The following is a 64,864-nucleotide window of genomic DNA, read 5'->3' on the forward strand; positions in this document are numbered from 1 at the left end:
TTGTGATAGTTTCACTCGTGCGCTTCACATGACCGAATCATTTTATCCATATCTTCCAATAATGATAAAACTCTATTAATACCTCATATTCGTCATGAAAACATTCCTATTGTTATTTATGACAACCTCTACCAAATTTCGGGACGAAATTTCTTTAACGGGTGGGTACTGTAACGACCCGGATTTTTCCGATCGTTTTACACTTATAAGATTAATATTTACATAAATTAAAACTTACCAACATGATAAGCAATCTAAATTGTTGAGATTTATGATTTTGAAAAGAGTTTTACATAACGTTTAACCGTCTAGTTTGACCGATGATATCACGAACTATACAATATATGTTAATTATACGTTTGTGTATATATATGTATATATACATATTTAACATGATTTAAGGATGTTTAAATATCTCATTTTGTATTAATAACAATAAGTTATAAGTATATTTTGAAACTACTAACTTAAGCTTTCAAAACGATAACTATACGTAACGTTATTTGACATAAATACTTACGACCTATAATGTTTATACATATATCGTATATATAATGTATTTAATCACTTTTAAAGACTTAAATACATAAAACAATATAAGTATATTCACAAAATATAGCTATATTTGAATCCTCATTCCATTTTTCACAAGATTTCTATACGTATATCTAGAGTATATGTACTCGTATCATACCTAGCTTCTATACGTATTTACTATTGGTATATACACATCAAATCACCACCAACCAGCCCTTGTTCATGCCTTATGTATAAGGTAACTACTTTTGTTATTTAGTATGACAATTTCACATGATTAAAAGATCTTTTCACAAAATTACAAATTTATACACCTTTTACACCACCATAAATACATGCATCCATTTTCAATTTTTGGAACATCATTTCTCTAGCTAAACACACACACTTACTAGCCTCATGTCTCTCTAAGAACTCCAGCAAATATCCTCTCAAGAATCACCTTAAACACCACCATAAAAAGATCAACAAAAACACTACAAAAATACAACTTTCAATTTAAGTTTATGTCTTAAGTTGCTTCCAATCTTTCATCCAATTTCATCACTCTTTTGGTTCTAGGTTTTTACTCCTCTTTTACAGCAATCTTGTCCAAGTAACTTGAGGTAGTAACTTTGTTCATAACCTTATTCGATTCATATATATATAGCTATCTTATTGTATGGTATACAATTTTAACAACAGAAACATAGTTTGAATGATTTCAAACTTGTTTGCAAACTAAATAGATCCTTCTAACTTAACTTTTAAAATACTTCAAGACCTGTAATATAACTTAAATATATGCTAATTTAACAAGGTATAACTTGGTTTTTCAAAGAATACCTTAAAAAACTGTTTTTATGACGTCGGAGTGCAACCGGGGGCTGTTTTGGGTTGGATAATTAAAAACCATCTTGAACTTTGAATTGGAGGTTTATATTCTGGAAAAATGATATTTCTTATGAATATGTTAACACATAAAAATTTCATGATTTAATTCATAGTATAAGTATTTTTAGAAAAATGGTCATTAAATGATGTTTTTGTAACAAAAATGATTAACTTCATAAGTTTCACCAAAATTTGACCTATGACCTATGATTTCGAATACAAACTAAGGTATTTACAGTTCATATTCTTAAAGAGGGACTCGATCCAAGGAAGTGGAAAGTTGAATCAACGAAAACGGAGTTGTAACGAAGAAATTATGACCAAAACAAAATCGGATATCCAAGACTAGTTTAGCCACGAAAATAATTGGAGAAAATTAAATAAATCACATCTTCCTAAAGTAACATGATATTTTATACATATGTACTCATAATTTAATTTTATATGGTTCAGGATCACCCGTAAACAATACGAGAAGATTAATCATAAGATCCCATGATTGTACGCAACACGTCATTTGACAACACCGGTACTTTATGTACGCAACACGTCATTTGACAACACCGGTACCATGGGTCAAGATTAATCTCGACCAATACATATACGATGGGGGTTTTATTTATTTCATTGGGGGTTTATTAAACAACTAAATATGAACCATTAAAATTGAATTACTAACATCGGACTGCTAACTACGGACTAAGGAATTATTAAAAGTATTAAAAGTATTATAAGTATATATATGTGACGATTGTTTAAAAAGAAAAGGTATTGATATATTATATATGGATAGGTTCGTGATATCAATCGGAGACCAAGTCGAAATTACATATCTTCAAGACAAAAGTGAGTATATAGTCCCACTTTTAAACTCTAAATATTTCGGGATGAGAATACATGTATTTTATGTTTTACGCTATGGACACAAGTAACTGAAAAATATATTCTACGTTGAGTTGTACCACTGGCATACTTCCCTGTAGCTTGGTAACTAATATTTACAGCGGTATTGTAAACGCGAATCCTGTTGATAGATCTATCGGGCCTGACAACCCCAACCGGACTGGACGACCAGTATTCAACGGTTGCACAGTACTTCGTTTCGTGACTACACCTTGGTACGGTGTAGTAAGATTTCATAATAAAGGGAATATGCGACGTGATTAAATATTAAGTATGGTTACCAAGTGCTCAACCACTTAGAATATTTTTATTAAAATGTTTATATATGAAATCTTGTGTTCCATTGTTATAACGCTGCTAGCATCAAACCTATATATCTCACCAACTTTATGTTGACGTTTTAAAGCATGTTATTCTCAGGTATGAATTAAGTCTTCCGCTGTGCATTAGCTCATGTTAAGGATACTACTTGGGACCTTTTAAGCCATGATACAAAGACGTTGCATTCGAGTCATTGGAGTTCAATAGAGAATATAAATAAGTAAATGACAGATTAGGTCATTTGGATATTATGAAATGTTAGACGAAAATGTCAAATATTGATGTAATGATAGTTTGCCTTTTAAGAATAAATGCAACGTTTGTAAAATGTATCATATAGAGGTCAAGTACCTCGCAATGTTATCATATGTTATTGTATTCGTCCCTATGGATTGGGTCGGGTCGTCTCATTCTTAGTTATGAGAGAGACACAGTTTTACCATGCCATATCTCATAAGGTGTTTTAGAAACTTTCTTGGTTGGGATGAGGTTAAGGATCCTTGCGGCAGTTTGTAGGGCATAGCCCCAAAAACTGATTGGAAGCTTTGTGCGGCTCATCATGGATCGAACCATATCAAGTAATGTTCGATTCCTCCTTTCAGCCACACCATTATGTTGTGGTGTTCTAGGAGGAGCTAATTGTGAGATTATCCCACAACCCCGTAGATGATCACGAAATTCATCATTAAGATATTCACCACCTCTATCAGATCGGAGAATCTTAATTCTTTTGTTCATTTGATTTTCTACTTCATTTTGGTATGCCTTGAACACTCCCAAAGTTTCAGACTTTTGTTTAATTAAATAAACGTAACCATATCTACTGAAGTCATCAGTAAATGTAACGAAGTATCGTTCATTGTGTCTAGTAGGCGATCTGAACGGACCGCACACATCAGTGTGTACCAACCCCAACAAATCCTTAGCCCGTTCACAGTTTCCTGTGAAAGGTGCCTTTGTCATTTTTCCTGATAAGCAAGATTCGCATTCATCATACGATATTATATCAAATGATTCTAGAGTTCCATCTGACTAGAGTTTTGCTATGCGTTTCTTGTTTATATGGCCTAAACGACAATGCCATAGATACGTTTTATCCAAAAAGTCTTTGGATGAATCAACATTGTAGATTGAACTATCATTTAGCTTTGCTGTGGTTTCTAAGATGCCTTTACAAGGACTAGCCTTGAAATAAAACATCCCATTTTTGTGAACAAGTATTGATCTATTATCAAAACTAAAATCAAACCCATCATTAAATAAAGCATTAAAAGATATAATGTTTCTTGCCATTTTGGCACTGTAGCAAACATTAGATAAAACAGTACATAGACCAGAATCAAAAGAAAGCTTGTATTCTCCAATCATGTTAACAGAGGCAACGTTCTTATTTCCCATGATTAGATTGAGCTCTCCGGTCTTCAGCTTCCTACTTCTTGTGAGTCCCTGCACATTTGTATAAATGTGAGTACCACATCCTGTGTCCAATACCCAGGAATTAGAAATAGTAGTATTGTTTAGTTCAATCATGAACAAACCTGAAGTTATGACGACTCCCTTAGCCCATAGTTCATTAAGTTCCTTCAAGTACTTGGTACAATTGTGCCTCCAATGTCCTTTATCCCCACAATGAAAGCATATTGCTTCTTCAGTAGACTTGGTTTGCGGGATCTTTGAAGTAGAAGAGTTAGCAATGCCCTTAGGTTTAGGTTTGAAGTTGGACGTGCCAACCTTACCCTTTGTGATGACCCGAAAATTTCTGACCAAATTTAAACTTAATCTTTGTATGATTAACATTTCCGACATGATAAGCAAAGTCTGTAAAATTGAATCTCAAAATTTTTGAACTATTCAAATACCTTTCGGTTGTTCTCGACGATTCGCGAACAATTATATGTATATAGATACATATATATATACTATAAATTGAAAACATAACAATGTATTAATTGTTTAATACCGTACATTAAACTTATTGGTTTAAATAATAATTTGAATATATATGATAAGTTGGAATATTAATTGTATGAATAACTTGCGACGTATATTTAAAACGTGTTTATGAATGTTGAAAATATATATTAACTTGGTCATAAAACGATTTGTTATTATATATATATCAACAAATAGCGACACAATGATTTATAGAAGTAAATGACCAAAACACTCGAAAGTTTAAGATACACTTTGAATGATATAGTTTATTGATAATTTAAGACTATATTTTGACAAAGGTACGAGTCACAAAATGTAAATTGCGAGTTTTCTAAGCTTACAAAAATGCGTTCGAGAAACCGGAACCGGGACATAAGTCGAGTGACAACGTACGAGTCATCGGAACGAAAATTACAAGTCAACTATGCACAAGAATTTAATATAATATATAATTAATTGTTTAAATTATATATATTATTTATATTATATTTAATTATGTCGACAAACAAGAAAACAAAAAATATGTGAGCTGGATCTGACGGCCATGCGATCGCATGGGAAATAGGCATAAAACCCATGCGAGTGCATGAGCTCATGCAAGTGCATGAGATTTGCACTAAAATCCTATGCACTCGCATGGGCATCAGAATCAGGAATTATGGCTATAAATACCAGGTTTCTTCCGCATGTTTTTTTTACACATATTACTCCGTAAGTATTTATTTATTATAATTATTATTATTATTATTATTATTATTATTATTATTATTATTATTATTATTATTATATTAAGATTATTATTATTATTAATCTTAATATTTTTAGTAATATTATACATAATATATTACGACGAGGTCATGAGCGTGTCACTTTCAAAACAAGCATCAAACGGGATAGAACTAAGGAAATTATGGGTTATAGCTATGGAGGTTATGGGTAATGTTCATGGGTATTATTCGCAAGTCAAATCTAGTATTTATCATCTCTGTTGCATCTACATACATTCCTGCAATATTGAATCTCAATATTGATACGTGAGCATTCATATCTTATCTTTTATATATTAATAGTGTATACATGTCTAGTGCTCGAGTATATATTTATACATGCTTGTATGCTAAATTTCGTCGTTAAACAGTTTATAATGAATCACGAATTAAATACATATATTACTGGTAAAAGGTATATGATATACATATTTTCGGAAAGCTGGCGAAAAATCAATAACTTTTCATTTAGAAATCGCGTAATTTTGATGAACGAATCAAAAGATATGATCAACTGAATTATAATTGATGTTAATTGGAATTGCTTTTGAATCTGCAATTAATATTTAAACAACCTGTTTATGAGATTGATAAAATACTACTAGCCAAGTAAATGAATCCTTATATAAGGCACGTCTCGTTTTGTTGAACAATTGTCAAAATTGACTTTTTGAAATGACTTTTGATAACTTTTGTATGTCGATCTCGAGCATTAGGATTGTGATACACTATAACCCAACCTAGTTTATTAGACATGTATTGACCAACATATGTTCCCTAGGTTGAGATCTACGGTTAATCTTGCATTCCGAGTTACGATCACTTTTTGATGAATGACCTTATGTGCTACTAAGGTGAGTTTCATTTGCTCCCTTTTTAATTGCTTTTGCAATATATATTTTTGGGATGAGAATACATGCACTTTATTTTAAACGCAATGGATACAAGTACATACTAAATTCTACACTGAGTTTGAACCAAAAATCCCTTAGCTTTGGTAACTAGTAACTGCCAGTTATAAGAACTGGTGGGCACGAGTAGTAGTATATGGATCCATAGGGCTTGATATCCCCGTCCGAGCTAGAGCGCTAGCCTTTTAACGGACGTATGCTATTTGAGAAGCGTACACGTTGGTTTGCGTGTATTATTAAGATGATTATACAAAGGGTATAAAATATATATACGTTAAGTTTAGTTACCAGGGTGCTCAATTTCGTAGAATATTTTGATAAACGTTTCTGGATGAAACAACTGAAAACTTGTGATTCACCTTTATATAAAGATTATGCACAACATTAAAACTATGAACTCACCAACCTTTGTGTTGACACTTTTAAGCATGTTTATTCTCGGGTTTCTAGAAGTCTTTCACTGTTTGCTTATATGTGATACAAGCTATGTGCATGGAGTCATACATGCTTTATTCAAGAAAACTTTGCATTCACAAAATCATCATCGTGTATCTTATTTTGACTTCATTGTCAACGGATGAATTATGGTAAACTATTATTTATGGTGATTGTCTATATGTAGAAATCATCAAACGTTGAAAACCTTAGAAATTGATATTCATTTATTGTGTACCTTTTGAAAAGAATGCAATGTTTACAAAACGTATCATATAGAGGTCAAATACCTCGCAATGAAATCAATGAATGACGTGTTCATCCATATGGATTTGGAGCGATCGTCACAGTTGGTATCAGAGCATTGGTCCTAGTGAACCAGGTCTTGCATAAGTGTGTCTAACTGATAGTTGTTAGGATGCATTAGTAAGTCTGGACTTCGACTGTGTCTGCATGTCAAAAGTTTTGCTTATCATTTCTTGTCAGAAATTACATGTCTATCATCTTAAGTCTAAACACGTCTTATTGCATTGATTGCATAGATAGTGTATAGACAAAATTCATATCTAGGCATATCTATTATAGTAAACTTTGACTGCCATCTTTCGAAAATTTCTCCGTAATTTACGGGATTTTGGTATTATATATACATATGTAAATTATGTATTGAAGAGTACCAATCAAATTCTATAATCTATTTCATATCAAAAATCATCTCTCTAATTATACAAGATGGATCCCGTATCTAGTTCAAATTCTTTAAATTCCTACAGCTATTCTGATATGGATATTCACCTGAACTCTGAAGAAAGTGTAACCGGAATGGATCAACCAATCCACCATCACCTATTCTGGATGAATTGGGGATGGTTTCGTAGCCTACTTAATCATTGAAGACAAGAAGAAGGTGATCCCTTCCATCCACCACGTTCACTTCTTGGCGAAGAACCTGAAGCACTTACCGGTGAACCTATTCGTAATACTATTTTCTCTCTCATTTCCAGAGTATCTCATCATGATTATATACTATCCCATATTATAAATCTTATTTATCCGATCGTCCGAACCACCGATCATCCCGGTATAATAGAAGAAGTCAACGAGCTTCGTGCTCGGGTAGTGGCTTTGGAGAATATGGTGCAAGAGTTACGAACACCAGCAGCAGCACCCGCAGCATAACCGGTACCACCATCATCCACACCAACAGGATCATTACCACCACCAACAACCACATTCGCGTCACACGCCTCAACATCACAATTTGTACCTCGGATATCAACATCATACGCACCATAGGTACCAAGAAGTACCAGCAACGACAAACGATGAAGTATGGATTCATAACTTCATCAGAGAAACATTCTACAGCGATTATGTAATTTCTAAAGTTTAGATATTATCTATTCTAGCCTTAACCTTAAATCAGATAGAGTAGAAACCCTTATCCGAATGGTGTAAGATACAAGCTAGACTTGTTTTACCAACAGCATCAACAGTACCCTTAGCCTCACCAGCACAGTCAGTGCTGTCAACATCATCAGAATCAGCAGCACCTCTAACATCACAAGCTCCGTCAGTTTAAGAAAACACCGTGGACATCATTACGAGTCAACAACGAGTATATTGTATCAATGAGTTATGAAGTAATAACTCAATTCATCTAAAGAATTTATATGTATATCTTATATATATAAATTTTAAAACCATCATGAATCTTTTCGTACTAAGCTATTACGTGTGAATTTTAAGGGGTAGATACTACTCGGTTAATTCATATTACTAATATGCTATGATGTACATCCTTCGTTAACAACTTAACCATCGTTAACTACAAATATATGTTTCAACTCAATGAATTCCATTTCATAATGAACTTAGTGTATTAATCAATTACATGTTTGATTTTACACTTTTATCTTCGATGTACTCGAAACTTTCTAGAAAACATCATTTATATCTTATGAAGTTCATAAGAATTCCACGAGCATCAACATCCTTCACCGAGGAATAATAATAAATAATGAAGTATTGATTTCATTAGTGAAATACTCCGCGAAGATTATGTAATCCTTAATGTTTTAGAGATTATTCATTCAATTCAAAAATCAAATGAGCTTAATATGATATTAACTCATCAAATCTGTATTACATCTGAAGAAAATATACATACATATATTTTCATAAAGACGGTAATAAAAAAAATTCTTTTGTACAAAGTATTAATTGTGAAATCTTTAACGGGTAGGTAATACTCGGGAAATATATAAGTTCACAATTAATATATTATACTGTACATTCTTCAACTTTGATTCAAAAATTATTAACTATGCTCACAGAGATATACAATCGTTTCCATACAAATTCAATAACATATTCTGATTTTGAAAAATCAGAATCCAAGCCAAGATTTAACAGAAAACATCACTCTTAGATTCTTACATCTTTCAAATGCTATACTTTGACTTCAAAACTGTGCTAGAACATCACTTCTATTCATAAACCCAGAAAAAAAAAAGAAAAAAAAATTGTATCGTTCAAAATTCTAGAACATCATATGTATCTTGACAATTACAATCTTCATGCAAACCCTTCAAACTTTTGAAAACACCTCGGATTGATAACCAACGATTCAGTTATGATAACTTTGAATGCTGATGAAGCAGCAAAAACTGTAAACGACCTTAACAGCAAAAAGTTTGATGATAAAGAATAGTGTGTTGGCAAAGCTCAGAAAAAGAGAAGGTTTGGAACTGGAAAATGGATTGAGCAAAGTATGAAGGAGGCTGTGGATAAATCACAAAGACTAAACCTGCCTTCAAAGAATCCAAATTATTCAGTATCTGCTGAAGCCATTAACGAATACCTTGCTTCCGAATCTAAACCCTTGCGGACAGTATTCTTCATCATCCTCTGATATTAGAAATTCTATGATATCATCGTATCTTTCATTATAAATATCCTCCATATTTCTGGAGATAATTCCATAATCATTCTTATCGGAAATCAATTTTCTCCTTGCGATATCTGTGTAACATCATAAAAGAAACTATTTTAGTTTCTAAATTCTGAAACCTTCGAGTTTAAAATATGAATATTTTTGAAGTGGTGTTGGGAACTGAAGCATGAGTTAGTATAATATAATGACACATGATCAACATGATTATATTACAGTAAGTCATGCTGAGTTTCTAATGGAACGTGATAAAGGTTCACAGATCATACCCTCATTATAAAACATGTTACATAACTCTTTCATTCTATTTAACCTCTAAACTATCAAGAAAATATTTTCTTAATGATTCGGTCTTTTTCGAGGTATTCTGGTAATTTGACAAGTCAGATTGTGCTATTACCGTTTCTTTTTTAGAACATTAATTATGTTCATTCCGAAATTCATACCTACAAATTCTGGACCATTATTCGCTTGATTTAAAGTCGGGAAGATAAAACAAAAGCATGAAGCTTCAAAATATCAATGGGAGTATATATAAATCACAGTAAATTGGAGAGAGTATTAACTATGGATGTCAATGATTATGGAAAGACAGAAGCAGAGATATCGAAATATAAGGGAAGATATAAAACCCAACAACCACCCAAAAATTACAAACCGTGTATATCAATGCGTATTGCTATATAAAGACACGGGAGAATGAAAAACACTATAACCCCAAGGTAATGGTAGAAGAAAATAACTTCCTCCGGTGGTAGATGAAAAAGAAGAATGACAGATATGAAAGTTAGGAGTATATCAAGAATCAGAACTGGATGAAGCATTTTTACAATCTTTTGAAAATAGGAAATGAGGAAGAAGATGTAAGAGTGATGAAAATAATGAAACAGAAGAGGTCAATTTATAGCGAAATATCAAACATAGCAATCGAGGCAAATTACGCATTTAATCAAAAGAAATCTTAATTTCCTTAAATTTCGAAGAATCAAATCTTATTTAGATTATGAAGATTTTCTATTCCTTAAATTACGGAAATCAATCGTTAATACGTCAAGAGTTAAGACGAATCTCTATTCTTCATTTCACTCTTTTACGATAACTTCTCTCATACACTTCGAATAATCGGATTGTTTTATCCATATTATTTAACGGTGATAAAACTCTATTTAACAACACATATACGGCATGAAAACATTTTTATTGTTAGTCATGACGACCTCACTCAAATTTCGGGACGAAATTTCTTTAACGATTAGGTACTGTGATGACCCGGAAATTTCTGACCAAATTTAAACTTAATCTTTGTATGATTAACATTTCCGACACGATAAGCAAAGTCTGTAAAACTGAATCTCAAAATTTTTGAACTATTCAAATACCTTTCGGTTGTTCTCGACGATTCGCGAACAATTATATGTATATAGATACATATATATATATACTATAACTTGAAAACATAACAATGTATTAATTGTTTAATACCGTACATTAAACTTATTGGTTTAAATATTTATTTGAATATATATGATAAGTTGGAATATTAATTGTATGAATAACTTGCGACGTATATTTAAAACGTGTTTATGAATGTTGAAAATATATATTAACTTGGTCATAAAACGATTTGTTATTATATATATATATATATATATATATATATATATATATATATATATATATATATATATATATATATATATATATATCAACAAATAGCGAGACAATGATTTATAGAAGTAAATCACCAAAACACTCGAAAGTTTAAGATACACTTTGAATGATATAGTTTATTGATAATTTAAGACTATATTTTGACAAAGGTACGAGTCACAAAACTAAATTGTGAGTTTTCTAAGCTTACGAAAATGCGTTCGAGAAACCGGAACCGGGACATAAGTCGAGTGACAACGTACAACGAAAATTACAAGTCAACTATGCACATGAATTTAATTTAATATAATATATAATTAATTGTTTAAATTATATATATTATTTATATTATATTTAATTATGTCGACAAACAAGAAAACAAAAAATATGTGAGCTGGATCTGACGGCCATGCGATCGCATGGGAAATAGGCATAAAACCCATGCGAGTGCATAAGATTTGCACTAAAATCCCATGCATTCGCATGGGCATCAGAATCAGGAATTATGGCTATAAATACCAGGTTTCTTGCGCATGTTTTTTTTACACATATTACTTCGTAAGTATTTATTTATTATAATTATTATTATTATTATTATTATATTATTAAGATTATTATTATTATTAATCTTAATATTTTTAGTAATATTATACATAAAATATTACGACGAGGTCATGAGCGTGTCACTTTCAAAACAAGCTTCGAACGGGATAGAACTAAGGAAATTATGGGTTATAGCTATGGAGGTTATGGGTAATGTTCATGGGTATTGTTCGCAAGTCAAATCTAGTATTTATCATCTCTATTGCGTCTACGTACTTTCCTGCAATATTGAATCTCAATATTGATGCGTGAGCATTCATATCTTATCTTTTATATATTAATAGTGTATACATGTCTAGTGCTCGATTATATATTTATACATGCTTGTATGCTAAATTTCGCCGTTAAACAGTTTATAATGAATCACGAATTAAATACATATATTACCGGTAAAAGGTATATGATATACATATTTTTGGAAAGCTGGCAAAAAATCAATAACTTTTCATTTAGAAATCGCGTAATTTCGATGAACGAATCAAAAGATATGATCAACTGAATTAAAATTGACGTTAATTGGAATTGCTTTTGAATCTGCAATTAATATTTAAACAACCTGTTTATGATATTGATAAAATACTACTAGCCAAGTAAATGAATCCTTATATAAGGCACGTCTCGTTTTGTTGAACAATTGTCAAAATTGACTTTTTGAAATGACTTTTGATAACTTTTGTATGTCGATCTCGAGCATTAGGATTGTGATACACTATAACCCAACCTAGTTTATTAGACATGTATTGACCAACATATGTTCCCTATGTTGAGATCTACGGTTAATCTTGCATTCCGAGTTACGGTCACTTTTTGATGAATGACCTTATGTGCTGCTAAGGTGAGTTTCATTTGCTCCCTTTTTAATTGCTTTTGCAATATATATTTTTGGGCTGAGAATACATGCACTTTATTTTAAACGCAATGGATACAAGTACATACTAAATTCTACACTGAGTTTGAACCGAAAATCCCTTAGCTTTCGTAACTAGTAACTGCCAGTTATAAGAACTGGTGGGCGCGAGTAGTAGTATATGGATCCATATGGCTTGATATCCCCGTCCGAGCTAGAGCGCTAGCCTTTTAATGGACGTATGCTATTTGAGAAGCGTATACGTTGGTTTGCGTGTATTATTAAGATGATTATACAAAGGGTATAAAATATATATACGTTAAGTTTAGTTACCAGGGTGCTTAATTTCGTAGAATATTTTGATAAACGTTTCTGGATGAAACAACTGAAAACTTGTGATTCACCTTTATATACAGATTATGCGCAACATTAAAACTATGAACTCACCAACCTTTGTGTTGACACTTTTAAGCATGTTTATTCTCAGGTTTCTAGAAGTCTTCCGCTGTTTGCTTATATGTGATACAAGCTATGTGCATGGAGTCATACATGCTTTATTCAAGAAAACTTTGCATTCACAAAATCATCATCGTGTATCTTATTTTGACTTCATTGTCAACAGATGTATTATGGTAAACTATTATTTATGGTGATTGTCTATATGTAGAAATCATCAAACGTTGAAAACCTTAGAAATTGATATTCATTTATTGTGTACCTTTTGAAAAGAATGCAATGTTTACAAAACGTATCATATAGAGGTCAAATACCTCGCAATGAAATCAACGAATGACGTGTTCATCCATATGGATTTGGAGCGATCGTCACACCCTTGTTCTTGCCTTTTGTTTTGTTATTCTTCTTCTTGATCCCACCTTCATGAATGGCTAGGACGGTAGTTGCGGGTTTAGCTTTGGCCATGTTAGCCTCAGCGGTTTTCAACATGCCATGGAGCTCCATGATTGTTTTCTCCATATTGTTCATATTATAGTTCATAATGAATCCTTCATATGCACTAGACAGCGAGTTCAGGATAAAATCCGTTGCAAGCTCCTGACTTATGGAAAAACCAAGGCGCTCCAGTCGGTCTATGTACCCTTTCATTTGTAGTACATGGACATTAATGCTACTTTCCGTTGCCATTTTACAAGATACGAGAGCTTTCACGGTGTCAAACCTTTCTTGCTTTGCTTTTTGTTGGAACATGTCTTTGAGTTGGTTAAGCATGTCATACGACCCTAAGCTCTCCATGCCCTTTTAGAGCTCTGGAGACATGGTCGCCAACATCAAGCATGCTACCTCATTAGACTCGAAACGCCGTTTTTCAAACTCGTCCCTAGCCGCTTGAGTAGCTCTCGATCCGGGTTCTGCCGGTAAGGGTTCCTCAATTGCCCTGATCTTTCCTTCCATCCTAAGAGCAATTCTTAGGTTGCGAAGCCAGTCCATGTAGTTCAAGCCGGTAAGCTTGTCCTTTTTGAGGAGCCCTTTAAGGCAGAAATTAGTGATTGATGACGGAGTAGGATTTGTGTTTGTTGCAGACATCTATCATATTTTTAAAGTAAGTTGTATTAGTTAGTTTGATATGTTTAATCCTTGTTAAGATAATTACCCAAGTGTGTTCAATATTCAAACAATTATAATTAACAAGGCTAAGATCCATATTTCACTTATGGTAACGACGGGTTTACCGCGGATCGCCAATCATAAGCTATTTAGGTAGGTAACTATATTACCAATTTCATCCATTATGAAATTCTTAGGTTCTGCGGGATTTAGTGATAATCAATTATTTCACTTGGCATGTTTAATCCCTTCTACGCTAATCCTTCCTCGTGGCGGGTTTGCCGCGAACCACGATTTCAGATTATAAACCGTCCGTGATACATACACGTGAAATCCAGCTCAAGACTCTCGGGTATCGCAAAATTCACCTCACCCTTCCCAACACCCAATTAAAGTCCGGCCCAAGACTCTCGGATCTCGCGAACTCTAACAGGTAGAAGGTTCGGATGTGTGTACAACTCATGGGTAGCGTAAAGTTTACATTTAAAATGGGGTTTTGTTTTCTTTTAGCAAAAGTAGTTTATTACATTTCAAAACATTTGCTAATTATGTATTGCGTGTTGCGTTTGTTAAACTAATTTTAACCAAACCATTTTAAGTGATTATTGTCTTTTGTTTCTATACTAATTTTCTAGCTAGCATGGCATAGACAAATAAGAACACAATAATAATCATGACACGCAATTATCGGTAGTATGCCTCGAGTCCTATGCGTTTTTCCGGTGAGCCAACACACGGAAAAACATGGTCAACTAGGGACATAACCTTGTGTGAGAATTGGCTCCCACTAAAACCGACATCTCCATTATATGCTCGGATGGGCCGCCTTGTGAACATCGTCTTCTTGATTCCAATCATGGTTGCATTATCTTACAAAATAACTATTCTATTTTCTATACTATTACAAATACAATATAAATAGAAAGACGACATGCAAGTCGTTTAATAAATTATTACATTCATCCCGAATAAATAATAAACACGACATGAAAGCCGTTTAATAAATTATTACATTCATCCCGAATAAATAATAAATTAAATCATACAACCAAACATCCACACAAGGGTCTTATTGAGGTAAATACTACCGATTTCATACAACAATCACATACATAACAAATGGAGTGCCAAATATCTATTTCATGAAACATGTTTCGATAAAGATTGATTTAAACACTTAATGGCACACAAAATAATCAATCCCTGTTTACATAACTTATGTATGTATGTAAACCCACTTCATATTTCAAAGTATGATTTTCATGCCAAAACCATCCAAACAAACATATTAAGTGAATCAAAATATGTTGGAGATTTATTCACTTTTTAACAAGGCATAAAGTCTAAAATTAACAATTTTAATTTTCTCATTTCAAGTAAAACATGAATATAATTTATGTACTTTATTTTCCTAAACATTGAATCTTTAATAGTCAACAACAAAGCTACTATTAAAATTTTCGGATTTTGGATAGATTCATACATCAACTTTAAATGGTCATATCTTACTCATTTCTAATCCGTTTTCGATGAATTTGTTTTTTCAAATTTAAGTTCTTTCAGTTAGCTTTCAAATGCAATTGGTCTCATACAATAATATTGAGTTTAAAGCCCCGAAACAGTCTATCAAAGATAGACTGTTCAAGCTGAAAAATAAACTTTAAAAAATGAGATTAACCATTTAACATTTTGCCAAAACCCAAGATTCAAATGTTATTTAGGAAACATAAATACACAAATCATGATAATAGTTTTGCATGTTTGTTATGCATAATCATCTCCAAGAATCATGCACAACACACTCATCAAAACCGATTATCATAGAGTACATTAGTTTGCTAAAACTTGTACAAGATGGCTCGGATACCACGTTGGAGTATGATACAAATTCAAAGCGAGCGGAAGAATTTTTAAAATATTTACAAAATCATACTCTTCCACGGATCATTGTACAAAATTTTTAGCAAACAAAATAAATTAACGAAACCGAACAAGAGAAGAATTAGAATACAACATTTGTAGCCTTTTGAAGATCGAATTTGAAAACTCAAAGAAGAGTTCCTCTAAACGGTAGACACCCAAAGTTCCAACCTTGCTTCGATCTATACCTTCTACTTAACGGATATTTTCTTCTTTGTTATTTTCACCAAAAATCGAACCCAATTATAGATTTCAAGTATTTTTGGTTACTTGAAAATAAGAAAGAAAAATAGCATTTTTGTATGTGTGTTTTTGTATATTTTTCATCACTTTTCCAATACCAAGACTTGGTATTATATATTACATAATTGATACAATTAATACATCTAGTACAAATGTAATAAATAAAGATTTGGAAAGATTTGCTGTGACGATCGCTCCAAATTCATATGGACAAACACGTCATTCATCGATTTCATTGCGAGGTATTTGACCTCTATATGATACGTTTTGTAAACATTGCATTCTTTTGAAAAGGCACACCATAAATGAATATTTAAATCAAAGGTTTTCGACATCTGATGATTTCTACATATAGACAATCACCGTAAATAATAGTTTATAATAGTACTTCCGTTGACAATGCAGTCAAAATAAGATACATGGTGATGATTTGGTGAATGCAACGTTTCCTTGAAAAATATTGCCATGTACGACTCCATGCACATAGCTTGTCGAACATATAAGCAAACAGCGGAAGGCTTCTAGGAACCTGAGAATAAACATGCTAACAAGTGTCAACACAAAGGTTGGTGAGTTCATAGTTTTAGTGTTTCGTATAATCTGTATATAAAAGTGGATCACAAGATTTCAGTTGTTTCATCCAGAAACGTTTATCAAAATATTCTACAAAATTGAGCACCCTGGTAACTAAACTTAACGTATATATAATTTATACCCTTTGTATAATCATCTTAATAATACACGCAAACCAACGTGTATGCTTCTCAAATAGCATACGTCCGTTAAAAGGCTAGTGGATATCAAGGCCTATGGATCCATATACTACTACTCGCGCCCACCAGTTCTTATAACTGGCAGTTACTAGTTACCAAAGCTAAGGGATTTTCGGTTCAAACTCAGTGTAGAATTTAGTATGTACTTGTATCCATTGCATTTAAAATAAAGTGCATGTATTCTCAGCCCAAAAATATAGATTGCAAAAGCAATTAAAAAGGGAGCAAATGAAACTCACCTTAGCAGTACATAAAGTTGTTCACCAAAACGTGACCGAAACTTGGAATATCAAATAACCATAGATCTCAACCTAGAGAACATATGTTGGTCAATAAATGTCTATCAAGGTAGGTCAGGTCATTGTGTATCACAATCCTAATGCTCAAGATCGACATACAATAGTTATCAAAAGTTATTTCAAAAAGTCAATTTTGACAATTGTTTAAGAAAACGAGACGTGCCTTATATTAGGATTCATTTACTCGGTTGGTAATATTCAAAAATCCATTTTATCAATCTTGTAAACAAATTGTTTAAATCTTAATTGCAGATTCAAAAGCAATTTCAATTAACGTCAATCATAATTCAGTTGACCATATCTTTTAATCCGTTCATCGAAACTATTCAGTGTCTAAATGAAAAGTTATTGATTTTTCGTCGGCTTTCCAAAAACATGTATATCATATACCTTTTATCAGTAATATATGGATTTAATTTGTGATTCATTATAAACTGTTTAACGACGAAATTTAACATACAAACATGTATAAATATATATACTCGAGCACTAGACATGTATACACTATTAATTTATAAAAGATAAAATATGAGTGCTTACATATCAATATTGAGATTCAATATTGTAGAAAAATACGTAGACGCAACAGAGATGATAAACACTAGATTTGACTTAGAAGCAAAACCCTCGAACAATACCCGTAACCTCATTAGTAATAACCCAAAGTTTCCTTAGCTCTATCTCGCTCGAAAACCATTTTTGAAATCTTTTGGACATAACCTCGTCATAGTATTTTATGTGTAATACTAATAATAATACAAATACTACTAATAATAATAAGATTAATAATAATATTAATCTTAATAATAATAATTAATAATAATAATAATAATAATATAATTAATAAATATAATACGGAGTAGGAATGAAGAATGAGAACCAGAATGCAGAAATGGCTCGATTTATAGATGTGGCCAGATTTCAGACTCCATGCGATCGCATGAGTTTTCAGTGTTTTTGCCATGCGATCGCATGGTCGCCTTTTCCGTTTTTGTTTGCTAGTTCGCCGACATCAAATAGTATTTACTGTAGCAAATCACTGTAGCAAAGTCGTTTTCACTGTAGCACTGTAGCAAAGTACGGTTTCACTGTAACAAATAGTGTTTTACTGTAGCAAATAGTATTTTACGAATCGTCGAGAGTAGTCAAAGGTAATTGTATATATGAAACAGTTCTAAAATTTTGAGACTCAATCTAACAGACTTTGTTTATCGTGTCGAAAACATTAAATCATTTAAAGATAAAGTTTAAATTTGGTCAGAAATTTTCGGGTCATCACAGTACCTACCCGTTAAAGAATTTCGTCCCGAAATTTAAGTGAGGTCGTCATGGCTAACAATAAAAATGTTTTCATGATGGATATGAGTTGATAAATAGAATTTTATCACCGTTAAATTATATGGATAAAACAATCCGATTTCTCGAAGCGTATGAGAGAAGTTATCGTAAAAGAGTGAAATAAAAGAATAGAGATTCGTCTTAACTTTTGACGTAGTTACGATTGATTTCCGGAATTTAAGGAATAGAAAATCTTCATAATCTAAATAAGATTTGATTCTTCGGAATTTGCGGAAATTAGGATTTTCTTTGATTAAATGCGTAATCTGCCTCGATTGCTATGTCTGATATTTTGCTATAAATTGACCTCTTCCGTTTCATTTATTTTCACCAATCCTATAATCTTCTTTCTTATTTCATACATCCCAATAGATTGTGAAAATGCTTAATCCAGTTCTGATTCTTGATATTTTCCTGGCTATCGTATCCTTCATTCTTCTTTTTCATCTGCCACCAGAGGAAGTTATTTTCTTCTACTATTACCTTGGAGTTATAGTGTTTTTCATTCTCCCGTGTCTTTATATTGCTATACGCATTGATATACATGGTTTGTAATTTCGGGGTTGTTATCGGGCTTTATATTCTCCATTATATTTCGGAGCTTCATGCTTTCGTTTTCTCTTCCCGACCTTAAGTCAAGCGGATAATGGTCCAGAATTCGTAGGTATGAAGTTTCAGATGAACATAACTAATGTTCTAAGAAATAAATGGTAATAGTACAATCTGTCTTGTCAAATTACCAGAATACCTCGAAAAAGACCGAATCATTAAGAAAATATTTTCTTGATATTTTTAGAGATTATATAGAATGAAAGAGTTATGTAACATGGTTCATGATGAGGGTATGATCTGTGAACCTTTATCACGTTCCATTTAAAACTCAGCATGACTTACTGTAATATAATCACGTTGATCAAGTGTCATTATATTATACTAACTCATGCTTCAATTCCCAACATTACTTCAAAACATCTATTTTTCGAATTTTTTTAGATTTTAGAAACTAAAATAGTTTCTTTTATGATGTAACACAGATAGCGCGAAGAGATGAATGGTTTCAGATAAGAATAATTACGAAAATATCTTCAGAAATATTGAGGATATTTATAACGAAAGATACGATGATATCTTAGAATACTTCAGAAATATGTAGCAAATCACTGTAGCAAAGTCGTTTTCACTGCAGCACTGTAGCAAAGTACGGTTTCACTGTAGCAAATAGTGTTTTACTGTAGCAAATAGTGTTTTACTGTAGCAAAGTCATTTTTACTGTAGCAAATAATGTTTTACTGTAGGAAAGTCGTTTTTACTTGTACATATATATATATACATACATATAATTGTTCATGAATCATTGAGAGTAGTCAAAGGTAATTGTATATATGAAACAATTCTAAAATTTTGAGACTCAATCTAGCAGACTTTGTTTATCGTGTCGAAAACATTAAATCATTTAAAGATAAAGTTTAAATTTGGTCAGAAATTTCCGGGTCATCACATTTGCAAAATCAAATTGTAACGACCCGCACTTTTTCGATCGTTCTATACTTATAAGATTAATATTTACATAAATTAAACCTTACCAACATGATAAGCAATCCAAATTGTCGAGACTTATGTTTTTCGAAAAGAGTTTTACACAACGTTTGACCGTCTAGTTTGACCGATGATATCACGAACTATACAATATATGATAATTATACGTTTGTGTATATATATGTATATATACATATTTAACATGACCTAAGAATGTTTTAATATCTCATTTTGTATTAATAACAATAAGTTATAAGTATATTTTGAAACTACTAACTTAAGTTTTCAAAACGATAACCATACGTAATGTTATTTGACTTAAATACTTATGACCTATAATGTTTATACATATATCGTATAAGTAATGTATTTAATCACTTTTAAAGACTTAAATACATAAAACAATATAAGTATATTTACAAAAGATAGCTATATTTGAATCCTCGTTCCGTTTTCTCAAAGATTTCTATACGTATACCTAGGGTATATGTACCCGTATCATACGCATCTTCTAGATGTATTTACTATTGGTATATACCAATAAAAATCTGCTCCTTAGCAGCCTTAAATGATTAAGAAACATGTGGAACCAACCATTTGTCAAGTAGCATGAATTATTTAGCAAGAAAACAAAGTTAGGTATCTTTTTTTTTCCTTTATAACCTAAAAACGTTTTTATGCATGCACACTATTTCTTCACCCCATTTTCTCATACTTACACTTCCATTTCTCTCTCAAAATACTCTTAACTTCATACTTGATCATCTCCAAGCATTTTCCCCATCATTTAGCTTCAAAAACAACACTTAAACCTCATAAGAAAACCTTACAAAAACACTTCAAGAAATCCTTCCAAGAACACCAACTTACTTCCAATCTTTCATCCACTTCCATCACCCTTTTGGTTCTAGGTTCTTACTCCTCTTTTACAACAACCTTGTCCAAGGAACTTGAGGTAGAATCTATGTTCATAACCTTATTCGATTCATATATATATAGCTATCTTATTTTGTGGTATAAAATTTTAACAACAAGAACATAGTTTGAATGTTTTCAAACTTGTTTGCAAACTAAATAGATCCTTCTAACTTAACTTTTAAAATAATCCAAGACCTGTAATATAACTTAAATATATGCTAATTTAACAAGGTATAACTTGGTTTTTCAAAGATTATCTTAAAAACTGTTTTTACGACGTCGGAGTGCCACCGGGGGCTGTTTTGGGTTGGATAATTAAAAACCATCTTAAACTTTGAATTGGAGGTTTATTTTCTGGAAAAATGATTTTTACTATGAATATGATAACACATAAAAATTTCATGATTTAACTCAAAGTATAAGTATTTTTAGAAAAATAATCATTTAAGGTTGTTTACATGATGGAAAATGATTAACTTCATAAGTTTCACTAAAGTTTGACCTATGCCGTGTGATTTTGAATACAAACTAAGGTATTTACAGTTCATAGTCTTAAAGAGGGACTCGATCCAAGGAGATGACAAGTTGAATCAACGAAAACGGAGTTGTAACGAAGAAACTATGACCGAAACAAAATCGGATATCCAAGACTAGTTTAGCCACGAAAATAATTGGGAAAAATTAAATAAATCACATCTTTTTAAGTTAACATGATATTTTATATATATGTACTTATAATTCAATTTTATATGGTTCAGGATCACCCGTAAACAACACGAGAAGATTAATCATAAGATCCCATGATTGTACGCAACACGTCATTTGACAACACCGGTACTTTATGTACGCAACACGTCATTTGACAACACCGGTACCGTGGGTCAAGATTAATCTCGACCAATACATATACGATGGGGTTTTATTTATTTCGTTGGGGGTTTTATTTATTTCATTGCGGGTATACTAAACATCTAAAAATGAACCATTAAAATTGAATTACTAACAACGAACTGCTAACTACGGACTAAGGAATTATTCAAAGTATTAAAAGTATAACAAGTATATATATGTGACGTTTGTTTAAAAAGAAAAGGTATTGATATATTATATATGGATAGGTTCGTGATATCAACCGGAGACCAAGTCAAATTATATATATATCTTCAAGACGAAAGTGAGTATATAGTCCCACTTTTAAACTCTAAATATTTCGGGATGAGAATACATGTATTTTATGTTTTACGTTATGGACACAAGTAACTGAAAAATATATTCTACGTTGAGTTGTACCACTGGCATACTTCCCTGTAGCTTGGTAACTGTTATTTACAGCGGTATTGTAAACGCGAATCCTGTTGATAGATCTATCGGGCCTGACAACCCCAACCGGACTGGACGACCAGTATTCAACGGTTGCACAGTACTTCGTTTCGTGACTACACTTGGTACGGTGTAGTAAGATTTCATAATAAAGGGAATATGCGACGTGATTAAATGTTAAGTATGGTTACCAAGTGCTCAACCACTTAGAATATTTTTATTAAACTGTTTATATACGAAATCTTGTGGTCTATATATATATATATTGCTGCCGGCATTAAACCTATATCTCACCAACTTTATGTTGACCTTTTAAAACATGTCTATTCTCAGGTGATTACTAAAGCTTCCGCTGCATTATGTTGAATTTGAGCAGGATCTTGCGTACACATATTTGTGTCAAAAATAAAACTGCATACCCAAGGATTTGTGTTGTAAAATATGCTCGAAATCGTGTTGTTATCATTATATGTAAAGTTTGTAAGTCGAAGATTATCGCTAAACGATAATCATCTTTTTATTGTCTAAAGCTTGTAACAAAAATAATGGTTATGGTTTGTAATGTATAATATATGCAGTTTCTCTTTTAAAAATGTCGCATATAGAGGTCAATACCTCGCAATGAAATCATACGTTATCTAACACGTTCTTATGGTTAAGGACGGGTTATGACATGTGGTATCAGAGAGGTGGTCTTAGCGAACCAGGTTTGCATTAGTGTGTCTAACTGATAAGTCGTTAGGATACATTAGTAAGTCTGGACTTTGACCGGGTCTGATTTAAAAACCATTGCTTATCATTGTTGGTTAAAATTTATATGTAAATATTATGTAGTACTAATGGGTTAGTTGTTGTGTGATAGATGTCGGGCTCAAAACTTGTCATCACGTTCAGCGACTCCGAACCAGAATCTTCAGATGGTGTTCCAGTCATTAACCTATCCGATGACGAAAATAATATCTTTGGGGAAGACTCACAAATTCCGGATGAACCGACTATAGAGAACCCAGAAAGTGAACCCGAGGAGGAAAGTGAACCCGAGGAGGAAAGTGAACCCGAGGAGGAAAGTGAACCCGAGGAGGAAAGTGAACCCGAGGAGGAAAGTGAACCCGAGGAAGAAATACAGGAAATTACAAAAGACGAGTTCGAACTAGGAAAGAAACGAAAGGCTAATGAATTAGAAAATTCAAATCCCGAGTTTAGTAAGGATGATGTGGCACCAACTCCACTAGACACTACCACCCCTATTCCCGCTATTCCTATTCGTTCTATCCCGGCATCCAGTTCTTCAGTCCCACAGCCAAAATATAGGCAGACAGCCAGGATAAGCGTTAAGCGATTCTTTGAACCTAAACGTCCTAGAAAATAGACCAAACGATGCGCTGCCGTATTAAACCATGGGATCATATAATGTTTTGTATAATATTATTAGTGTGGTTTGCTTAATGTTTGATGTAAGATAAGCATATGTAAAATAGTGAAGTGTGAAATGCAATAATTTTCCATGGTTAAGTATTATTTAGATGGTAGTAATTGATTCTGTACTAAGCTATTAAGTATGGACATTAACGGGTAGGTACTACCCTAGATATAATTATAAAACGCTAATAAGAAGAAAAGACTTTTATAATAATACCTGGTTCATATTATTAACAAGCTATAATGTACTATAAATACACACTACATCTATAATAATCCATGTGAATAATTATTTTCTTTCATTAGGAAATGGCGCGATTGAATCGAATGACGGAACAAGAAATCCAGGAACTCATCAATCAGCAAGTGAACGACAGAATGTTATGGGTCGAGGCTGCAAGAGGTGCTGCAGTTAACCCAAATCCTCGTGTGGGGTGCACTTACAAAACTTTTCAAGCTTGCAAGCCCTCATCATTCAGTGGAACAGAAGGACCAATCGGTTTAACCCGGTGGATAGAAAAGATGGAGACTGTGTTTAAAATCAGTGGTTGTGTTGAAAAGGACATGACCAAGTATGCATCGTGCACTTTACAAGATAGTGCACTCACGTGGTGGAAAAATTATGTGAAGGCTGTAGGAGGAGATGTAGCTTATGATACTCCGTGGGAAGAATTCAAAACAATGTTAATCAACGAATATTGTCCAAGGAACGAGGTTAGGAAGTTGGAAGATGAGTTACGAAGTCTGAAGGTTATTGGTACTGAAATCACCAACTACAATCAGCGATTCATGGAATTAGTTTTGCTATGTCCTGAATTGGTTCCAACCGAAGAACGGAAGATTGAAATGTACAAAGATGGTTTGCCCAAAAAGGTCAAGGCAAATGTTACAGCATCGAAACCTAAGACAATTCATGAAGCTATAACCATGGCAAACGAGCTAATGGATCAGGTCATCATGGATAAGAAAGTATCCAATACTGATGTGAAGGTATCAGGTAACAAAAGAAAGTGGAATGGAAATTATGATCGAGGTAACCAATAACAATCTTTTAAGAAACAAGAAAACACGCAAGGTGCGGGTAGTGGTTTAAGCTTTGGTTATAAAGGACAAAATCCTTTATGCAACCGATGCCACAAACATCACTCTGGTTACTGTAATGTGGTATGCAACAAATGTAATCGAAAGGGTCATCTTGCTGAAGATTGTAGGGCTCTCGTTACAAATACAAATGGTACCAAGACTCTTGCCACCAATGCAAATAGAACTGCTTTGGCTACCATTACTTGTTTTGGGTGTGGAAAACAAGGTCACTATAAGAGCCAGTGCCCGAATCCAGAGAAGAATATCGGACCTGCACGTGGGAGAGCATTTGTTATTAATGCTAGAGAGGCATGTGAAGACCCGGAGCTTGTTACGGGTACGTTTACCATTAATAACTTATCCGCATCTATTATATTTGATATTGGTGCTGATAGAAGTTACGTGTGTAGAGACTTTCATGCTAAATTGAATTGTTCATCATTACCTCTAGATGCTAAGTACATGATTGAGTTAGCTAATGGTAAACTAATTAAAGCCGATAAAATTTGCCGTGATTGTAAAATAAATTTAGCCGGAGAAACATTTAAGATTGATTTGATACCCGTAGAATTAGGAAGTTTTGATGTAATAGTCGGCATGGACTGGATGTCCAAAATAGGAGCTGAAGTTGTGTGCGCCAAGAAGGCAATTCGCATTCCTCGTAAGAATAAAACGCCAGTAATGATTTATGGAGAGAAGGGTAACTCAAAGCTAAAACTCATTAGTTATTTGAAAGCTCAAAAGTGCTTGAAGAAAGGGTGCTATGCTATCTTAGCACATGTTAATAAAGTCGAAAAGAAAGAAAAAGAGAAGTGCATCAATGACGTGCCTGTGGCAAGAGATTTTCCTGAAGTATTTCCGGAAGAGTTGCCGGGATTACCTCCATTTAGATCTGTAGAATTTCAAATAGATCTTGTACCAGGAGCTGCACCGGTTGCCCGTGCTCCATATAGACTTGCACCGTCCGAGTTAAAAGAACTTCAGAGTCAGTTAAAAGAATTACTGGATCGTGGATTCATACGACCAAGTACTTCACCGTGGGGAGCTCCAATTTTATTCGTCAAGAAGAAAGACGGATCTTTCTGAATGTGTATAGATTATCGTGAATTAAATAAGTTAACTATCAAGAATCGGTATCCACTACCGAGAATTGACGACTTATTTGATCAACTCCAAGGATCATGTGTGTACTCGAAAATTGACCTAAGATCGGGCTATCATCAATTACGTGTCAAAGAAGAAGATATACCGAAAACTGCTTTTCGGACACGTTATGGTCATTACGAATTTTTGGTCATGCCGTTTGGGTTGACAAATGCGCCAGCTGTATTCATGGACCTCATGAATCGAGTTTGTAGTCCATATTTAGATAAGTTTGTTATCGTTTTCATTGATGATATTCTTATCTATTCCAAGAGTGAGCAAGAGCATGAGCAGCATTTAAGGTTGATATTAGAGTTGTTAAGAAAAGAACAGCTATATGCTAAATTTTCTAAATGTGCTTTCTGGTTGAAAGAAGTGCAATTTCTTGGCCACGTTGTTAGTAGCAAAGGAATTCAGGTTGATCCAGCAAAAATTGAAGCCATTGAAAAATGGGAGACTCCTAAGACACCAACACAGATACGCCAATTTTTGGGTTTAGCCGGTTATTATAGAAGGTTTATTCAAGATTTTTCCCGAATAGCTAAGCCGTTGACAGCGTTAACGCAAAAAGGGAAGAAATATGAATGGACCTCTGAGCAGGAGAACGCATTTCAAATACTAAAGAAGGAGTTAACTACGGCGCCTATTTTATCGTTACCAGAAGGGAACGATGATTTTGAAATATATTGTGACGCTTCACGACAAGGTTTTGGTTGCGTTCTTATGCAACGGAAGAGAGTTATTGCATACGCATCCCGACAATTGAAGATTCACGAGCGGAATTATACGACGCATGATCTAGAATTGGGAGCAGTTGTGTTTGCATTGAAGATGTGGAGACACTACTTGTATGGGGTTAAATTCACTGTGTTTACTGATCATAAAAGCCTTCAACATATTTTTGATCAGAAACAATTGAACATGAGGCAACGTAGGTGGGTCGAGTTAATAAACGACTATGATTGTGAAATTCGCTATCATTCCGGGAAAGCGAACATAGTGGCCGATGTTCTAAGCAGAAAGGAACGAGAACCAATCCGAGTTCGAGCAATGAACATAAAAATTCGCATGAATCTCAACTCACAAATCAAAGAGGTTCAACAAGAAGCACTCAATAAAGAAAACATAAGAAATGAAATAATGAAGAAGTATGAGAAGCAACTCGTTATACGGGAAGACGGAATTCGATATTTTGCAAATCATATTTGGGTATCGAAGTTGGGTGGATTAAGGAAGTTGATATTGAACGAGGCACATAAGACAAGATACTCGATACATCCTGGAGTTGGAAAGATGTATCAAGATCTTAAGACACGTTATTGGTGGCCTAATTTAAAGACAGACGTAGCAACATATGTTGGGGAGTGTTTAACTTGTTCCAAGGTCAAAGCAGAACACCAGAAGCCGTCAGGGTTACTTCAACAACCAGAAATCCCAGAATGGAAATGGGATGGTATTACCATGGATTTCATCACGAAGTTACCAAAGACTGCCTGGGGTTACGACACCATTTGGGTGATTGTTGATCGTCTCACCAAGTCTGCACATTTCTTGCCTATAAAGGAAACGGATAGAATGGAGAAACTATTACGATTGTATATAAAGGAAGTTGTTTCAAGGCATGGAATACCTATTTCCATTATATCTGATCGTGATAGTAGATTTACCTCAAAGTTCTGGCAATCACTACAGGAGGCACTAGGAACTCGTCTGGATATGAGTACCGCATATCATCCGCAAACCGACGGGCAGAGTGAAAGAACAATTCAGACTCTTGAAGACATGCTCAGGGCATGTGTGATCGATTTTGGAAACGGATGGGATAAGTATTTACCGTTAGCAGAATTCTCGTATAATAATAGTTATCATGCAAGCATTAAAGCTGCACCATTCGAAGCATTGTATGGAAGGAAGTGTAGATCTCCTATCTGTTGGAATGAAGTAGGAGATCGACATTTAACTGGTCCCGAGATCATACACGAAACGACTGAGAAGATAGTACAAATCAAGGAGAGATTGAAAACAGCCCGTAGTCGCCAAAAGAGCTACGCCGATGTCCGAAGGAAACCATTAGAGTTTTAGATCGGTGACATGGTTATGCTAAAGGTGTCACCTTGGAAAGGTGTGATACGTTTTGGAAAAAGGGGTAAACTGAACCCAAGATATGTAGGCCCGTTCAAGATCATCGAACGCATTGGACCGGTAGCTTATCGACTCGAGTTACCGCAACAACTCGCCGGAGTACATAATACCTTTCACGTCTCGAACCTTAAGAAGTGTCTTGCAAAGGAAGACCTCACCATTCCTCTTGAAGAAATCCATGTCGACGAGAAACTACAATTCGTCGAAGAACCAATCGAAATCATGGACCGTGAAGTTAAACAGCTCAAGCAGAGCAACATACCGATCGTTAAGGTTCGTTGGAATGCTCGAAGAGGTCCCGAGTTTACGTGGGAACGGGAGGATCAGATGAAACAAAAGTATCCACACTTGTTTCTCGATGACGCAAAATAGGTACAATTTTAAAATTTCGGGACGAAATTTATTTAACGGGGAGGTAATGTAACGACCCGCACTTTTTCGATCGTTCTATACTTATAAGATTAATATTTACATAAATTAAACCTTACCAACATGATAAGCAATCCAAATTGTCGAGACTTATGTTTTTCGAAAAGAGTTTTACACAACGTTTGACCGTCTAGTTTGACCGATGATATCACGAACTATACAATATATGATAATTATACGTTTGTGTATATATATGTATATATACATATTTAACATGACCTAAGAATGTTTTAATATCTCATTTTGTATTAATAACAATAAGTTATAAGTATATTTTGAAACTACTAACTTAAGTTTTCAAAACGATAACCATACGTAACGTTATTTGACTTAAATACTTATGACCTATAATGTTTATACATATATCGTATAAGTAATGTATTTAATCACTTTTAAAGACTTAAATACATAAAACAATATAAGTATATTTACAAAAGATAGCTATATTTGAATCCTCGTTCCGTTTTCTCAAAGATTTCTATACGTATACCTAGGGTATATGTACCCGTATCATACGCATCTTCTAGATGTATTTACTATTGGTATATACCAATAAAAATCTGCTCCTTAGCAGCCTTAAATGATTAAGAAACATGTGGAACCAACCATTTGTCAAGTAGCATGAATTATTTAGCAAGAAAACAAAGTTAGGTATCTTTTTTTTTCCTTTATAACCTAAAAACGTTTTTATGCATGCACACCATTTCTTCACCCCATTTTCTCATACTTACACTTCCATTTCTCTCTCAAAATACTCTTAACTTCATACTTGATCATATCCAAGCATTTTCCCCATCATTTAGCTTCAAAAACAACACTTAAACCTCATAAGAAAACCTTACAAAAACACTTCAAGAAATCCTTCCAAGAACACCAACTTACTTCCAATCTTTCATCCACTTCCATCACCCTTTTGGTTCTAGGTTCTTACTCCTCTTTTACAACAACCTTGTCCAAGGAACTTGAGGTATAATCTATGTTCATAACCTTATTCGATTCATATATATATAGCTATCTTATTTTGTGGTATAAAATTTTAACAACAAGAACATAGTTTGAATGTTTTCAAACTTGTTTGCAAACTAAATAGATCCTTCTAACTTAACTTTTAAAATACTCCAATACCTGTAATATAACTTAAATATATGCTAATTTAACAAGGTATAACTTGGTTTTTCAAAGATTATCTTAAAAACTGTTTTTACGACGTCGGAGTGCCACCGGGGGCTGTTTTGGGTTGGATAATTAAAAACCATCTTAAACTTTGAATTGGAGGTTTATTTTCTGGAAAAATGATTTTTACTATGAATATGATAACACATAAAAATTTCATGATTTAACTCAAAGTATAAGTATTTTTAGAAAAATAATCATTTAAGGTTGTTTACATGATGGAAAATGATTAACTTCATAAGTTTCACTAAAGTTTGACCTATGCCGTGTGATTTTGAATACAAACTAAGGTATTTACAGTTCATAGTCTTAAAGAGGGACTCGATCCAAGGAGATGACAAGTTGAATCAACGAAAACGGAGTTGTAACGAAGAAACTATGACCGAAACAAAATCGGATATCCAAGACTAGTTTAGCCACGAAAATAATTGGGAAAAATTAAATAAATCACATCTTTTTAAGTTAACATGATATTTTATATATATGTACTTATAATTCAATTTTATATGGTTCAGGATCACCCGTAAACAACACGAGAAGATTAATCATAAGATCCCATGATTGTACGCAACACGTCATTTGACAACACCGGTACTTTATGTACGCAACACGTCATTTGACAACACCGGTACCGTGGGTCAAGATTAATCTCGACCAATACATATACGATGGGGTTTTATTTATTTCGTTGGGGGTTTTATTTATTTCATTGCGGGTATACTAAACATCTAAAAATGAACCATTAAAATTGAATTACTAACAACGAACTGCTAACTACGGACTAAGGAATTATTCAAAGTATTAAAAGTATAACAAGTATATATATGTGACGTTTGTTTAAAAAGAAAAGGTATTGATATATTATATATGGATAGGTTCGTGATATCAACCGGAGACCAAGTCAAATTATATATATATCTTCAAGACGAAAGTGAGTATATAGTCCCACTTTTAAACTCTAAATAATTCGGGATGAGAATACATGTATTTTATGTTTTACGTTATGGACACAAGTAACTGAAAAATATATTCTACGTTGAGTTGTACCACTGGCATACTTCCCTGTAGCTTGGTAACTGTTATTTACAGCGGTATTGTAAACGCGAATCCTGTTGATAGATCTATCGGGCCTGACAACCCCAACCGGACTGGACGACCAGTATTCAACGGTTGCACAGTACTTCGTTTCGTGACTACACTTGGTACGGTGTAGTAAGATTTCATAATAAAGGGAATATGCGACGTGATTAAATGTTAAGTATGGTTACCAAGTGCTCAACCACTTAGAATATTTTTATTAAACTGTTTATATACGAAATCTTGTGGTCTATATATATATATATATTGCTGCCGGCATTAAACCTATATCTCACCAACTTTATGTTGACCTTTTAAAACATGTCTATTCTCAGGTGATTACTAAAGCTTCCGCTGCATTATGTTGAATTTGAGCAGGATCTTGCGTACGCATATTTGTGTCAAAAATAAAACTGCATACCCAAGGATTTGTGTTGTAAAATATGCTCGAAATCGTGTTGTTATCATTATATGTAAAGTTTGTAAGTCGAAGATTATCGCTAAACGATAATCATCTTTTTATTGTCTAAAGCTTGTAACAAAAATAATGGTTATGGTTTGTAATGTATAATATATGCAGTTTCTCTTTTAAAAATGTCGCATATAGAGGTCAATACCTTGCAATGAAATCATACGTTATCTAACACGTTCTTATGGTTAAGGACGGGTTATGACACAAATCTTTATATAAAATAAGATTTACAAAATCATATCATATTTTATAAATCAAATCAAATCTTATATCTTATATAAAATATGATTTGCAAAATCTAATCAAATATCTACATATTTAGATTTGTAAGTATATGTATACACATAAAAAAAAACTTACTTAATTTATTAAACCATTAACTAATGATTAATAAATTAATTTCCGATTAGAAGGTATATCAAACAATTTTACGATTGGCCTTTGTGTGTGACCGAATATGATAAATGGACTTTTATTATTTAATGTCATGGGCATATCTTCGGATTATATGTACCACGGTCAAACCACGGTCGAACTGTAGCCAACCCGAGAACATATTTCCAACAGAATCTCATTGAGGGCCATTGGACCATTACCTATTTTCGTCTTAAATAAAGTGAGATTTCGGTTACGCCATATTACATACCCGCACGTCCATTCAATTGATTGCCATATCCTTGAAATGTTTCCGGATGTCGAGTTCGGATATTTACCGACGAATATATCTTCAAACGTGGCATACATTACATTTCCCAAGTTCCACCAACGAAACACCCGAGACCATAGATCTTTTGCAAATGGACAATGAAATAAAATATGATCTACCGTCTCTATGTCCGAGTTACACACCGGGCAACGAGTCGAATCTAGGTCCACTCCTCTTTTACCAAGCTCCACTCTTACCGGGAGACGACGTAGTTTTGAGCGCCAAATGAATATCCATACTTTTTGAGGTACGAATGGTAGCCTTATAGTAGCAGAAGACCCCAACGTTTCAACCTTTAAAAGAGAATCATCCAGTAAACTTGAAAGAGCAGAAGTCGAAAATTTACCATCATTTTGGAGTTTCCATGCCCATTGGTCAGTTTCTCTACCTGCATAAACAAAGTTGGAGAGTAACTCGTTCAAATTCACGTACTCTGAATGCGTTCTACCTGTTGGGCTACGGGCCCAATCCCATGAAGCAGCCCATCGACTATCTACTTTTATCAGCCTCTCTCTTACCAACACATCTTGATTTCGTTCCAACAAAAACAGTCTCCTGAACTTGTTACATAGTTGTTGGTCTTCCATCCACCTGTCTTTCCAAAAAAGAGTGCTATCTCCACTACTTACCACTTTAACGAACGAATTAGGGAACGAGATATTCAAACTATCAATGTAAAAACCCACTTTACGAATATTGTTCCAAATTGACGAGTAACTAAGAACTGTATTCGAAGAATAAGACGTTAATCCACCATCCCGCCCATGAACACTCTTGATTATTGTAACCCAAAAAGCATTCTCTTCATTAAAGAATCGCCACCACCATTTTCACAATAAAGCTAAATTTTTTGCTTTTAGAGAACCAATATTCAACCCCCCGTCCTTATAAGGCAATAAGATTTTATCCCATTTTACCCAAGAAATATTTGAATTTTCACCCGCCCGCCCCAAAAAAATTTACGACGCATACCTTCGAGTAAGTTGATGACACCCAATGGCGCACGGAATAGGGAGAAGGCGTACAGAGAAAGGCTACCAAGTACCGATTTGACTAAGGTAAGACGGCCACCAAACGACAACGTTTTTGCTTTCCAAGTTCCTAATCTTGTCTGAAACTTTTCTATATAAATTTTCCAATCCCGCAACCGATTCATCTTATGACCGATAGGCAACCCGAGGCAAGTAAAAGGGAACGAACCAACACGACATCCAATATATCTAGCCATGCTTTCAACACTTTCATTATTAACACCTAACCCGTAAAGACAACTTTTTGCAAAGTTAACCTTTAAACCCGAAAAAATTTCGAAGCACTTTAAGAGTTTAAACCTTCAAAGTACCGATTATTTATTTATTTTGAACGGCAAGCTTGCATCAGTGTATCATTTATTTCAACGACACTCATCATTTGCACACACACACACGCGCGTTCGGGAGAAAAACCGAATCGCATTACAGGAACCCGATTATTTATTTATTTTGAACGACAATGCTTGCATCAGTGTATCATTTATTTCAACGACACTCATCATTTGCACACACACACGCGTTTGGGAGGAAACCCGAATCGCATTACAGGAACTCGATCCTTTAACCATCTCGAGGGACAGGCGGACCGGGTTTGAATCCTCAATAGATCCAGGAGAAAACCCCTCTGAGGTCAATCTGAATATCCATATTTCAGGCAGATTAATTAATAGGATGAGCAGAGCGAGACTCGAATCCATGACCTAATCATGTCCCAACACACAAGGTAAAGGGATGCCGTTAAAGTAATGCTTGGTCGACAGAAATTCATTTTATTTCACTAACATTATTGGTATGGTTCCTTTTCTATTCTATTTTCATTCTTATTCCACCTCTTGAACCAAAACACGTCCGGAAAAGGAAACAATAAATTATAAACCTATGGAAATTAAATAAACCTTGCAAACTTAAAAAAAATGTCACATGCAAACACATGATGCCGCCATGAAACCAAAAAGATTATGGTGTGTTGTCAACGATCAAATTACTTTTCAACACTCCTAAATCGATGTCTCTCTTTAAAATCATTATATTCCGTTAAAATTGTTCATGCCCAACTCATAAAGCTTAGTCTTTGTAACACCAACACTTTTTTGGGTAATCGTTGTCTTGATCTTTACACAAAACTTGGAAAAATTCAAGATGCTTTCGGAGCATTTAATGACATACGCTACAAAAATGTGTATTCTTGGAATCTATATATGCAAGTGTTTATTCAATTTGGCGACATTGAGGGTGCACGCCAAGTGTTTGATGAAATGCCTGAACGAGATGTTGTGAGCTGGAATTCTATTATTTCTGCATATGGTTCTAATGGGTTTGTAGATCACGCGCTTGATGTGTTTGTTAAGATGCAAAGTTTAGGAGTGACGCCGAGTGGGTACACGTATTCGATTGTTTTGTCATGTGTTCGCTATGTTTGTAATGGTATGGAAGTTCACTGTAATATGATAAGAAATGGGCTAGATTTTAAGTCTGTTATTATTGGGAATTCATTGATTGATATGTATTGTAAGCATGGATTTGTGGATTATGCTTTCGGTGTGTTTATAAATATGGAGGAAATAGATATAATCTCCTGGAACTCATTAATCACAGGCTGCAGTAAATTCGGTTATGAAGAAATGGCTTATCATCAGTTATGTATAATGAGATCGAAAGATTATGTACCTGATGCATTTACAGTGTCTTCAGTTTTAACCGCGTGTTCTACCATTCAGGACTTGTCAAAGGGTAAACAGATTTTTTGTTTATCTTTAAAATCAGGATTTTTATCGAATACTATTGTTTTAAGTGCTGCCATCAACATGTTCTCAAAATGTGAAAGTATATATGATCCAATATGCATTTTAGATGAAATAGATAATTGGGATTCAGCTGTTTCCAATTCAATGATTTCAAGCTTAATTAATCATCGACTCGAGAAACATGCAATGCAGATTTTCGTTCTTTCATTGAACGAAGGCGTAGGACCCACTGAATTTACACTTAGTTGTTTGCTTAGTTGTGCATCGATGTTTGTGCCAGCTGTTCAGGGAACAATGTTGCATTGTTTTGTTGTCAAATTAGGGTTTGAGTCCGATCCCATTGTTTCAAGCTCACTCGTTGAAATGTACAGTAAACTTGGATTCTTTAACTCTGCAAAGATCATATTTGATCAAATGGACGAAAAAGATTTAATTTCTTGGAACTCGATGATTTTAGGTTGTTCTTACAACGGAAAAACAATTGAAGCTCTTAAATATTTTGATGAATTACTCAAAACAGGGGTCCCACCAGACGAAATAACTCTGCTTGGGGTTCTATTAGCTTGCAATTATAGCGGGTTGATCGATAAAGGGTTGACTATCTTTTATTCGATGGAGAGAGAATACGGGGTCAAACCGACTGAAACACACTTTAATATCATCGTTGAAATGATGATTCGGGCGGGAAACGTTAACGAAGCGTTTAATATTATAACAACGATGGGGTATAGTGTTAATGGTTTTATATGTAAATTGATTCTTAGTGTTAATGAAGTACGGGGAGACTTAGAGTTGACCGAAAAGGTAGCTGAACGGTTGATGAAACTGGAACCTACATCTGCGTTACCGTATGTAGCGTTGTGTAAAGCATACGAGGTGTGGGGAAGATGGGAGAGTGTAGCGCGAGTGAAGAAACTTATGAAAGATCGAAATATTAGGAAAGTTGTTGGGTGTAGTTGGATTGGGGTGAATAGTGGTTTATTTGATTTTAAAGAAGATGAAGTTGTTAATCATGGTGGGGAAGATGTATACTTGATAATGAGATTATTGATGCATGATATAGAAGATGAAGGTTATGTATTTTAACGGTAACGATAAGTGGACGATGAAACTGGTGCATCAGATCGTGAATGTTAGATTGGTAACCGAGTAAGAGGTGAAAGTTTCGTTGCAGGGTCAAGTCTACACTCGGTGAAAGGTAAAAGCACAAGGTTATCAATCGCGGTATGAAGTAATATAGGCATATTCATACATGGGTTTTACTAATACATACCCTAAACTGGATGTTATTTTGTTTTAAAAAATTATACCGAAATGTCATCTGTGAATAATAATTAATTTCTATTGAATGTAAATTGTTTCATCCTACAAGTTTTGTAAATAATAATTGATTTCTATTGAATTTATATTCTTTAATCCTACAAGTTTTGGCTTTAGTTTTATCAACTTAATGTTCTGTAAGACGGCTTGTAACGGGAAGGGGCTCACGCCGTGGGTGCCTAGGTGGCAGCCGGCCACGCCCTGGGCGATCAAGTAGCGGCGCGTGGAGAGGGGCAGGGGAGAGGGGCAGCGGCTGTTTGCGGGGGCTCGCAACAGGGAAGGCCACGGGTGTGGTTGCTTTTTTTTATTTTTTATTAATTTAAAAATATTACTTTTATCTCCTTTTAATATTTAACCCAATTATATTTTAACACATCATCACAATACTCCTAACCCACAACATAAACCCACACCACCACTACTCCACACAAACAACTCACACGTTCTAATCATCAAAAAGTAACTCACGCCCCCAACCCACGCCCCTAACCGTTACGAATGGTCTAACTAGTATTACTACCTTGATTTGGTACATGTTTTTTATACTGCAGATGACCCTCAAATTGAGAGGCAAAATAAATTTAAAAAAAAAAAAAACAGTATTGCCTCGTGAATGACCAGAGGTTTAAATATTATTTATTGGAAATTAAAAGACCTCTTGTTACCCTGCAATACTGATAAATACCGCGATCGCTATTACTACAATAACGAGTTGATACACAGGTGCCGGGTCAACTCCTGGACATGGGTGAATGAGTAAGCAACTAAGCATATAGTAATGAAAAACTCTTGGTTTGATAGAGAGCCGACATGGCAAGTCTATCAGAATACCACGAGAGAATCAATCATATTATTGATGATGAGCTTTGTAGTCGTAATGGCTTTGTACTTTTAAAATAGTCTATTTATAATAATCTTGGACGTTAAATTGTCAGTTTTTCATTGCGGGATGAAGACGAGGATTGTTCTTTGAATGATAATGCTCAAGGTTTTTTTTTTTAAGGTTTGGTGGAGCGTAGTGTGTTACCTCCACTGTCGGGTACCATCATTGGAAGTAAGTCGTCCAACTGTGATTTCCTATTATTTTATGTCTCGGTCGGGGAAGGAAGTCCTCGTCGATAAAGTGGATGGAAAAGTGTCTAGATCGGATTCCAGAAGTCGAAAAGGATCCTCCAAGGTCGCTTAGTGTGTTTTGGTTTGATTGGTTTTGTTGAATGTTTGGTTTATTTGGTGTGTGTCTCTTGTTTAGGTGGTTGTTTAATTATCGTGTTTATTGTCCCGTTGGTTGTGGTCTATATTTTGTCCCGATTTAGCTCGGTTTTAGTTATCGTATCTACTTAGTTTGTTTACTTCTTTTGAGCCTTATCGTTTTGTTTGATTATATCTGTTGTAGATTTCTTTAGTATTTCTTTTCTAACACTAATCGTTACTTTCGTAAAATAATAATAATAAATAAAAACTATTAATTTTAATAACTCTATATTTTTACTGTAGTAATTATTAGTAATAGTAATAGTATAAAAAGGAAAAATTTAACCATATGTGAAAATAGTGATTGGATTGGATAAGGAAATCCAAAATGTCAGAGAAAAAAAAAATACTTTTATTTATATTTTTGCTCCAACAAACACTTTTGTTCTAGAGGATTCTCAATTTCTAGGCAGCCAAACCAAATCGTCGGTTATGGCATCAATGACACGTGTCCTTATACCAATCTCATTTACCCAATTTTCACAATGTACCACTTCTAATTGCCGCACTAACAATATCTATACCAATAGCTTTTCTCTCAAGCTAAACTCTCAACAACCAACCACCACCAGAAGAAGAAGATTTACAGTTTTATCCATGGCAGAATCCAACCGCAGCACCGTCCTAGTCACCGGAGCTGGTGGAAGAACTGGTACAATCACTTTCCTAATTTCATCAATTCATCTGTCAGTCATTTTCAATACTTGATATCTTTATATCTGTTTACTCTGCTGAATAAAATTACAGCCGAATTATTAATTTGTTTAGTACAGTAGTATGTTTGTAAGGAATTTTAGTTCATTTTGTTCTTTTACATTTTGAAACCCTAGGTAGTAGGCATAGTCTAATTAAAACTGTAGTAAGATTGTATGATTTGGTGAAGATGAAGCCTATTGAAACTTGTAACAAAGAATTATGTAGCATTTCAATCTTAAATTTGAAATTGTGCTGAATTGAATTAATTTATTTCTATATTTTTGCCTAAATTCCATCATATTAGTCAATATTAATTTCATAAAATAGAGGAACAACACTTTTTTGCTGAAATTGTAGCTCAATGATACCTGAAAGATTAAAATCAAACTGATTGAAAAACTGTGACAAAACTATGTATAGTAAGTCCTCGGTGGTTAAAATTTTTCTAATTACTGTAAATTCAAGTGGTTTAAACATTATAAATCACCATGATATTGAAATGTAGCTCATTGATACTTGTCTTTTTGGGTAGGTCAATTAGTTTATAAGAAGTTGAAGGAGAGATCAGGTGAGTATGTTGCAAGAGGTTTGGTTAGAACCGAAGAGAGTAAGGAGAAAATTGGTGGTGCAGATGATGTTTTCATCGGTGATATAAGAAATACCGAAAGTATCGTCCCTGCTATTCAAGGCATTGATGGTCTTGTAATTCTTACAAGTGGGGTCCCTAAAATGAAACCTGGTTTTGATCCAACTAAAGGCGGAAGGCCCGAATTCTATTTCGAAGAAGGATCGTACCCTGAACAGGTATTACATTGAATGTTAATTCATAGACAAAATTACATTGATAGTCATTGTGGTTTGTCTTATATTGCATGTATAGTCCAATTTCTTTTTGACTTGGATAGTCCATTAGCTTGTATTTCTTTCGTAAATAGTCCGATAGTTAATTGGCGTTGATTTTATTCCATTTAGCTTATTCACGTCCAGCTAACGATTGGATTATCCATGGAAGAAATGCAAACTAATGGTGTATCCAAGTAAAAAAAGGACTATATATGCAATTTACGGCAAACCACAAGGATTATCCGTGTAATTTTGACTAATTTATAAATTATAAGTAGTTAGACTTCATTTGAAGCTTGTTTATGTTTGCTTAAGTTTGGTAATTGAATGTATATGTTCTAGGTTGATTGGGAAGGACAGAAAAATCAAATAGATGCTGGTAAGGATCGTTCGACTAAAATTCGTTACATGTATTATATAATATAATTTATACTATATTATATTATATTTTGGTTATTGTTTATTTAGTTTTTGTTTAATTATGTGCAGCTAAAGCTGCTGGAGTGAAACAGATTGTTTTGGTTGGATCCATGGGTGGAACAGATCTTAACCACCCGTTGAACAGTTTAGGAAACGGGAATATTCTGGTTTGTTTACCTTTTCTTTTTCAAACACATATTAAATTGAAAAGTTTTACGGGGAAAATTAAAATTGTTTTTATTAAAAATTAATGGGTGAAAAGATAGAAAGTAGTAATTGAATACCATCTAACGTGTGATTATTGCTTGCAGGTCTGGAAGAGGAAAGCGGAACAATATCTAGCAGACTCTGGGATCCCATACACAATTATAAGGTTAGTCATACTTTTTCTTTTTCTGTTCGATCACAAATTCAAAATCCTGCTTAGAACTTTGGTCGTCAGATGGTAGAATTACAAATCCAATATTAAGTATGTTTGGTTATCTACCAAAATACTATAGTTAAAAGTTTAACAGCAAAGGAATTATATTTCAAAAATGATGGTCTAAATCTAGAGGTTGCAAAATGTTCAGGAGCCAGGTTAAAACATGTTTGTGTCTCAGTGGGCTCGGGTCAAATCGGGTTTGGGTCAAAATGAGCAGTTTTTCTTCTGAAAAAATAATAATTAAGCCTAGGATAAAATATGTAAGGAACACTTTTTTGGAAACAGTGTTTCTTAAATTTGTATGCAATCCATAAAACCAAGGTGAGTAATCTTAATCAATGGTCTGAGTGTAACATGTTTTGATCATGGAAGTGACTGTTTATCAACTTTAAGACTTGGAGAATAAATTGGTCTATAAGTTGTAACAAAGATGGGTAACTAACTTTTAGCAAAGAATGAAAGCTAAAATCTTTTGTTTCTTCATGCAATACATGAAGTAACAAACTAACAATTGTCACCAAATAAACATGTTGGTAAATTAGTTCGAATCATGCTATGACAATTTCAGTCACATTGTGAATTATTAGAAGTACTTTCTCAAGACACATAAATAATTAGTTAGATGATACATACATCATTATACCATTAAAAACAATTCTTTAGATGGATATAATTTGCACAATGGTAACTTACGTTTATAACTTCTTTTATAGGAAACAGGAACATTTATAGATGTTGATAACCCATAAAACTATCATTAAATTCTTTTCTTGTGATCTGCAACCTTGGGATAATGAAATTGGATATGGTACAGGGCTGGGGGTTTGCAAGACAAGGAAGGTGGTGTGCGTGAGTTGCTAGTCGGTAAAGATGATGAGCTTCTTAAAACTGAAACTAGAACCATTGCTAGAGCCGATGTTGCTGAAGTCTGTATTCAGGTACATATATTCATTGCTGTTGCAAAATCTATCTTCTTTCATCCAAGTTGAGTAAAATGTGTTTTATGGCTGTCACTCAAAAGAAATAATATACAAAGCTTTTACTTTTTCTAGTTTAAAACTAATATATAGTTAGAAGTCACTAACAATCTTCTGTTCAAACAATAATTGTTCCTTATAAACCCAGGATAATTACTTGTATAGTTGTATGCATTTATAATTTATATTTATTATCCCTTTTAATAGACTTATTGGAAATGTGTTGCATGCAGGCCCTGCAAATTGAGGAGGCAAAATTCAAGGCATTTGACCTTGCCTCCAAACCCGAGGGAAGTGGAACGCCTACAAAAGATTTCAAGGCCTTATTTTCACAAATTAATACTCGATTTTGAGGTTCAACTTTTGTACAATTAGTTCCATCAAGAACACAATAATAAGAATTCCCATTGTGTTATGACATGTTCAGGACTTTGTTGGTACCGACTGTCAATATTGGATCCGGATGATTTGTAAAAAATTTGGGTATCTTGTAATAATGATCAGTAATCAGTGTTGTCATACCATATAACATTGATTCAGTCACTAGTTTATAATTCAGTTCAATACCTTCCAATATTTCTATTTTTTTTTAACCGCGAATTTGCATGAGCGGATCATTTATTTCAACGACTCTTATCATTTGCACCCACACACGCTAGAAAGAAACTCCTACCCGGGTTGCTTGGCAACTAATCGCAGGAAATTGGAGAGAAAACCTTTCGCCTCAACGAATTTAACCCGGGTTGCTTGGCAACTAATCGCGGGCTCTTTCACACTGAGGCATGATACCATTGAAGCAAACGTTCGTTGGCACCTTCCAATATTTCTATTGTTACCATATGTATAAATATATCTTTATATGGTACGATGTCAAAAGAAAAGATACAAAGCCATCATAGTAACACATAATACTATCTAAATCATATAAAATGAGAGAACAAAAGAGATGGTTTGCAGGGCGTGCAACACATTACCTTTAACTTTAAAGAGCTTCGGAGATGTCCAACAAGCTTTTAATGGGTGATAGAAGAAGTAGGTCATGAATTTATAGGAAAACATTATTTAGCCCAATATCAAAAAACACATGGTTTACATACGATCCGAACTTGGAACGGAACTGCTGAAAAACTCCCAAACCCAATGCAATGGTACTGGCTAATGTTGCAGAAAACTGTCAACGAGCAGGAGAGGAGTATGAGTAATTGTAGTGATTCAAACTGTAGTAGATTTATATTAATGTACAATACTTGATCAAAAACAAGATATTTTTGATGAGCTTACAATGGCCTTGAAATATACGTAGTAATGGTTTTCATGTAAGTTGATACAGAATTTGCATTCACAAATAGTCGATGAAGGGACCAGATAAAAGGAGTGAGAGGGCCTGAATTGGAGATGTTTAATTCAACTGTTCAAATGCTCCAATGGAGTATTTCGTATGTAAAGGAGCCAATTAATTGCATTACTCAAAATTCTTTCATCAAAAAGCTATGATAACTAATCATACATATATTTTTCATCTTTTTGACAGAACCGGATGGGAGAGCATCATGCTCGAAACGGGAGCATCATAAACCATGAACATTGGTTGTGACTTGTGGGTTGTGGGAGAGCAATACAAGTGTCGTGTTGCTGTGTGAATCTCGATTGGTAGAGCATCACTTTTTTCAACGGCGATATCAACATCGAATGCTCTCATTTGTCACCCACACATGCGTTATGAGGAAGCTCTTCACACACCAGCCACATTAGGTACTCAGTGTGCTTTGGATTAAACTGAGAGGCTTAAGGCATGCATTGTATCATCCCAACAGAATCCTTGAGAAAACCCCCTCTCAGGATTCGAACACTCGCCTATTATTTCAAGGACGTGAGCCCGGGATCAACATAGTAGTTGTACCACTCAAGTACCGATGCTTTTTAGGGAAGTGAATCATTCTATCAAAAACTTGGAACAAGCTTTTGTTAAAGAATCAGTCCCATATTAGACTTTAAGAAAATCAGCTTAATTTCCTCTGAAGCAAGAGATCCATGTTTGAACATTAGTAACGCCTAAGATTGAATTAAAATGGGCTCTTGACTGAAAGAGGCGCCAATGTGCGCAATTCACCCGGTTACGTGTCTCGTCATTCGGGAGGTTCGTCAAGCAGATGTTTTACTCGCTAGTGGGGACCAATGTGGATGTCGCCAGGGAGGTTTCCTGTGCGAACTCAAAAAGAAAAAAAATAACATAGTTCTTACTCTTCTAATAAGGTTTACGTTTAACATTCTCCTAATATTATATATACATTAGTATTTAATTATTGTTATGATTTAGGAGTTTATGACTACCTTTAGAACCTGATTCTTGATTATAGACTATTAATAAAATTATAAGAGAAGCAGAGAGAGTATATAGATGAGATTATATCAGAAGATTGTATATTAGAAAGTGTGTTTTACAATCATACATGATGCATATTTATAGCATAAGAAAATACTGTACAATTAGGTGGCCATAAAATTTGCAGCCACTTTTGACTTTGAAAAAGGACATTTCACAACACTCCCCCTTGGCTGACAATTTTATTTAGAGAGAAACTAGTACTGCCTCGTTAAAAACCTTGCTAAAGAAAAATCCAGTGGGATAAAAACTTTAGTCAAGGGAACAAGAGTGCAGTATAGAGTTGACTCCCCCTCAAGTATACATCGCTGAGTCGTCACATCTTTTGAACATGCCTCATGCCAATATTGTGAACGTGTGTTCTGAAAATAGTAGTTGGAAGTGCTTTGGTAAAAAGATCAGCAGCGTTTTTGCTAGATTGAACGTATATCATTTCAATATGGTCGTCCTTGATGAGATATTGAGTGTATGAGAAGAATCTAGGAGGTATGTGTTTTGTTCGGTCACTTCTGATATACCCTTCTTTCATCTGTGCTATGCAAGCTGCATTATCTTCATAGATAGTTGTTTGACTTTTATCGCGTTTTAGTCCACAAGAATAAGTAATGAGTTGTGTCATTGATCTCAACCAAAAATATTCCCGAGTAGCTTCATGTAATACAATCACTTCGGCATGATTTGATAATGTTGCAACAAGTGTTTGTTTTTGAGAACGCCATGATATTGCGGTGCCTCCATTTAGGAATACATATCCAGTTTGAGATTTAGCTTTATGTAGATCAGATAAATAATCTGCATATATATAACCAAACAAATCTTGTTTCGAGTTGTTGGAATAAAATAATTATAAATCAGTAGTTCCCCGAAGGTATCAAAATATGTGTTTGATCACATTCCAATGTATTTTGGTAGGGGCTGAGTTGAACCTTGTCAACAAATTAGCTGCAAAAGAAATGTCAGGTCTTGTATAATTTGTAAGATACATAAGAGCCCCAATTGCACTAAAATATGGAACTTCTGAACCAAGAACATCTTCATGTTCTTCTCGGGGACGAAATGTATCAGTGTCAACATTGAGTGATCTAACCACCATAGGAGTACTTAATGGTTTTGCCTTGTCCATATTGAAGCGTTTTAAAATCTTTTTGGTATAATTTGTTTGATGTACAAGTAAACTATTAGGCATATGCTTAATATGTAAACCAAAACAATACTTGCTTTTTCCGAGATCTTTCATTTCAAATTCTTTCTTTATAAGTTGAATGACTTCATGAATCTCTTTATTTGTACCTACGATGTTAAGATCATCGACATAAACAGCTATAATCACATATCTGGATGTTGTTTTCTTAATGAAAACACATGGGCATATAAGATTATTTGTATACCCTTTGCTTATCAAGCAATCACTTAATCGGGTATACCACATGCGGTCCGATTGATTCAACCCATATAAAGACCTTTATGATTTAATGGAATACATTTCCTTGGTTTATTAAATGCTTTTGGATACCTTAAACCCTTTTGGTATATTCATATATATATCACTATTAAGTGATCCATATATATAAATAGTAACAACATCCATGAGATGCATTTTTTAATAAACTGCCACGTTGATTAAGTATCTAAAAGTAATTGCATCTATTACAGGTCGATAAGTTTTTCTCATAATACATTCCTGGTCTTTGAGAGAAATCTTGAGTTACAAGTCTGACTTGACCTTGTAAGTTAATTTTTCTTATTTCCTTTTCGAATTAAAATTCATTTGTATCCCATACGTTTCACATCTTTAGAAGTGATAATGATTTATCCAAAAACTTTTCTTTTATTGAACAATTCTAATTCAGCTCGTATATAGTCATGTCTATTTTTGACATTCAATGACAGATTTTGGTTCCAGCTCATCATCTTTATTCATGATGTCATTATATAAAAAATTCTCATCAATATTTGTCATTCCATTTCGGTTCCATATTATTGCATAATTTATTGCAATTTATGTATTTACATTTATCAATATCCTCTGCAGAAGGAATATTGATTTGTGGTTCTTCTTGAACACTTTCTTTTACCTCATTATCAGCTGATTTTCATTTTCGAGGATTTTTATCTTTGGAACCAATTGGTCTCCCACGTTTCTAGCGTGGCAAAGACTCAAGAGTGACATTATTGCCAGCTTTTGGAATTTCAATTCGAGCTGGAGCATTTGCTGCTGGTATATATGATTTAGTCACTCTTTTCGTATCTGTAAATGCATCAGACAATTTATTCGCAAGTTCTTGCATATGCATTATTTTTTGAACTTCGGTCTCGCATTCTTTTGTGCGAGGATCAAGATACATTAATTGAGGTTCACACCATGAAACATCATTTTCTTTATTTTTTATTTCTCCCCCTAATCTAGGGAACAATGTTTCATTAAAGTGACAATCATCAAAACGTGCTGTAAAAACATCACCCGTCATGGGTTCAATATATCTTATGATTGAAGATGTTTCATATCCAACATATATTCCCATCCTTCTTTGAGGACCCATTTTAGTGCGTTGTGGTGGTGCAATAGGAACATAAACCGCACAACCAAATGTTCTAAGGTGGAAAATATTTGACTGATGGTCAAAAGCAAGTTGCAAGGGAGAATATGTATGACTTGCACTTGGTCTAATGCGAATTAATGATGCAGCATGTAAATTTACATGTCCCCATATAAATATTGAGAGTTTTGTACTCATTTCCAATTGTCTAATTATTAGCTTCAAGCGTTTATCTATTGATTCAGCTAAACCAATTTTGTGTATGCACATGAGCAACTGGATGTTCAACAACAATCCCTGTAGACATATAATAATTATTAAATGCTTAAGATGTTAACTCACCAGCATTATCAAGTCTCATCCTTTTTAATGGTGTAATCAGAATAATGTATTCTCAATTTAATAATTTGTGCAAGAAACTTTGCAAATGCCATATTACGGCTTGATAACACACAAATATGAGACCATCCGCTAGATGCGTCTATTAGAACCATGAAATATCAAAATGGTCCACATGATGGATGAATTGGTCCATATATATATCCCCTTAAATTCTTTCAAGAAACATTGGTGATTATTTCTTAATGTGCTTTTCATTAATCACCATATGTGCTTTTCATTAATCACCATACGTGCTTCTCATTAATCACCATATGTGTTTTTCATTAATCACCATATGTGCTTTTCATCATATGCGCTTTTAATCATATGCGCTGCGCTTTTTATCATATGCGCTTTTTATCATATGTGCTGCGCTTTTCATCATATGCACTTTTCATTATATGCGCTTTTAATCATATGCGCTGCGCTTTTCATCATATGCGCTTTTAATTATATGCGCTTATAATCATATGCGCTGCGCTTTTCATCATATGCGCTGCACTTTTCATCATATGCGCTTTTAATTATATGTGTTGCGCTTTTCATCATACGCGCTTTTTATCATATGCGCTGCGCTTTTAATCATATGCGCTTTTCAGTGCTACATAGATATTTCTCATTATCTGTTATCATTTACTGATAATCATATCCATTATGATATATATATATATATATATATATATATATATATATATATATATATATATATATATATATATATATATATATATATATATCAGAGAAACTTAATCAATTTCTCTTTGATTTTGAGAAAACACGGCATTGTTTATCAGAAAATTTGTACCATTTGGTAATATTAATTTTTGCCTTTTCCGTTCCTTATATCAAGTTTGCAAGACCTGTTATAGTATTTATAATTCCTTCATTTGATTTAAATCAATGAAATATTTCTTAAATCATAGTGTGTATGTTACCACTATCTACAATACATAGGTCTTTACCATTTAATAGATGATGTATTTCAGCATGATTCATATAAAACTTCAAATAGGATAAGCAAATAATGAGTTATATTTCAGCAAGATAATCAAATTATATGACATGCAAACAAGTTACAATCTGAAGTACATAAAAGATAACACTTAATAAACATATGCGTTATGATCTAAAACCATTTATTTATGAGTGATACATAACAAGCTAGGCATCTTAGAAAATTCAAACCATTCAAGTCTCAAGGTAGCTCAGCGTTTATTTAATCAATATTTTTTAACAGATTCACTCTCATTTTCTTTTCTTTTGGGACTTATTTGTAGAGCTAAACAAGATGTTCATGTATTCAAGAAATACTAGACTGATGATCCACGTTACCAGATCATTAATAAGAATCTCCGGGATTCTTATAAGATCGTCTACTAACATCTTCAATTTTATTCTTTCATGGATCACCGTTATTTCTTGATAATTAATATCGTATCTATCTTTGAGTATTTTCCACAATACATTTGGATCTTCGATCATATAATATGTAGATTCTAAGAACTCGTCAATATGTTTGCTAAGAAAAATACTTGTTATTGCTTTCTCTTGTTCGGAACAATTGTTATTTTCATTCAGGGTTTCTAAAATACCGATTGATTCGAGTTGTTTTTCTACATTCATAACCTATGTTAAGTAGTTGTTCCCACTTGATTCTAAAGGGGCAAATTTAAGCCTTTTCAAATTCGACATTTTCTATTATCAAAAGATGAACAACATAAATTATAATCATACTCAACTTCTATTCATAGACAAATAATAAAATACAATTAGAATCATTTTAAATTCATAAGTAGCAAACAACAGAATAATGGCATGATTACAAATGTTAAAATCACAAGAGCAGGATAGAATATAGGTTCACCCCGTGGTATATTAGCAATAATGATGATAGTTAGTATGACCAATACAATAGGAAAAATCATCCTTGTGTGAATCATCTTTACAAAAAAAACTTGTTGAGAGTGGTAATCTGAGAAAATGAAGATTGATTTGTGAAAATGTGAAAACGGAGATGTTTATTTTATATTTGAAAAATATAGTCGTTGTAATGTCGTCAGTTGACGTTAACAACCGTTATGTATATATGACCGTTGTAACGTCGTTAGTTGACGTTAACGACTGTTATGTACTCGTTGTATTAATAATAATTTTAATAAAAGAATTTTATTAGTACAAATACGATTAATATAAATACATTTAGTATAAATACGTTTAGTATAAATACGAAGATTAAGAGAATAAACATATTATGCATAAATAATAAATTTTAAGAATAAACATTAGTATGCATGAAATAAATAATGATTAATTGCATAAGTAATCATAAATGTTAGATAACATAAATATAAATGTTAGCGAAGTTAATAAGAGTTAGATTACAGAAATATAATTCAGGCGGTATAACCGACCATAAATAACTTAAATAACATAAATATAAATGTTAGTGAAGTTAATAACATAAATATAAATGTTAGTGATGTTAATAAAAGTTAGATACATAAATATAATTCAGGCGGTATAACAAACCATATGTAACTTAAATAACATAAATATAAATGTTAGTGAAGTTAATAACATAAATATAAATGTTAGTGAAGTTAATAAAAGTTAGATTACATAAATATAATTTTACTTATGATGATAATAATATTTACCTTACTAATAAATAATAGAAGATATCGTTAAAGAATTTCTTACCTTGATTAGTGATTTGTGCTTGCTTAGATAAACTTTGATTATACGGAGCACTTCGTGCTGATAACGTGTTATGATTTAGGAGTTTATGACTACCTTTAGAACCTGATTCTTGATTATAGACTATTAATAAAATTATAAGAGAAGCAGAGAGAGTATATAGATGAGAGTATATCAGAAGATTGTATATTAGAAAGTGTGTTTTACAATCATACATGATGCATATTTATAGCATAAGAAAATACTGTACAATTAGGTGGCCATAAAATTTGCAGCCACTTTTGACTTTGAAAAAGGACATTTCACAACAATTATTTAGTTTTCTTAGTTCACAATTTTTTTCCGTTTAGGTTGATGAATTTAGCCTCTTAACCTGAAATTTATGAGTGTTAACGTATTATTTTTTGTTTATTTTGATTGCAAATGTTAATGTTATTCGTAACATAGGAAATAAAATTTGTCGTAACGGTTCTTCAATTTATTTATCATCTTAATTAAAGTATCTTCTTATTAAATAAATTCAGTTGAATTGTAAAATTTACTTTTTTTTTTTTTTTTTTTTTTTTTTTGGGACCGTGAAAGACTATAAATCGGGACATTGCTTGAAATGGCGGGAACTTTTGGCGCCATTATATGTTATCTTTCTCGCCTTCAATTTCCTTCCTATATAAACCATATCACCATCTCTATTTCCATTTATTTCAATCATCAATATTCAACTTCAAATCAATCTCTGTTTCAGTATCCATGGCAAACAACAACACCAACGGTACCCCTGAAATCGAAGGACCAACACAAAAAATTCAGAAACTTGATCACCAGATCCCTCTTTTTAAAGTGAAGAAGTTATCCGAGAAAGCCGTTTTGCCTACCCGAGGTTCGTCTCTCGCTGCCGGTTATGATCTCTCAAGGTAATATAAATGTAAATCGCCTGTGTGTGTTTTTTTCGTTCAAGCATTTTATCAAACACCTTGTATGCAAGTATAAAATACAAAGATAAAACTGATTTTTACTTGTATTTTGATTCAGTGCTGTAGAAACAAAAGTACCAGCAAGGGGTAAAGCGCTCGTTCCAACTGATTTAAGCATTGCAGTTCCAGAAGGAACATATGCTCGTGTTGGTATGATATATTTGTTCAGACTGTATTATTTGAGTACTGCTGTTTGTGTACAATATAAATTAGGGTTTTGTTATGTATGAATTGCTTGTTGTTTTGTAGCTCCGAGATCTGGTTTGGCATGGAAGCATTCAATTGATGTTGGGGCGGGTGTGATTGATGCCGATTATCGTGGTCCGGTTGGTGTGATCTTGTTCAATCATTCTGATGTTGATTTTGAAGTGAAATTGGGTGATCGAATTGCACAGTTGATTATTCAGAAGATTATCACTCCTGAAATTGTCGAGGTTGATGATTTGGATTCAACTGTTCGTGGTGCAGGCGGGTTTGGATCAACTGGAGTTTAGTATTTTATTTTCTACTAAGTAATTAAAACATTAACTTTATAACTTTAATTATGCATTAGGAAATGTTATTGTTCATCATTATATCCTTTGTTTTAATTTTCTAATATGAGAGCAAGGGATTAAAATCAGCAATGTCTGTGTATTGAATAGTAACTCTTTTAGCCTACACATGAATAATGCCTAATAACATCACTAAGTCTCCACTTTGAAACTGCGTTGTGCATACAGTTGCAAGAAATGTGCAAGTAATGCATTGTTTTACAATTATTGATCGAACTAAAAACCTCATTTTTAACGTTACAACGCACAGTTACATATGATATATGACGGCCATTAGATACTAATCTATTTACTTGATGGCCTAATACAATCATTTGATAGAGTCTAACAATATTCACGACGTGCTTCCTATATAAATGATATGGGCACAACATATGTATACAATTCATGGACCAAATGATGTTGTCTATTTATGTGACATACTTAATAACAACTTCTGGCTCTTCTTTGCAACTATTGCATAAAATTTAACAAGCTCCTCCTTAATCATGAAAAGGACTGAGGCTGCAAATACACTTTGTACTATTTTGGTGCTCATTCCTTTGTAAAAACTTGACAATCCTTCATAATGAATCATCTTTACAATTGCATCCAATGTACCTGCAATGTGAATATGCAGCTTAAATAACCTAAGTAAAACGGTTCAAGTGGTTCAGAAATGTAATGAGAGACATATACAGTGAAATAGATAAAAAAAAAATTAATACCTGAATATCTCAATGAATTGTTTGTACTGATCTCTTGCTTTGCTTGAAGTCTCGACTGTAAATATTCAAGAAAATATGTTAATAAACAAAATCATAACTTATATAGTTATATAAATGAAGTTGGTATTATTACCTTCACAACTAACAAAGGATATGTTGTCACTGTTGCTCCAAGTTTAGCAATGGCACCAACTAAAAATACCTACACAAACAAAATTTAGTAACTTGAAACATTTTTTACAATCTTAACGATAAATTTTTTCTTTTGACAGTTGATGATACAAGATTTTGTTATATTACCTCCAGAGCAGAAACGCTCTTTGGACTCTGCTTCTTTTCAGCTCGTTTATTTTTCAAATATTTAAGGGAGGTTTCGTAAATCATGAATTGAATTGACGGATTGCACACCTGTCAAGTCATTCTCATTTTTAACCAGCGATATACGCTTATTATATCATATATTATTCATATTCATATTCATATGCATTAATAAGTAATTAACCTAACCATGATTAGAGTCGGTACAATGCCTTTCCAAAATCCCCGTATTCCAGCTTCATTATAAACCTCATATGCCTATAAATGGCATAAACCTTCACATAAGGCAAGATCACACCATTCATCATAACATAACACAAAATAAACGGATATCGTGACACTACATACCGCATGCAACGTTCCGTATGGATTAGGCTTAATTGAATCAAGTTCACGTAACATATCCTGCAAAGAAGAACCGATTAAACTGCTTTCAGAGAGTTCTCTTGTCAAAGCTTCCTTCTTTGCTTCTAGAATCTTCTGTTCTGCTTGAGTATGTGTCTAAATAAGACCAGCAACAAAACTTAGATCACCGAAATTGATAATAAATAATAACATTGGACAAGTTGTAGTCTAAGCGTACCTGCATACGTGTGACGAGAACCCATATTGGGTTTGTAAACATTACATTCAATGCCCTGAAAACAAGAAATATTCCCATGAGGCACCATAAAAAATAAAATCAAATGCAAATCATCAGGTAGCAGCTTAAATTAATTGATCTCATAAACAGTTCTTCACATAATAAAGAGAAAGTTCATATGGGTCATAACTGTTACAGCAGTGTTAACTTTTATCTTAACTTAAATCCTAGATAATAATATACTGTATCAAACACAGTATAGTTAAATGTGTAATACCTTGATTATATAGAACTTTATAAATATAAATTGTAGGATATTGAATCAATAATTTGTACAAAAATGATTTTCTGCCAGCACAAAACAGTAGCAACAATGTGCAGTTGTACACCTAAATGATCTTAGAAATTCATGAAATAATATATTTCATGTTTTTAGATCACTTGAAGTTAAAGTTCTATATGGCTCCTGAAGGAAATAACAAACTTTTTGCAAAAGAATAACTTTTCTATAAGATGATAATATAATATTATTACAAATAAACCGAGGCTCAAACATGGACCACTTATAAGCAATGTTGTATACGACGTCCGTTGCGACGCCCATTGCGGCGTTTTGGTGACTAGCCCATCTCGACCCCATCCCATCTTCTAATAAGTCGGTCAATGGTCAAAAGTCGGGTCAAATGCGGAAAAGGTCGGGTCAACGCTGGTCAAAAGTAAAAAATTCGGTTAAAATCGGTCAAAAGTCGGTCAAATCGATCAAAATTGACGTAGTTTAGTGTTACTTTGTGTATTATATTAACAATAATAGCGATTATAGGGGAATGATTGTCTATATCTCACCTCCCCATACACCACTTATGTGGTATTGGGTTTTGTTGTTGTTGTTGTTGTAATAGCGATTATAAGTACAAACTTGTAAACGAAGGTTTTTTGGCTTTAAAATATGTGTATATAATATATATGAAAGTCAACGTCAGTCAACGTCGACGTTTTAAGGTCCCGATTCCGTCTCGCGTCTTTTTCAACCTTGCTTATATATAAGGAATATAGCAGGAATAATACAATTTAGGAGACTCACTTAAACCTATACCTAAATTCTAAATTCCTCTCAAACATGCTATCAATATACTTTTTCCTAAAATTACTTTGAAGGGGATATTATAAATACGCCTTCATATTGTCACATCAGTTGTCTCCGTCTACAATCTACATATAATTAATGCAAAGCAAGAAAATATTGGAATCTAACATACAATAGGTGTTGGAAAAAATGCTACTTACCCAGCCAAAGCCGCAACAACGAGCCACGACAACATACCAACAGTACCATCACCACGCCCCTTTCTTTTATTAGCAGCAGCAATAGATTCCGCTTTATTCTTAAACACTTGGTAAAAATAATAATATATCCCCTAACAATACCAACATAAAATCGTTACACTCACACATATTCCAGCAAATCACTAATCTAAAATGCAATATTATTATTTTTGAATAGTAGTACGGGATCACCCAGCTGAATTTAACCACCCACGCGTTCATCTCCCTGCAGTTGCATAACCCGCCCCAATTGCTGCCCAGGAGGATACCATGCCCAATCCGAAGACATGGGCGGTAAAAACCCCCTCCCCTGCCCCGCAACGCGATGTGAAGAAAGCACCCTGGGTGGAATTCAAGGGTAAAATGCAATACTATATGTCTATATTAATAAAAAAGTGGCACCTGTGATGTAGCAGTTCCAAGCAATGAAGGTTTTAGTCCACTATATAATCCCCCAATTCCTTCACTTCTTATAACCTATTATTATCATTATCATATAAACATCATTATCCACTGCAAACACATTCAAAACCCTAACAATTTAATAAGTTTTTGATTTTTAAACAAAACCTGAAGCATTTGAACAAGTATACCGCCAGATGATCTCTGAGACTGTGATTTCTTTGCGATTCTTTCAGTTTGTTGACGTGTGTTGACCTAATTTCAATACAATTTATGGTTGTTATTACAATGATTACTATTACTATATATGAAGTAGAAACGATGAATTGAATGAAGTAATTTGGTACCGATTGGAGAGGATAAGTGATGATTTGAGCAATGATACCTCCGCCGGCGCCGGCGAGGCCGTTAACGACGGCGTTCGACATTTGACTCCGTCACAGATGAGAGTTGACTAGCGCCCTTTTCAGTTATAATTGGTACTGAAGTAGCAGTTAAAAATGCAAGAGTTCGTTATCATATTCTCCTAGCGCGTGATGATAACAAGTTGTGTGAAAAATATAAACGGAGCAGTACTTTACACGTGCGAAAAAATATATATATATATATATATATATATATATATATATATATATATATATATATATATATATATATATATATATATATATATATTTTTTTTTTTTATTTTGAAAGGCAAGATATCTATTATTTATTATAGAAAAAAGAACGGAATACAACTAGCAAGAAGCTAGCAAAAACAATGAAAACACGAGCAAGAGCAAGAGCAAGAGCATGAGCATGAGCAACCATCAAGATCCTCCTCATCCACATCTAAATCGTTTCATAAAGTTATTAAGAATAACCCTATCAATCCACGTTTGTTTCTCACGACATATTTTACGTTTCAATTGTTTTCTTTCTAGAACGAAATTAATGATTTAATTAGAGGCCTGAAAATTCGTTTCTTGTGTCGAAATCTATTCACCGCGCTGAGCCCATTTCGAGTAACACCAATCTGAACATTCTCGCGAGAAACTTCATCAACATTAGAATCAAGAGGCCTGAGATCACACTCCTCTAAAATACTCTCACTAGGCAAATTGGATTTCCTCATGTTTTCATGAATCGGACCATTATGTTCTTCACCGGGACCCAATAAAAAATCATCATCATCATTATTACTATTAGAAAAACCATCCAATTTTTCACATGCCACTTTTGAACATTCAAAAGGTTTGCTACCATATGAATCACTTTCTTCATGTGTGAAAAGATTAAATAAATAATTTTTTGCTGTTTACAATATAAAAATTATTTTCAAACATGAATTTGATAAATCTGCCATAATTTAATGCTAGTTTCTAGAAATGTCCTTCAATAAATTCTAATAAGAAATTTGTTGAAGACATAATTTAAGAGTAGTTTAGTACATTTGAGTGGATCTATCAAATTCATGTTTGAAAATATCAATTCTCTAAAAATACTAGCAGTTGCTCTTAATTTGGATGTGTATGTGTTTTAAAAAATGAATCTAATTGTAAAAAAAAAACAAGAATTTAACCATAAGGTTTCAAAAATCTAATCTAATCTAATTGAAATATATACCAAAATGCCAATTTTCTCAAGTAAATATAATAAGTGGAAGTGTGCTATAAAGAGTGTTTTTGAAGTATCAAATTTTTTGACAGCCGAAAGTGAAAGCTTAAAACTAAAGTTGATAGTAGAAGATTATATATATATATATTAAGGTAGAACTATATTTTGCATTTTATAATTATTTGCTAAATTAGTTGAAAATTTAAAAATGATATGTAAAGACAAAAAGTAAATAAAGGAGTTGATAATGCAATTTTACCTTTCAAAAATTTTATATCGTATTTTAAAGTTACTCGGAATCTGAAATTTGATCAAAAAGTGACACAAACAAGTTGATCTAGAGAGTTTAAACATAAGAATGGAACATTATTAATACTTCATTATTTAAACATAATTTTTTTTCGATGGTTATCAAGATTTAATCAACCTTGATCAACTTAATCAACTCAAATTCAATGTGTGTAGTTTGAAATAATGCAAAAAATAAAGTAAAAAGCATAAATACAAGAATTTATAGTGGTTCGGGTGGATGTTAACTAATCCACCTTAATCCATTCCACTATTCACTAATCGAGAGTTTGCTTCACTAAGCCTTTCTCCAAACTCGATGGAGATCCGTTTTACAAATCTTGTACTCCTTGTAGACAACAAACCTAATCTCACCTTGGACAAGTATTAATCCCATGAAATTAATCAACTTCCTAGTTTCCTTTAAGGAAGATGATAACTAAGCTAGCTTATGCTTCTAGTTACAAAGTACAAGACTCACCCTTTTAGTGATGAAAATCCTAAGACAATTCAAAGGATAATACAACACTAAGTAAACAAAGATAATAATTTGATAGTAAGTTTATAACACTTCTACAATATGAGATCATAGAACTTCTCTTGCTAATCACAAACATATAAAATTAAGATATTGCGATTCTATGATGAATTAGAGTTGAAGCATGCAAGAGGGTCAAATCTTCAAAGCTCTCTAAGTCTTGCTATTTATAGAGAGAGACAAAAAACTAGCCGTTGCTACGGCTCAGACCACGGTCGACCGTGGGTCGACCGCACGTCGTCACGTCTTTTTCACCTAGCCATTGTATGGCCGTTTGAATCCATTCAAACCCAACTCTTTTGGCATCTTTATTTCATTTAATACCTACAAAAGATACCCAATATCCTATACAAGTACTATATGCATTAAATGCATGATTCTCCTTGGTTGTGTTCTTTTGATAGTTACTTGTCATGACCAAAGAGGGAAGTCTAATATTCTTGGATACAAGTCTCCAATTGAAGTAATCTCAGATTTGTCATAATCTTTTGTTTGTTTTTAACACATTTGCTTAAGTTCTATTGGTTGGTCAATATGTCATTGATGACAATAATCCAATTAGACACTAAGCATGCTATTATTTATCTTTAAGCTTATACATAGAATAATTAGATGTATTCATGATGTCTTACCTAGTGAAACAAATAACTTCAATTAAGCATGTTGTAAGACATTGTGTTAATCAAGACTAAGCTATTCTTAGACATGTTGCTAAACTTAAACATGCTCCTTTTGATTTTCAATATGTGTGTTAGTAATTCTTTAAGCACTTAAGACCATTTGATTGTGACACATCAATTGTTATCAACCAAGTTACACTTAATGCATTTGAATAGGCTAAGCATACATTTGTAATTTCCTAACTTATAGCTTATAGCAAGACAAAGCTCATTCATACATATTAAATGAGTATAAGTAAGTTGGCAAATAACACATAGTTAAGTAATACTCATGTAATAATAGCAAGTAGTCAAGTAATACTTATGTAATGACTAGCAAGAGATCACTTAATGTATAAGTATACATTAATGTCCAACACATGTACAAGAAAAGAATAAATCTTGGTTGGGACTTGATGATCATCCTAAGTATGTTTAGATACATTTTAGGAGCACAAGTTATTTTGTAACACTTATGTGTTATCCTTAATCAAGACTAAAGCGTCATTAAGGATTCACTAGGTGTGATTAACCAAGATTAGCGTTCTAATGACCAAAAATCTTTTGGATATGAAGAGGGCAACTATTATAAGCATATTGAAACAGGTTTAGTGAATTATAGATGCCTCGAAGTGGTCAAACTTTATTTGATTAAGAGATTTGAACAGAACAAACAGCGGTCGATCCACGGTCAGCCGTTGACTCGACCGTGTACATGGTTTCTCATAAACCAAAGTACGAGACTTTCACGGTCTGACCTGCGGTCGATCGTGGACTCAAACCGTGTGGCATTTGAGTTTTGTGTTCTATTTGTTTTCCCTAATGTTTTTACTCTAATCTTCATTTGGTTTGATCTTTTGCTAGAGTAAGTGTGGATTAGTGAACTTGTATATTTATGTCAAGATATCTACCATCACTTTTGGTTATGTGCATGTGTCATCATCAGAACACTTATTATCGCTGGTTAACATTAATATTATCATTAAGCATAAACCAACATTCTCCCCCAACAGAGATGTTGCATGGTTTTGAGTGTATAACTCTGAATGGGTCAACGCATATTGCTAAACAGTTCAACATCATTTCAGATGTCACAAACAATCGCATTGAATGTAGAATGGTTCAACATTTAATGTTGAATCATTCAATTAAGAGTCGATCAAAGTTTCATAATGGTGCGTTTGATAAAACTGAATGATTAAGCGTTGAATGGTTCATAATCTGAATGCATCAAAGGTTCTGAGTAAAGTTGGTTCTGAATGAATATAACTTGTTTGACAATCAATTTGAATGAGCAACTCTGAATTATGTAAATTTACCTTATTAACCTTTTGTATTAATAAAAAATAATATACTTGTTTATTAAGTGTTCTTGATATATTTAAAGATGATATTACATAAAATTTATGAGTTTTTGTTAAGATATTATTTCGAGTATGAATGGTTCAACATTGCATGTTGAACCATTCATCACTATATGTCATTTAGAGGCTAGAAGCAAACACGCTAAATTTTGAATGATTCATCATTCAACACCGAATCATTCAATTAAGAGGTAATCAAACACACCCTACGTGTTGTCAATAGATTCGAATAAAATTAAACATTTGAAGGTCAATTTCCTCGGGGAGGCATTTAAACTTTTTTTTCTCACATTTGAAAACATAACTAACTAATTTTATCCTTCAATTGTGGCTTAGGGATGACATCGGGTCGGGTTTGAGTCGGGTTTAGGTAATCACTTATCCAAACACCTATTTAAAAAACGTCCTAAACTCGGACCTGGACCTGTCGGGTATAACACCCTGCTTTTTTTTTTTTAAATCATAGCGGAAGGTTTTGTTATCAAATACATAATATAAATACGTATATATACAAAAGTCCATTTAGCGATTAACACGTTAATAAATGATAGTCCAGGTATTAGGTTAAAACAATAGTACAGCTTTAATACAAAAGACACGACATCAGAGTTTCTGATTTGTCAAACATATCTTTCAACATCCCATCTTCACCCGGATATCTAGCATGCAATGAATCAATAACCTGCAGGGAAGATGTGTGGGTTAGCACAACGCTAAGTGAATGAAACTAACTACATGCAGTAGTATAAAACACAATTATACTAACATTTCATACACTCTAACACACAACAACCGCTAGTGCCGTCTACAGAGACTCCGGCGACCTGTCCGAGCCTACAACCACCAGTTGATCGGACTGGGGCTTACCGGAAGTTCCTCCCACTTACCGCTTAGTATTAGTCATCCGTACGCAGGATATGCGTCATTCAAACTTACACTACACCGACTTGCCACATGAGGAACCCAATCAAACCATTAACACGATTGATCTCTCCCACCCTAGGCTACCACATGGAAGGGACGCACTAGGGTTCAACATAGATGGCCACACATAACATCATGCAACAGGTAATCGGTATCAACTAACAACAGCAAAGTAGTCCTTAACTAGCATGGCACACTCATGATAACTAGCTACTTTATACTACATGTCTATAGTTACTCCCACTCACCGATTCCAACAAAACCTAGTAGTCTAATGCCACTGAGTCTTCTCCTCGTCTGTATCACCTGAGAACAATATGCACAAGTGAGTAATTCATATTCCAGTTACTAACTATATCACACTATATATATACATACTATATATACACATATATATACCACATAATATATATATATATATATATATATATATATACACACACACACACACATAGTTATATACATACAACAACAAAAACAACAAAACTCAATCCCACCAAAGTAGGGTATGGGGGAGGTAAGGTATAGACAGTGCTTACTGCTTCTCCTATCCTAGAATAAAGACAAGTTATTTCTCCACCCAGTGTGAAACACCCTAAGAGTAGAGAAAGTCCTCCCTCTCAATGTTCTGTGGATAGAGAGATTGCTTCCGAAAGGACCTCCGGCAAAAAATAATAATAAAAATAAAAGTGAGACGCCATGAAAATGGTAAAATCAAATATTCATCGATTTTAAACCTGCCCGAAGTTCAATTTATGCTCTAAGCGACAGTCAAGTCGCCAATAAATCGACATTTGATGTTGACTCGATTAATAGATCCATGACATATATATATATATATATATATATATATATATATATATATATATATATATATATATATATATATATATATATGGAAACATTTTTTTGGGGGGAAGTGGATGGAAGTAAAAAAAAAAAATTAATTTTTTTTTCAAACATTAGATCACATGCAAATATGAACATTTAAAAAAGACACTTTGTGATAAATGTTATTATTTTGGAAGGAAAGCGCTCGAAGAAATAAATGATAACATGCATCATATGTAATGTTTTAATTAAAGTTTATTTTTAAGGGGTTAGAAATTAGGGTTCAGAAATTATAGTTTAACAAGTTTAACACATTTGCTTAAGTTCTATTGGTTGGTCAATATGTCATTGATGACAATAATCCAATTAATCACTAAGCATGCTATTATTTATCTTTAAGCTCATACATAGATTAATTAGATGTATTCATGATGTCTTACCTAGTGAAACAAATAACTTCAATTAAGCATGTTGTAAGACATTGTGTTAATCAAGACTAAGCCATTCTTAGACATGTTGCTAAACTTTAACATGCTCCCTTTGATATTTCAATATGTGTGTTAGTAATTCTTTAAGCACTTAAGACGATTTGCTTATGACACATCAATTGTTATCAACCAAGTTACACTTAATGCATTTGAATAGGCTAAGCATACATTTGTAATTTCCTAACTTATAGCTTATAGCAACACAAAGCTCATTCATACATATTAAATGAGTATAAGTAAGTTGGCAAATAACACATAGTTAAGTAATACTCATGTAATAATAGCAAGTAGTCAAATAATACTTATGTAATGACTAGCAAGAGATCACTTAATGTATAAGTATACATTAATGTCCAACACATGTACAAGGAAAGAATAAATCTTGGTTGGGACTTGATGATCATCCTAAGTATGTTTAGATACATTTTAGGAGCACAAGTTATTTTGTAACACTTATGTGTTATCCTTAATCAAGACTAAAGCGTCATTAAGGATTCACTAGGTGTGATTAACCAAGATTAGCGTTCTAATGACCAAAACTCTTTTGGATATGAAGAGGGCAACTATTATAAGCATATTGAAACAGGTTTAGTGAATTATAGATGCCTCGAAGTGGTCAAACTTTATTTGATTAAGAGATTTGGACAGAACAAACAGCGGTCGATCCACGGTCAGCCGTGAACTCGACCGTGTACATGGTTTCTCATAAACCAAAGTACGGGACTTTCACGGTCTGACCTGTGGTCGATCGTGGACTCAAACCGTGTGGCATTTGAGTTTTGTGTTCAATTTGTTTTCCCTAATGTTTTTACTCTAATCTTCATTTGGTTTGGTCTTTTGCTAGAGTAAGTGTGGATTAGTGAACTTGTATATTTATGTCAAGATATCTACCATCACTTTTGGTTATGTGCATGTGTCATCATCAGAACACTTATTATTGCTGGTTAACATTAATATTATCATTAAGCATAAACCAACATTCTCCCCCAACAGAGATGTTGCGTGGTGTCTCCTCTAATGGGGTGGTAGGCGGCGAGTTCTGGTGGAACTCTACTTCCTCTTTTTTGGTTGGACGTTGTGTTTGGAAGGGGTGTTGGAGGTTGTTGGAGTTGCTGACGGTGGTGCGTGTGTTATATGTGAAATCCGGCAGTTTCTGAAATGTCCGTTCATATTGATTATAAACGTTCCATATTAATTGATTTCGTTGCGAGGTTTTGACCTCTATATGAGACGTTTTTCAAAGACTGCATTCATTTTTAAAACAACCATAACCTTTATTTTATCAATAAAAGTTTCAAAAGCATTACGTAGATTATCAAATAATGATAATCTAAAATATACTGTTTACACACGACCATTACATAATAGTTTACAATAGAAATATATTACATCGACATATATTTCTTGAATGCAGTTTTTACACAATATTATACAAACATGGACTCCAAATCTTGTCCTTATTTTAATATGCAACAGCGGAAGCTCTTAGTATTCACCTGAGAATAAACATGCTTTAAACGTCAACAAAAATGTTGGTGAGTTATAGGTTTAACCTATATATATCAAATCGTAACAATAGACCACAAGATTTCATATTTCAATACACATCCCATACATAGAGATAAAAATCATTCATATGGTGAACACCTGGTAACCAACATTAACAAGATGCATATATAAGAATATCCCCATCATTCCGGGACACCCTTCGGATATGATATAAATTTCGAAGTACTAAAGCATCCGGTACTTTGGATGGGGTTTGTTAGGCCCAATAGATCGATCTTTAGGATTCGCGTCAATTAGGGTGTCTGTTCCCTAATTCTTAGATTACCAGACTTAATAAAAAGGGGCATATTCGATTTCGATAATTCAACCATAGAATGTAGTTTCACGTACTTGTGTCGATTTTGTAAATCATTTATAAAACCTGCATGTATTCTCATCCCAAAAATATTAGATTTTAAAAGTGGGACTATAACTCACTTTCACAGATATTTCCTTCCTCGGAAATAAGACTTGGCCACGGATCGATTCACGAACCTATACAAATATGTACATATATATCAAAGTATGATCAAAATATAATTACAACCATTTTTATTATGTTTTAAAGATTTGAGTGTATTAAGTCAGCTGTCCTCGTTAGTAACCTACAACTAGTTGTCCACAGTTAGATGTACATAAATAAATCGATATATAATATCTTGAATCAATCCACGACCCAGTGTATACACATCTCAGGCTAGATCACAACTCAAAATATATATATTTTTGGAATCAACCTCAACCCTGTATAGCTAACTCCAACATTACTGCATATAGAGTGTCTATGGTTGTTCCAAATAATATATATACATGGGTCGATATGATATGTCAAAACATTTGCATACGTGTCTATGGTATCCCAAGATTACATAATATATTAGAATACATGTATAATACAATATAAGTTAGCTAGGATATGATTTGTATAGATTTGTTATACATTTCCCGTAGCTAAAAAGATCAAAAATATCCAATTTTATTTTACCCATAACTTTTTCATTTTAAATCCGTTTTGAGTGAATCAAATTGCTATGGTTTCATATTGATATCTAATTTAAGAATACAAACAGAAAAAGTATAGGTTTATAGTCAGAAATTTAAGTTACATGTCAATTACTAAAGAGGTAGTCATTTCCGTCGAAAGAACGACATCTTGATGACCATTTTGAAAAACATACTTTCACTTTGAGTTTAACCAAGATTTTTGGATATAGTTTCATTTTCATATGAAAAATCATTTTCCCAGAAGAACAACTTTTAAATCAAAGTTTATCATAGTTTTTAATTATCCAAACCAAAACAGCCCCCGGTTTCACTACGACGGCGTATATCCGATTTTATGGTGTTCATCGTGTTTCCAGGTTTTAAATCATTAAGTTAGCATATCATATAGATATAGAACATGTGTTTAGTTGATTTTAAAAGTCAAGTTAGAAGGATTAACTTTTGTTTGCGAACAAGTTTAGAATTAACTAAACTATGTTCTAGTGATTACAAGTTTAAACCTTCGAATAAGATAGCTTTATATGTATGAATCGAATGATGTTATGAACATCATTACTACCTCAAGTTTTCTGGATAAAACTACTGGAAATGAGAAAAATGGATTTAGCTTCAAAGGATCCTTGGATGGCTTGAAAGTTCTTGAAGTAGAATCATGACACGAAAACAGTTCAAGTAAGATTTTCACTCGAAATAAGATTGTTATAGTTGTAGAAATTGAATCAAAGTTTGAATATGAATATTACCTTGAATTAGAAAGATAACCTAATGTAAATAACAAAGGTTCCTTAATCTTAGATGAATACTTGGAATGGATTAGAAAGCTTGGAAGTAAACTTGCAAACTTGGAAGTATTCTTGATTTTTATGAAACTATACTTATGGAATTTATGAAGAACACTTAGAACTTGAAGATGGAACTTGAGGGAGATCAATTAGATGAAGAAAATTGAAGAATTAAAGTATTTGTAGGTGTTTTTGATCTTTGGTATATGGATTAGATTTAAAGGATATGTAATTTTGTTTTCATGTAAATAAGTCATGAATGATTACTAATATTTTTATAATTTTATGAGATATTTCATGCTAGTTGCCAAATGATGGTTTCCACATGTGTTAGGTGACTCACATGGGCTGCTAAAAGCTGATCATTGGAGTGTATATACCAATAGTACATACATCTAAAAGCTATGTATTGTACGAGTACGAATACGGGTGCATACGAGTAGAATTGTTGATGAAACTGAACGAGGATGTAATTGTAAGCATTTTTGTTAAGTAGAAGTACTTTGATATGTGTCTTGAAGTCTTTCAAAAGTGTAAGAATACATATAAAAACACAACATGTATATACATTCTAATGGAGTCGTTAAGTCTTCGTTAGTCGTTACATGTAAGTGTTGTTTTGAAACCTTTAAGTTAACGATCTCAATTAATGTTGTTAACCCAATGTTTATTATATCAAATGAGATGTTAAATTATTATATTATCATGATATTATGATGTATGAATATCTCTTAATATGATATATACATTAAAATATCGTTACAACGATAATCGTTACATATAAGTCTCGTTTCGTAATTCTTGAGTTAGTAGTCTTGTTTTTACATATGTAGTTCATTGTTAACACACTTAATGATATATTTAAATATCATTTTATCATGTTAAATATAGTGTATCAATATGTTAATATGATACATATGTATTTAGTAGACGTTATCATAACGATAATCGTTTTATATATCAGTTCTACTTTCTTAACTTAGTAA

The 64,864-nt window shown here is 33.3% G+C and overlaps 4 protein-coding genes across 4 annotated transcripts; 3 read left to right on the forward strand and 1 right to left on the reverse strand.

Annotated features, from left to right (window-relative positions):
- The first annotated feature begins 34,179 nt into the window (after positions 1-34,179).
- Positions 34,180-36,385, forward strand: LOC139877523 (pentatricopeptide repeat-containing protein At1g43980, mitochondrial). The gene has a single exon (XM_071864961.1). It carries the CDS (start codon positions 34,280-34,282, stop codon positions 36,149-36,151), a length of 1,872 nt encoding a protein of 623 aa, XP_071721062.1. The 5' UTR covers positions 34,180-34,279; the 3' UTR covers positions 36,152-36,385.
- A 1,646-nt stretch (positions 36,386-38,031) lies between these two features.
- On the forward strand, positions 38,032-41,565 carry LOC139876967 (uncharacterized protein At5g02240-like). Its single transcript, XM_071864367.1, has 7 exons — positions 38,032-38,288; positions 38,865-39,136; positions 39,518-39,554; positions 39,665-39,762; positions 39,907-39,968; positions 40,834-40,957; positions 41,230-41,565. The coding sequence occupies exons 1-7, from the start codon at positions 38,069-38,071 to the stop codon at positions 41,347-41,349; spliced, it is 933 nt and encodes a 310-aa protein (XP_071720468.1). The 5' UTR covers positions 38,032-38,068; the 3' UTR covers positions 41,350-41,565.
- An 8,037-nt stretch (positions 41,566-49,602) lies between these two features.
- Positions 49,603-50,657, forward strand: LOC139876404 (deoxyuridine 5'-triphosphate nucleotidohydrolase-like). Its single transcript, XM_071863712.1, has 3 exons — positions 49,603-49,905; positions 50,024-50,115; positions 50,215-50,657. Exons 1-3 carry the CDS (start codon positions 49,628-49,630, stop codon positions 50,457-50,459), a joined length of 615 nt encoding a protein of 204 aa, XP_071719813.1. The 5' UTR covers positions 49,603-49,627; the 3' UTR covers positions 50,460-50,657.
- A 51-nt stretch (positions 50,658-50,708) lies between these two features.
- On the reverse strand, positions 50,709-54,385 carry LOC139876402 (peroxisomal nicotinamide adenine dinucleotide carrier-like). Its single transcript, XM_071863711.1, has 11 exons — positions 54,200-54,385; positions 54,021-54,107; positions 53,853-53,927; positions 53,412-53,542; positions 52,128-52,182; positions 51,893-52,045; positions 51,734-51,802; positions 51,527-51,634; positions 51,360-51,428; positions 51,227-51,281; positions 50,709-51,119 (listed from the first exon to the last, which is right to left on the reverse strand). Exons 1-11 carry the CDS (start codon positions 54,278-54,280, stop codon positions 50,926-50,928), a joined length of 1,077 nt encoding a protein of 358 aa, XP_071719812.1. The 5' UTR covers positions 54,281-54,385; the 3' UTR covers positions 50,709-50,925.
- Positions 54,386-64,864: the final 10,479 nt, after the last annotated feature.

This window comes from Rutidosis leptorrhynchoides, chromosome 11 (assembly GCF_046630445.1).
Source record: "Rutidosis leptorrhynchoides isolate AG116_Rl617_1_P2 chromosome 11, CSIRO_AGI_Rlap_v1, whole genome shotgun sequence".
In the NCBI taxonomy this organism is placed as follows: domain Eukaryota; kingdom Viridiplantae; phylum Streptophyta; class Magnoliopsida; order Asterales; family Asteraceae; genus Rutidosis; species Rutidosis leptorrhynchoides.

Excerpts from the sequence above, each read along its gene's own strand:
- LOC139877523 (XM_071864961.1), top strand. The coding sequence starts at position 34,280 with ATGGTGTGTTGTCAACGATCAAATTACTTTTCAACACTCCTAAATCGA.
- LOC139876967 (XM_071864367.1), top strand. The coding sequence starts at position 38,069 with ATGGCATCAATGACACGTGTCCTTATACCAATCTCATTTACCCAATTT. Across the intron at positions 38,289-38,864 it reads CGGAGCTGGTGGAAGAACTG|GTCAATTAGTTTATAAGAAG; the intron begins GTACAATCACTT and ends CTTTTTGGGTAG. Across the intron at positions 39,969-40,833 it reads ATCCCATACACAATTATAAG|GGCTGGGGGTTTGCAAGACA; the intron begins GTTAGTCATACT and ends GATATGGTACAG.
- LOC139876404 (XM_071863712.1), top strand. The coding sequence starts at position 49,628 with ATGTTATCTTTCTCGCCTTCAATTTCCTTCCTATATAAACCATATCAC. Across the intron at positions 49,906-50,023 it reads GCCGGTTATGATCTCTCAAG|TGCTGTAGAAACAAAAGTAC; the intron begins GTAATATAAATG and ends ATTTTGATTCAG. Across the intron at positions 50,116-50,214 it reads AGGAACATATGCTCGTGTTG|CTCCGAGATCTGGTTTGGCA; the intron begins GTATGATATATT and ends GTTGTTTTGTAG.
- LOC139876402 (XM_071863711.1), bottom strand. The coding sequence starts at position 54,280 with ATGTCGAACGCCGTCGTTAACGGCCTCGCCGGCGCCGGCGGAGGTATC. Across the intron at positions 53,543-53,852 it reads TTGGAACTGCTACATCACAG|GGGATATATTATTATTTTTA; the intron begins GTGCCACTTTTT and ends TGGTATTGTTAG. Across the intron at positions 51,803-51,892 it reads CATACGGAACGTTGCATGCG|GCATATGAGGTTTATAATGA; the intron begins GTATGTAGTGTC and ends TGCCATTTATAG.